The following is a 72089-nucleotide window of genomic DNA, read 5'->3' on the forward strand; positions in this document are numbered from 1 at the left end:
ATCCACCCATATTATTCATCGACCCATGGAATTTACCCATGGTATTGTAAATGGCATCCGCCCGTGGTATTGTAAAATCCACCCATGGAATTGACCCATGGTATTGTAACTGAAAAATACTATAAGTAACAAGTCACATTTTGTAAAAGAACAGATGGTCCGCCACAATGTAGCCTTTACAATTCAGAGGCATGTAGCGACCACATCTCTTCTCAGAGATAAGCTACCATCGCCCCAGCTGGTTTATTTCCATTACTATTTTAAATAAAATTTTCTTTGTGCTTTTGTTTATTGGGCATTCTCCTTATTTTTCTTCTAGCAATGCAAGTTTTCAGATCTTGGGGGTCTCTCCCCCCAAGATTGTTAAAGTCCCACCCTAACCCCCTTATTTATGTCATGGGATCACGTCATAGTCAAGAGTCAATAAAGCCCATATTAATATTTGTAAGTGGTTAACCCACAATTAATGACGGGACCACAATTAGTTGCAAATGGGCCGTAGTATTAGATAGATGGTATTAATAAAACCCACGGTATTGGCCCATAGTATTGCATGTATGAGTCATATATAAAGGATAAAGACTCCTTGCGAGGAGCATTGTGTCTTATTTTGTAGTCGAGCTCTGCTCTATTGGAGGTTGCCCCCTCGAAGAGGCAAGTGAACATTACTCTCTGAATAATAAAATCATTGCTATTCTGTGTTCTAGGTATCTTTTCTTCGCATATTCTGTATTTGGGTATCATTTTGCAGGTTAAGAGCATAACAAGTGGTATCAGAGCACTTTCCAGGGCCGGTGGGATCTCCAATTCTTAGCAAATTTTTTTTTGGCTAGAGACGTGTTCCAACGTCTTTAAACCACGGGATCTGTCGTTGAGCGCATAAACCTGCGGATTTGGGGAGGCATGCGTTGGCAGGGATTTCTTCCCCTCAAACTCTCAAAATCCGGGGTTTTCTTAAACATCGCCCAGTAGTAGTCTTGATTGATAGTGGAAGTACCCATAATTTCATCCATCAAAAAAGCGCAGAAGCAACACATTGTTTTGTATGAGCAGTTTCTAACTTTCAAGTCCAAATTGCGGATGGGGGCACAATGAAATGTGAAGGCCGCTGTGAAAATGTCAAACTTCAAATGGGGGATTATCAGTTGAAAACCCACATGTTTGCCATACACATGGGGGGTTGCGACATTGTCCTCGGCGCTGAATGGCTCCGCACTCTTGGGCCAATCACAATGGATTTCCAGGAGTTATATATGAGTTTTAAGCAGAACAACTCCACACATACCCTCCGTGGACTCCAGGCGGGAGCCCCCTCTATCATCAGCTCGCATAGGATGGAAAAATTGTTAAAAAAGGGCCATCATGGAGTGGTAGCTCAATTTAATGCCATCCAGGTAGTCGAAACCATGTCTCTGCCAATTCATCCTGAGATGCAACAAATTTTAAATAACCATCGGACGGTCTTTGACAAGCCTCATGAGCTTCCACCCTCGCGAGGGGAACATGATCATAGCATCACCTTGGTTCCAGGGGCCCAACCCCTAAATGTGCGGCCATACAGATATCCATTCACCCAAAAGAATGAAATAGAAAAAATCATCAAGGAACTGTTGGAAGCAGGTGTCATTCGTCCCAGCATTAGTCCTTATTCATCCCCAGTGGTCATGGTGCTCAAGAAAGATGGGGAGTGGCGGATGTGTCCCGACTTCAGGGCCCTCAATAAGTTGACAGTCAAAGATAAATTTCCCATCCCGGTGGTTGACGATTTGCTGGACGAACTCAATGGGGCTCAATTCTTCACTAAGTTGGATCTTCACTCAGGCTACCACCAAATTCGCATGAAGGAAGTCGACATTCCCAAGACGACTTTCAGAACTCATGAAGGCCATTATGAGTTCCTGGTCATGCCATTTGGTCTTTGTAATGCCCCCTCTACTTTTCAGAGCCTTATGAATCACATTCTTAAACCATATCTCAGAAAATTTGTCCTTGTCTTCTTCGATGACATCCTCATCTATAGTGGCACTTGGGCTGCACATCTTCAGCATGTAGATCTACTCTTGCAACTGCTCCGCAAGCATAAGTTATTTGTCAAGATGTCCAAGTGTTCGTTTGGCATGGAAGAAGTTGAGTATTTGGGCCACATTGTGGGGCGTGAAGGTGTCAAGGTGGACCCCAAAATGATCCAGGCAATGCAAGAATGGCCTCAACCTAAGACCTTGAAGAGCTTGAGAGGATTTTTGGGTCTCACAGGCTATTATCGTAAATTTGTCCGCAACTATGGCCACATAGTGAAGCCCCTCACTCAACTCCTAAAGAAAAATTCCTTCTTCTGGAACGAGGAAGCACAACAGGCATTTACCGCTCTAAAAAACGCCATGTGTTCCACTCCAGTCTTAGCACTACCTGACTTCACCAAATCCTTTGTCATTGAATGTGATGCTTCGGGTACATGTATTGGGGCGGTCTTAATGCAAGAAGGGCAACCGTTGGCCTTCACAAGCCAACAACTCAGTGGGAGGAATCTGGGCCAATCTACCTACGAGAAGGAAATGATGGCCATCTTACATGCAGTCGAGACATGGCGACCTTACTTATTGGGGCGACGTTTCCAAATCCGCACAGATCATCACAGTCTTAAATATTTTTTGGAGCAACGCCTATCCTCCCCACAACAAAATAAATGGTTAGCCAAAATGCTGGGATATGATTATGAGATCATTTACAAGAAAGGGAAAGACAATAGTGTAGCAGATGCATTATCTCGCCAATTTGAGGAGGAAAGTACTCTGCTCGCAATTTCCCTCCCCATTCCAGACTGGATTGAAGAGGCTCGCAGGGAATGGTTTTCACACCCCGGGCTCTCCCAACTCATTTCTCAATTGCAGGTAGATCCTAATTCCACCAAGGGCTACTCGTGGCAGAATGATATTCTTCGCTACAAGGACAGAGTCATGATATCACCAACATCCACCCTCAAAAGTCGCATTTTGGCAGAATTGCACTCATCTCCCATTGCAGGACATTCGGGCTTTCAGAAGACGTATGCTCGCACCAGAAGATCATTTTTTTGGACAGGCATGAAAAAGGACATCCTTACTTTCGTAGCAGAATGTGATGTCTGTCAACGCCACAAAGGGGAAACCCTCAACACACTAGGCACATTACAACCATCACCCATTCCGGCATCAATTTGGACGGAGGTTTCGATGGATTTCATTACAGGTCTTCCAAAGTCAGGGAACAAGTCAGTCATCATGGTGGTTGTGGACCGACTGTCGAAATATGCTCATTTCTGCGCCCTACCCCACCCGTTTACACCAACTTTGGTTGCTCAATCTTTCATGGATCAGATCTTCAAATTGCATGGCATGCCCACTTCTATTGTGTCCGACCGCGACCCGATCTTCACCAGTAATTTTTGGTAGGAACTCTTCAGAATACAAGGCACTCAACTCAAACTCAGTACTTCATATCATCCGCAAACAGATGGTCAAACCGAAGCCGTCAACAAATGTCTAGAAACCTACCTTAGGTGTTTCACTTCAGAAAAGCAACACCTTTGGGTACAGTGGTTACCTCTGGCTGAATGGTGGTATAACACCAACTATCATGCCACCACCAAAATGACTCCCTATGAAGCAGTATATGGTCAACTTCCGCCTTCCCCTACTTCTTATCTGAAGGGGTGCTCCAAAGTACAAGCAGTGGATCAACTCCTACAACACCGCGCAACCATGCTCGCCCATCTTAGAGAGAATCTTCATCAAGCTCAGAACCACATGAAGAAACAGGTCGACCAGCATCGCTCAGAGCGCCAATTTCAAGAAGGGGATCAGGTCTTTTTGAGGCTGCAACCATATAAGCAAACATCACTCAAAGACAAGGGTTGTCAAAAGCTCTCTCCAAAATTCTACGGACCATACCAAGTACTTCAGCGCATTGGAGAAGTGGCTTACAAGTTGGCTTTGCCACCTACGGCAAAAATCCATCCAGTTTTCCATGTATTGTGCCTCAAGAAAGTGATTGGGAACAATTGCCGAGTTCAAACCAGTCTACTTGAATTGGACGAAGAAGGGTCAATCTGGCTTCAACCCGAACAGGTTCTAAACACACGAGACAAGCACCTGCGCGGCCGCATGATTAAGGAAGTCCTCATCAAATGGAAAGACACCTCTCCGGAAGATGCAACTTGGGAACCAGCCACTATTCTTCAGCAGTTTCCGCAACTTCAGCCTTGAGGACAAGGCTAGTCTTAAGGGGGAGGGCATGTTAGGGTCCCACCCTAACCCCCTTATTTATGTCATGGGATCACGTCATAGTCAAGAGTCAATAAAGCCCATATTAATATTTATAAGTGGTTAACCCGAAATTAATGACGGGACCACAGTTAGTTGCAAATGGGCCGTAGTATTAGATAGATGGTATTAATAAAACCCACGGTATTGGCCCGTGGTATTGCATGTATGAGTCATATATAAAGGATAGAGACTCCCTACGAGGAGCATTGTGTCTTATTTTGTAGTCGAGCTCTGCTCTATTGGAGGTTGCCCCCTCGAAGAGGCAAGTGAACATTACTCTCTGAATAATAAAATCATTGCTATTCTGTGTTCTAGGTATCTTTTCTTCGCATATTCTGAATTTGGGTATCATTTTGCAGGTTAAGAGCATAACAAAGATTCATTTCAATCTTTTAGATCTTGGGGGCCTCCTCCCAAGATCCGGATCAATGGTATCAGAGCATGTTATGATTCCATGGGAATGAGGGTTTGATGCATATTTCAGTTTCAAATTTTGCAGCAATATTCAACAAACTTCAGGCATGTGCTACAACCTCCACAGAGCACTTTCTTGGGTTAAGCAGGAAGAAGTTTTCTTCTTTCATTTTTTTGCAGGAATTTTTTTTATTTTTATTTTTAATTTAATTTAATTTTTTATTTTTTATTTTTTTATTTTTTAATTTTTTTAATTTTTTTTTTTTTTTTTTTTTTTTTTATGGGCAGCGACTTTGCAGATGATATCTGAAACATTTGGTACAAAATTTACAAAAACAAATACCAGATCTGGATTCCTCTAAAAAAATCACCCAATTTAAAAAAAAAAAAGGGGTCAAATCGAAGTTCGGATGTGGAAGATATTGCTGACTTAAAATCAGCTATTTTATCATAATTTTTGTGACGGCAGAACTGTTGCAGCGCGAATCTGAGATCTCAGAGTGTCCAGATAAGGATTTCCAACTCATGGGAAGATGCAAAATGATCCTTCTGCTTCTAAAAATAGGTTATAATAAATATTCTGAGTTATATTGGCCGAGTTATGTCCATTTTAACTTTGGAGCAACATTCGGAGTGGGTTTCCATTGGAGACGTGCCCTCCCACCCCACTTTAGTAGGCACCTGCTTCACATTCATCAGTTTTAACATAACAACATTCGGCTTGGGTTATTTGGAGATGTGCCTTCCCACCCCGAGCTATGTAGGCACCTGCTACTTCATCAGCAACCAACATCATGGTTATGGGTCAACCGCATAAAATCCTTGTCATCGAAGTCCATTTGCTAGGCCGCACACTGTCAGAATCACAGTTGGTCACAAGCATTACAAGGTATCTCTATCCTCGGATCTTCGTTTATCAGGGTTTTGGGTTAACCACATAAAACCCTTATCTTCAGTGGCTCTTCATATTCCACAAAGGCTTCACAGGAGGGAACTTTACGTAATGGGGACCATTGCTTCTTAAGGAGGGAGGAATGATCTGAATGGAAAATGACATCAACCCATGGTACTCATCCACCCATATTATTGATCGACCCATGGAATTTACCCATGGTATTGTAAATGGCATCCGCCCGTGGTATTGTAAAATCCACCCATGGTACTCATCCACCCATATTATTCATTGACCCATGGAATTTACCCATGGTATTGTAAATGGCATCTGCCCATGGTATTGTAAAATCCACCCATGGTATTCATTCACCCATGGAATTGACCCATGGTATTGTAACTGAAAAATACTATAAGTAACAATTCACATTTTGTAAAAGAACAGATGGTCCGCCACAATGTAGCCTTTACAGTTCAGAGGCATGTAGCCACCACATTTCTTCTTAGAGATAAGCTACCATCGCCCTAGCTGGTTTATTTCCATTACTGTTTGTAAGCATATTTCAATATTTTCCATTAATGAAATGAAGCATTATTTCTGCTGCATCTTTTTGTATATGGTTATCTTGGTATTTTGTGGCGTTCCTGTTTAAATCCAGATCAGTCAGATTTAATAAAAAGTTTCTTTGTGGTGATGCTTTTTGGGCATTCTCCTCTTTTTCTTCTGGCAATTCAAGTTTTCAGATCTTGGGGGTCTCTCCCCCCAAGATCCATTTCAATCTTTTAGATCTTGGGGGCCTCCTCCCAAGATCCGGATCATCCTGCCACCTGTCCAAGTCAAACTTGAGCTTTGACTTGATCTAACTTCTTCATATGAACTCGGATTTGAGTGTCATTCACACTGTTGGAATCAAAATGATGATCACTTCAATCCGATGCTAATTTTATAGAGTTTCTACCACTTTGAGTTTCAAGCCTTCTTACCATGCCATTGATACTTTTTAGAGATCCACCTGGATCAATGAAGGAGGATCTGTTTGAGCTGCAACCTCCTAGAGATGACTGTGACTAGGTTGGATGGGCCTTTCTAGCCCCCTCGCTCTCAATAGAAGCCATCCTATACATGCCAATATTCGGTAAAGGAGCATCCTTTGTAAACAGATCTCATATTAGATTTCCTGTTTTGGGGGCAATCCTCTCGGTTCCTGAAACAATCCATCATAGTCAGAAATAATTTCAAACAATTCTTTCTTATGATCAGGATCACAACCTTTGAAAGCGTCAGTCATCTCGGCCTCTTTCGCTCTCACTACCATGAGCATGCACCCTTTACTGGAATTAACAAGTCGTTTAATCTTTCATGCACTGACAAGGCTAGCACTAATTTTCGTACGATGAGCTCTGACTATATATTCTACCCGGTCCTTCGTGAGGTGGTATTTATTTTCGTGCCGAAAGAAAACTGCCTTTCTGTCATATAGATACGGACTTCCCAAGATAATTCCACAGATATCCAAAGGCACAACATCTAACTCTACCTCATCAACTAATTTGGAAGTAATAACAAATCTGGCCCTACACTACTTGGTGACTTGTAATTTTTCTTTATCGCTTACCCAACCAAGCGGGTATGGACTCAGATGAGGCTTAGTTTCAAGGCCTAACTTTTTGACTAAGGACTCTGAGATTAAATTTTCTTGGGAACCTGAATTGAACAAAGTTTCCACCTTTGTGTGTTTTATAATAACTCTAATGTGGAATAATTCAATTGTCTTTCACTCATTACTTATAGGCTCATTCAAATAACTAGTACTTGCCATTGAATCAAAATTATTACTAACAGGAGTACCTTTTCCACCCATGACTATGATCAATGTCTCATTATTGGAATCTAATCCAAGGTCCTGCTATGCTATTGCCATTGTCTTCTACTTGCCCTTTCCACTGAATCTCTTTGGTCTCAGCTTTGGATGTAGCTTCCAATAGTGGTCCTCGTCATGACCTTCTCTCTTGCAATGCGTGCAAGATGGCGTTGCTCTGTCCTCTTTCTTGGTTGCAATGGCCTTCTTATCCTTCCCCTTGCCTTTCTTCTGGAATTTGCCTTGCTGAAGGTTGAACAATGTTTTCTTGGCTTGATCATCTCTGTCATTCTTGCCTTGGCTTTCAAGATGAATTGCCTTTACGCTTGTCGCATCAATCATAGTAGGCTCGAACAATAACAATGAGTGCCTTATGTAACTATGTAGCACACCAAGATACTTAGTTACAACCTTGGGCGAATCTAATGAGATGCCCAAATTCAATGCTTGTTTATGAAATTCTTCAGTGAAGCTTTGCACATTTTGGCCTTTACCTTGCCTTAGATATTTCCATTCCATTAGTGCCTTTTTTTATAACCCAAAGGGTAAAATTGGTCTTTCAATGCATAAATAAAACTAGACCAAGAGGAAAGAAGGTTACCCGACTTTTTGTTGCCCTTCTACAACTTGCTCTCCCACCAAACAAGAGCAGTGCCACTCAGCCGAAGATATGATAACTAGACCTTTGCCTCATCTTCTTCGATCTGCTGGATATGACAGTAAACCTCTATTTTTCTATCCAATTTTTAAGTTTTTCTACACTACACTCTCCATTATACATGGGCAAGTCAAACTTTACATCTATCTTGAAGAATGGTTTCTTAGATGTATGTTTGGAATCGTGATTAGAGTGATGAGAAATATCACTTGAAGAAGAAGAGGGAGGAGGCTCTTCTCCACCACCTTCATGATTTTTTGATATATTGTCATCAACATCTTGCTTCTTGTGCCCAAGTGCCTTCTCATACTCTGAAAACAACTTGTCCACTTTCTCTGCCATATTGTAGAATACCTTGTGGAAATTTTGTTCCTCATCCCAACAAGATTCTTCATTTTCCATGTTTCTTCTTCATTGTGCGCATCCTTCTTTGGGATCAAAGGACTTAAGTGTTCCTTCACCTTTTCACAACTTGTTCCGGGTTTGCATATACTCATGCAATTCTCATCAACAAAGACATGCTTTGATACCAAACTTGATCCAAGATCTTTTACTTATAGATGCATCAAAATTACATGAAACATAGCTGTTGGGAACGGGATCCCCCAAGGACAGTTTTGGGTCAAATTTTGTAATAAAGTTGTAAAGTCTCAGAATTTTTTGGTCGCAGAGCGCGAAGGTGTCATGAGTCATAAAGGGTTGTCCGCCCTTATTTTGTAAAGTGTAAAGTCGATTGTAAAGATCGAACTGTTATGAAACCAGCTCACAAAAAGATAGAAAAGAGAGATCCACGCCTTAGAATTCAGCCTCTTCGAGGGGGCAACCTCCTTTACATTACATAAATGAACAATTCTTGGATGATTCAAATAACAAAACCTCCTTTCTATATATAGGAGTCTAAGGAGTCACAATATAATCCAGCCGACCTAACAATAATAATATAAAGCCACAAAAATAACAATAGAGGGATTCTATGGGCACATTAATAACAATATGGGGGTAATAGGGGCACAACAATATAAATAAGGGGTATAACTACAATAGTAATGGGGTAATCACTAGTATTATAGGGACCCAACATGCCCCTCTCCTTCAAAAAAGTGTTGTCCTCAACGCTTGAGTAGTTCTGGATACTTCTGCATAAAATTCTCATCCTCCCATGTGGAATCTTCAGCGGATAAGTTCTTCCACTTGATAAGATACTCTGAAATTGATCGATTTCGTAGCTGTCGAGTTCTTGTTTCTGTGACTGCTTCCGGTTCCAATATAATTTTTCCTTCCTCGTCAAGTTCTGGCAATATTGTTTGAACTGGGAGCTTGTCGCCTATAACCTTCTTTAAACATGAAACATGGAAAACTGGGTGCAATCGAGAAGCTGCAGGAAGCTCCAATTTGTATGCCATAGTACCAATCTTTTGCAACACCTTGTACGGACCATAATACTTTGGTGATAATTTATTATCCTTCTTAGCTTGCTTGAGGGACATTTGCTTATATGGTTGTAGCCGTAGGAATACCCAATCACCTACATCAAAACTTCTTTCACTGCGATGTTGATCTGCCTGTTGTTTCATTCTATTTTGTGCCAACACGAGGTTATCCTTTAAGAGTTGGAGGACTTGTTGTTGATGTTCGATGTGATGTTCCACTGCCTGAACCTTAGAATTTTCTCTTAAATATGATGTGATGGATGGTGGTTGATACCCATAAAGTGCCATAAATGGGGTCATTTTTGTTGCTGTATGGAAGGAAGTGTTATACCACCATTCAGCCAGAGGCAACCATTTGACCCATTGTGTCTGTTTATCAGATACAAAGCAACGAAGATATCCTTCCAAACATTTGTTTACTATCTCAGTTTGCCCATCAGATTGAGGATGATAAGATGAGCTATGAGCTAACTGAGTACCAAGACAAGAAAATAATTCTGTCCAAAAATTTCCAGTGAAAATGGGATCTCTGTCACTTACAATAATCTTTGGGTTTCCATGTAGCTTTTGAATTGTTTCCATAAATGCAGTAGAAACTGTACTGGCTTTAAATGGATGTGATAATGCACAAAAGTGTGCATACTTGGTAAGTCTGTCAACTACCACCATGATGACACTCTTTCCCTCAGACTTGGGTAAACCTGTGATAAAATCCATTGAAACCTCCTCCCAACGTTGGCTTGGAATGGATAAAGGTTGTAATAGACCCGGTGTCTTAATTGTTTCAACTTTATTTTGTTGGCAAACCAAACATTCTGCCACAAACTTTTGAATATCTGATTTAAGGCCATCCCAAAAAAATTCCTTCTTAACCCTGTGGTAAGTTTTTAAAAATCCTGAGTGCCCTCCTAAGGGAGAAGTGTGCAATTCCATAAGAATCTTTTGTTTTAGCTGGGAATTCTTACAGAGGTATAAGCGATCTTTGTACCATAACGAATCATTTTTCCAGCTAAATGTATCAGACGTACTGGAATCTTGTTGTAGCTTTCGAATAAGTGCCCACACTTCTTCGTCATTCTTCCATTCCTCCCTTGCTTCGTTTATCCAATCTGGTTGGATAATAGAAATGGCGCACAACAATGCTTCCACATCCTCATCCTTTCTTGAGAGTGCATCTGCCACCACATTTTGCTTCCCTTTTTTGTAGATGATTTCAAAGTCATAACCCAACATCTTTGTGACCCACTTTTGTTGCTCTTCAGAGGATAATCTTTGTTCTAAAAAGTATTTAAGGCTATCATGATCCGTTTTTACCTTGAAGTGTCTTCCCATTAGGTAGGGTCGCCATTTCTTAAGTGCATGGAGTATTGCCAACATTTCCTTCTCATAAATAGCTTTGCTTAAAAACTTTCCCTTGATTGGACGACTTTCAAAAGCAATGGGTCTTTCATCTTGCATTAGAACAGCACCAATTCCATTTCCTGAAGCATCACATTCCACAATAAAGGTTTTTGTGAAGTCCGGTGTAGCTAAGACCGGTGCTTGGCACATTGCCTCTTTAAGATGTTCAAAGGCCTTTGTTGCTTCCGGAGTCCATGAAAATGCATCTTTCTTCAATAATGTTGTTAGAGGTGCTGCTATTCTCCCATAATTCTTAACAAACTTGCGATAATACCCTGTCAACCCAAGAAATCCTCGCAGATGCTTTATGGATGTGGGGATTTTCCATTCCTTAATGGCTTTAATTTTGCTAGGGTCTACCTTAACTCCTTCATGAGATACAATATGACCCAAATATTCCACCTCCTGGACTCCAAAGAAACATTTGGATCTTTTTGCATATAATTGTTTCTCCTCCAATAGTTGTAGCACCCTGTCAACATGTTCAACATGATCCTTCCAAGACTTGCTGTAGATTAGTATATCATCAAAAAATACTAACACAAATTTTCTAAGGAATGGTTTGAAAATTGAATTCATCAAACCTTGAAATGTTGAAGGTGCATTGGTAAGGCCAAAAGGCATGACCAAAAATTCATAATGACCCTCATGAGTTCTAAATGCCGTTTTCGGAATGTCTTCAATCTTCATTCTGATTTGATGATATCCTGAACGAAGATCCAACTTGGTGAAGTAAATTGATCCATGCAATTCATCCAGTAATTCATCAATGACAGGAATGGGGAACTTATCTTTAATAGTGAGCTTGTTGAGCTCCCTATAATCCGGACACATGCGCCATGATCCATCCTTCTTGTGCACCAATACTACTGGAGCAGAGAAAGAACTTTGACTCGGTTGAATTATACCAGCCTCTAGCATTTCTGCAACCATACGTTCAATTTCACTTTTTTGGACATAGGGATATCTGTACGGCCTGATGTTTGGAGGAACACTTCCTGGAATCAGATGAATAGCATGATCATGATCACGCATAGGTGGGAGACCTTTGGGAGTCTCAAATACCTTGGAATGATTGTCCAAGACTTTTTGGAGATCTGGAGAAATAGATGATTCCAATGTGGAAACATCTAGCGAACATAATTGTGCAATTACACCTCTTTGCTCCTTTTTTAGAAGCTTTGTCATACCATTAGAGCTGATTATCTTTCCTGGTTTCCCTGCAATACCCCTTAATTCAACTTCCTTTCCTTCCACAGAAAATTTCATGAAAAGTTCTTGAAAATTAAAAGCTATTGTACCCAAGGATTGTAGCCATTGGACTCCTAGTACAACATCAGCACCTCCCATTGGAATGGAAAGCATTGGGCTAGTCAATACATATTCTCCCATGGATAGCTTGATATTATGGCACTTTCCAGAGCAATTTATTGTTCCTCCATTTGCAATCATCACTTGACACTCTGGTGCTGGATATAGGAAGCAATTCAATTCTTTTGCTACCCTACAATGAATAAAATTGTGGGTGCTTCCTGAATCAATCAACACTATTACCTTTTTCTTCTTGATTTGTCCTTCTATCTTGATGGTTTGAGGAGTGGTAATTCCCGCCAATGCATTACAAGATATGGTCGGATTTATTTGTTCTTCATCTAGGCTTTGTTCCTGGAGTATATCCTCTTCTTTTGACCTTTCTTGCTCCTTTTCTTCTTCCTCTTCACAATCTATGTAGAATAATTTCTTCTCAGCACACTTATGACCTTTAGTGTATTTGCTATCACAACTGTAACAAAGCCCTTTTGCTCTTTTTTCTTCCAATTGTTGTGGTGTCAACCTTATAGGTTGTGGAAGACTAGGGGCAACAACACTTCCGTCTTTATAGTTGTGAGTGGTATGCTTCCTGGTTGCCATAATTTTGCTTTCCATTTTTCTTGCTAACCTGAATGCCTTCTCTAATGAATCAGGTTCCCAAAGGCGAACATCATGTTGGATATTATCCTTTAAAGACCCTATGAACACATCAATCCTATGCTCCTCTGGAATATCTTTTACCCTTATGTTCAATTTTTGGAACTCCTCAATGTGCTCCATTATTGAACCCTTTTGTTTGAGACTTATCAATTGGCTAAAAAAAGTGTTGCTTTTTGTATCCTCATAATGTGCTATCAATTCTTCCGTAAAAATTGCCCAAGTGATAAATTGTTTACGAGAGCAAAGCCATTGATACCATACAAACTGATTTGGTTCCAAATATAAAGTTGCCATACGTACCTTTTGTGTGTTTTGCACATTATTGAGATCGAAGAATTGCTCCATCTGTAATATCCATGTGGCGGGATCCTTGCCATCAAACTTCCTCATATCGATTTTTGGAATATGGTGGGTCTTCGATCCAACATTAGAGTCTATGGAATCATGATTAACATTTCTTTTGTTCTCATCATGAGTTTCCTTTACTACCTTTTCACCATTAGTAAGTATTTCTTGTAGAAAATTTGTCAAATCTGTCTTCAAATCTGCCATGTCTGTCTTCAAATCTGTCTTCAAACTTTCCATATCTTTCTTCAAATCTGTCTTCAAATCTATCTTCAAATCGTCCATCTTAGCTTCCATGCCCTTTATCTTAGATTCCACGCCATTTATCTTAGCATCTGTTAGCTTTTGTGAGCGTGACATTTGTTGCACTTGTTCTTGTAATTTTGATATATCATGTAGCATTTCTTCCTCTTCTTCATGAGTCATGCTAGAGCTTTCAGGTTCCTTACTAGGTGTTTGCATTTTCTTTCCTCGGGGCATCAGTTACCGATAATAATGCTTTACTATGCCCTTTGAATTCCTTCAAACCAAGCTTATGCAAAAATAAAAAATAAAAACTACACACCTTTTTTTACTTTGTAGAAGCCTGATATTGAATCTGATGTATCTCTGTAATTTCGAATCATCCAGTTCTGAAATTGTGACCTGTAGTAGCCTTCTGTGTCCTCTTTCCAATGCCACTAGTCTGAACCAAATTGGATTCTCCAAGAAAGAGTTATGCACAATCTCCCGCAGTGACCTGATTATAGACTTCTTACGAAATTTCAATCCGATGCTCAGAAAGAAAGTTATGACGATTTTCCCCAGGTCACCTGTTTTGAGTGTAATTCAAGAGTCTGCAAAAAGGCCAACTTCCTGAGATCATATATCCGAAAATATCGTGCGAAAAGATCTAAAATTCGGACCCAAGGTTCAATGCGATTTATTCTCAAATGGGTTTTTTTTGCGACTTTTGAAACGTCACAGAAAAAAAGTTATAGCGAAAATGCCACGATGACCTGTTTGGAGCAGCGAAACCCTAGAATCCAAAGCTCTGATACCAAATGTTATGAAACCAGCTCACAAAAATATAGAAAAGAGAGATCCATGCCTTAGAATTCAGCCTCTTCGAGGGGGCAACCTCCTTTACATTACATAAATGAACAATTCTTGGATGATTCAAATGACAAAACCTCCTTTCTATATATAGGAGTCTATGGAGTCACAATATAATCCAGCCGACCTAACAATAATAATATAAAGCCACAAAAATAAAAATAGAGGGATTCTATGGGCACATTAATAACAATATGGGGGTAATGGGGGCACAACAATATAAATAAGGGGTATAACTACAATAGTAATGGGGTAATCACTAGTATTATAGGGACCCAACACGAACCATGGTCCACGAACCATGGGATTGTATAAGAAGAGCTAAGTAAGTGAGTTCTAAGGAGTAAGAAGTGATAAGTGTTTGGTAGTGGAAGACAAGGCTTGGAGTCTTGGTAGAGAAGTCTAAGTTCTGGGTCTTAGCGTAGGTAGAGGCTCTACAGCTGAGTGCGCATATGCCTAGGGTGGAAGTCCGCAGCTGAGTGCGCGGACCCCTGCAACTGTGTGTGCAAGGTGGAGAGAGTCTGCAATCATCTAAAGATATCAATAAATAGAAGTATTCTGCAAATTCTATGTCTTTGTCTCTTGTTAATGCATCTGGTTATATTGTGTTTCAGGTTTAATTTATACTGTTTATGTAATGCACGAATATATGTGATTATATTGGGTAAATGAACGCAAGTAAGAATATCAGATTACGCGCTGCTAACTCTGACTGTTTAATAAGATAAGCAAGGCACTTAAGATAACTTGGGAATTTGTATAATACGCTGTCATAGCAGCACAAAATTACCTGAACCGCAGGTTAAGGCTGCGCGAAGGTCAATCGTGCCCCTTTGCGGAGGTACCGAAGGGCGAAATAAAGGGCTAGACTGCCAGAGCCCTAGAACTTGGTGACCTACGCGAAAGCAAGAACATAAGGTATAAACCGACATCACGACCATCTTAGGGTGCGAAAAATTGGTTCCAGCGTCTCCCCATATTGCTTCGGGTGAGACTTCGGTCCGCGCTCCGTGGGCTGATGCCGAAAGGGCTAGTAGTGTAGGGATTTGTTTGGCTAACTAACATTGTACCTGGGTCAGGCCCCACACAACCAACAAATCCTCCAATGGATCCTCGTTAAGGGATTTAGATTGTACTCATTCCAATTACCAGACTCGATGAGCCCAGTATTGTTATTTTTTGTCACTACCTCCCCATGTCAGGATTGGGTAATTTGCGCGCCTACTACCTTCCTTGGATGTGGTAGCTGTTTCTCAGGCTCCCTCTCCGAAATTGAACCCTAATTATCTATCACCCATCACGACCATGGTAGGCCTCTAGAATTCAGTCTGAGCCTCGTGGGCTGATGCCGAAAGGGCCAGTAGTGTAGGGATTTGTTTGGCTAACTAACGATGAACCTAAGTCAGGCGCCACACAGCCAACAAATGGTTCCGTTGCCAGGACTAGAATCTGCCTAAGAGATGTGTGATGTCGTATCATTGGAATCCAAATAAGAAAGAGATCGAAGACTGGTTGGATAGGAAGATCCACGAATTTGCGGCGTAGGAGAACAAAAACCCACGATTGACAAAGGAACAGTGGTTGGACAGGTACTTATATACAGAAATCCACGAGATCTTTTTCTGTTCCTTTCCAGTTGAGTTATATGAGTGGATCGCAAAGCTAGTGGATAGCCAAGGAAGGTGGAGGCTTGATGGTCCTATTGTCTGGACCCCGGAGTTAGTACAGAGACTGGAAGCCTCTGAGGATAAGATCGCCCGTGCTGTTGATCATTGGCTTGATCGCATCATAGGAGGATTTGTGACTGAATTCGCAGTCGATACCTCAGTTAGCTACAGCGAGGCGGAGTGACGCTTTTTCAAAGGTCCGCGAGGTAAGTACTTGAAGTCTTTGAATACCTAGATTAAGATGTTATTGTGTGAAAAATGAGTTATGCAGCTACCTTGATGTTCGAAGCTATGCGAAGCGGAAAGACTTATAGGAACGAAGGAAGAAAGAGTCCTGAATATAGTCCATTGATTTCACCTCCATTGAGTGACGAAGAGGGAGTAGCGCAAGCTTCTCCGCGAAGTGAAATTCAGTTGATAAGACAAGGATTTCCGCTACTGCCACCTTCACCCACACCACCTCCAACTTCACCACCATCACCTGCGACTTCACCCATACCACCACCACCTCCACCGCAGTTCAGCATGGCAAATTCAGTGAAGCTGCTTTTGTTTAAAGGCTTGGGAAATGAGGACTCAGACCAATTTTGGTTCGTCATGAAAGCTGTATGGGAAGCTCAGGGCGTTACAGATGATCACTTGAAGAAGGCAACATTGGTTAGTGCTTTGCAGGATCGCGCTCTAACCTGGTACATCAAGTACTCTAATGATAACCCAAATGCTGGGGTGGCAGACATTCAAACCACGTTGAATAAAGAGTTCAGTAGGCTTAAGTCCGAGGCACAGTCGATTGTGGGGTTCAAGGAAATTGCTATGAAACCAGGTGAGACACCTTGGGAATTGGGTCATGGGTTGAATTTTAAAATCTGCAAAGCTAATATGAATTTAACATATGGACAACACCGCGAGTGGTTCGTGGCTTCGCTCCTGCCACACCTAAGGGTTGCGTTGTCATAGCAGAAGATTATGACTCAGGAAGAGGCCTTGGAGATTGCAATGAGACTTCATGAAACACCAATGCAAGATCCGAATCTAGGGGTTCAACAGATCCATGCGCAGTTGCAAAATCTTTGCCTTGAAATGCAAATTTTGAAGTAGGACATAATAGTTCGACTGGAGGTGCGCGAAGAGGTATGGTGCCTGAAATGTAAAGGTCAGGGTCACGACAAAGACCATTGCCCAGTATTTGCGAACTATATTGCAGGAGGAGGAACAATGCCCTTGAGCGTGGAAGCCCAAGCAGGACTAAGCGCAGGGCATGCGTTGTGGTGCGCTATATGTCAGGTAGCAGGAAAACATACGATGGATAACTGTCATTTGCTACAGAAGTTTGTGCAAACACCGCAACAACTATTCTGCAACTTCTGTAGGTCAGTAGGGCATGATGAGCGCCACTACAGAAGTTATGAATTGATGATGGACAAAACACTCGCCTATAGGGTTCAGGAAGAAATGCGACCCCTTGACCAGAGCGCAGGGATGGTGCGAACAGGCTTTCAGGGGCGCAGACAAGGCTGAGGCCGAGGAGGACCTGGCAGAGGCCAGGGATAGCTAATTTGATACAATTGTGGAGGACCAGGACACTATGCCCATGATTGCAGTAACCCAACTCGTTCATCGTGCAAATATTGCACTCTGTTTGATCATTAGACAGAAGACTGTCCTATGTTGATAGCAAAGATACGTGATAAAGGGGCGCTACCACCTCAGCCGACTCAGAACCTGCAGATGATGAGGTCTGAGCCTCGCGTGGTACGAAAGATTGGTAAGCATAAAGCAAGGACAGGACGAGAAATGAGATTGACTGTGCAGATAGGAGAAGACGAAATGGATCAGGTTATTTTGGATCTGGGGTCAGACACGAACATTCTACCAAAGCAGACTTAGGAGCGGATGGGAAGACCCATGCTACAGTGGTCTCTGATTCAGTTAAGGATGGCAAATCACTAGAAGATCATCCCCATGGGGCGGCTACAAGGGGTGACTGTAGATATTGAAGGTGCGAGCGTGTTGGATGACTTTGAAGTAATAGAAATTGTGGATGACAACGACCCCTATCCTGCGCTCCTTGGAATTGATTGGGCTACTGACATGAATGGGTAATCAACCTAAAGAAGCGAAAGATGATATTTGAGAAGAAATCACTCCGCGTAATAATATCCCTAGATCTTGCTGAAGGATCGTGCTATATCGAACCAGTTCGCAATTATGAGAGCGATGACGATTTGGACTGTATATATAAGATAACAACGCGAGACCAAGATTGGGTGAATCCAACAATGGATGGATGAATTACATGGGATCACAAGAGTTCCTGCACCTCGGACTCTGATGAAGAGTCAGAGCGCTGGAAGAATCTGCTACATGAAGTAACCACACTGAGATGTAACATGATGACCCGATCGCTGCACTGTGTGTCATCAAAGGTAAGAAATCTCCCCACTTATGATGGCCTGAACGATATTCAATATATTTTTGGATGCATTTGAGAGGGAGGTACTAGAAAAGCAGCACTTCCAGGCTTTGGACTAGGCCCTGCGCGCTACGCCCGCAAGATGGTGGGGTACACACAAGGGTAGCTTTGATGATTGGCGCGAGTGTAGGAGGATGATGAGAACACGTTTTGGGAAGCCAAAGCTATGAATGATAGACAAGTATGATAGGAAGGATGATCCGCGTGCACACTTGGCCAAATGGGCTCAGGCTTATGGAGCGAAGCCCCAAACAGAATGGGTGCACTTGTTCTGCCACACCTTGGATGTCATCCCGATGAACTGGTACTTAGAAACAGAGCTCCGCCATGGTACAGGTGAATGGGATATTCTGTGCAAAGGATTCATAATGACATTCAGATTTGAAGATGGGTTTGACTGTATTGATGAAGCGCTACAAGAAGTGAAAGCAGCAATCTTTAGGATACTGCAGGATCCTTTAGATCTGATTCAACTCAATTGGACTACTCAGCTGAGCCACGTGTTGGAGTGCTATAATGTGATTGTTGAAGAAGAATATGAGGATCCGTAAAAGATTAACATCCTTGAAACAGAGGGTCACCGCGAGGTTGAGGGACCGCAGATTGAGAATCCTGATATAACCGCGCCACTAAAAATGAAACAGGTAAATATTGGTATGGAGGCGGAGCCCAAATTCATGAAGATTGGAGATTACTGGGATGACGTGACGGTGGATAAGGTCACTGAATTGCTTTGCGAATACCAGGATTTGTTCCCTACCAAGTTTACAGAGCTAAAAGGGATAATAGGAGACCTGGGTGTTATGAAGATCATGTTAAAACCTGACGCGAATCCAATTAAGCAAAGACCTTACTGCCTCAATCTGAAGTATAAGGAGAAGGTCCACTTAGAGCTAGACAAGATGCTCATGGCAGGCATCATTGAGCCCGTAGAAGAATCTGATTGGGTAAGCCCAATGGTGGTACAGGAAAAGAAGCAAAAGGATGAAATAAGGATATGCGTAGATCTCAGGAAGTTGAATGACGCTTGCGTACATGATCCTTTCCCGACTCTGTTCATTGATGAGGTGTTGGACAATGTAGGTGGCCAGGAAGCATACTCCTTCACTGATGGGTTCTCTAGGTACCATCAGATCAAAATCACGCCGGAGGATAGGAGCAAGACGACCTTTGCGACTGAGTGGGGATGTTTTCAGTACACTGTAATGCCTTTCGGATTGAAGAATGCGCCTGTGATTTTTTCGCGCGTAGTCATTGCTGTGTTCAAGGAATTTATTCATAAGTTTCTGGAAGTATACTTTGATGACTGGACTATGTTTGGGCTGGTAAAACGCCATGTGGCAAGTTTGCACCTGATGCTAGATACTTGTCGAAGGTACCAGATTGTGCTCAATCTGAAGAAGTGCCTATTTTGTGTTCCTTTTGGGACTCTGTCGGGTCATGTGGTCTGTAGATAGGAATTGATGGTAGATCCCACGAAGATCACAGTGATAATTAACTTGGAAGCACCAAGGAGTGTGAAACAATTGCGCGCCACCTTAGGACATACTGGGTATTACAGGAAGTTTATCAAGGGCTATGCCCAAATCACCGCACCTATGGAAAAGTTGTTGAAAAAGGATGTCATGTTCTGTTGGAACGAGGACTGTAAGAAAATATTGGATGTATTGAAAGAAAATATGGTCACCGCGCCGATTTTAGTCTTCCCAGATTGGAAGAAGGAGTTTCATGTACATGTCGACACGTCATGTATAGCACTGGGAGCAGTACTGACACAGGCTGGTGGAGGAGAATTGGATCATCCTATAGCGTTCACAAGCAGAAGGTTATCCAAGGCTGAGAAGAACTATTCCACCACCGAGCGCGAAGGGTTAGCCATGGTATACGCGCTCCAGAAGTTTAGACACTATTTGTTGGGTGGCCATTTTAATATGTATACGGATCATTCCGCTTTGAAATAGCTGGTCAATAAACCTGTGTTGGTGGGGAGAATTTGTAGATAGTTGTTATTGTTCCAGGAGTATGATTTTGAGGTTATTGTGAAGCCTAGACAACTGAATGCGAGACCAGACCATCTGTCGCGCATTGAAATAGGGGAAGAGCCCACTAATTTGGAGGAGGGATTGCCTGACACGTAACTATTTGCAGTGCGCGTCACGAATGGTCATTTTGAAGATATCATACACTTGCTAACAACAGGAACTGCGCCGGAAGGTTACACCGTCCAGCAGAAGAAGGAGTTAGTGGTGTGCGTGACAGACTTTTTTGTCATTACTAGGCATTTGTACAAAATGGGTTTTGATGAAATATTGCGATGATATGTACCGGAGTTTGAAAGGAGCATTATCCTCATGGACGCTCATGGGGGCACCGCGAGAGGAAATTATGGAGGGAGAGCGACCGTGCAGAAGATTCTACGCACAGGGTTGTGGTGGCCAACCCTCCATCAAGATTCAAAAGCTTACTGCAAGGTGTGTGATGTGTGTCAAAGGACGAGCAGGCCATCGCGGAGGGATGAGCTCCCTCCGAATCCACAGATGACATTACAACCCTTTGAGAAATGGGTTATAGCTTTTGTGGGACCCATTCAACCCCAAGGGAAGAAGATGGGAACATGGTACATTATCACTACGATGAATACTTGACTCAATCGACAGATGCACAACCTATGAAGGATTGCACAGGCGCGACTGCTGCAAAATTCCTCTTTGAGTATGTACTGACGCGATTTGGGTGTCCACATATTTTGATGAGTGATCGTGGTACGCACTTTCTGAATGAGATGATCAGCGCACTGACGGAGCAATTTCAGTTATATCATCAGAAGAGCATGCCTTATCACCCACAGGCTAATGGGACGGTGGAAGCATTCAATAAAGTGTTGGAGAACGCGCTGACCAAGGTTTGCAATGCTCAACGGAGTGATTGGGACCTACACATACCCACAATACTATGGGCCTATTGGATGACATGCAAGAAGTTGACTGGACAGACACCCTTTAGTTTTGTATATGGTGTTGAAGTTGTGATGCCCATGGAGTACCTTGTGCCTAGTCTGTGCATAACGACACTCACGGGTATGACGGATCGTGGGGCCTTATAAGAGAGGCTCGCGCAACTGGCTGAGCTTGAGGAAGAGAGATTTCTAGCTGGATACCACCAGCAGGTCCAAAAACAGCGCGAAAAAGCATGGCATGATCGACACATTAAGCTGCACACCTTTAAGGTAAATGATCTGATTTCATTATATGACAGTAATTTTGATAGATTTCTAGGGAAATTCAAAATGCACTGGTTAGGGCCTTATGTCATTATGGAAATTACCGACGGTGGAGCAGTTCAGTTGGTTAAATTGAATGGCAATCCCTTCCCGGGAAAGGTGAATGGTAGCTGATTGAAGCCATACATCGGTGGTCCGGCCATGTGACTATATGAGGGTAGCATAGTCTTAGCACTTGAGGCAGCTGAAAGGAAGCGTGGGACTATAACTACACTTCCCAGGTGGGGGAGCTGTGCGATTGGAGGATTGTGCGAAGCAAGGAAGTGTCACAGGGTTCACAACAATGCGAAGGGAGCCGCGCCTTTGTGGGAGAAATCGCGCAGGTCATCTCGAAAGTTACCGTTAAAGTTAATGTTCATGATTTGACAGTAGAAATGTAGCCAAATGGAGCTGATGACTGACATTTAAGACAAAATTTATGGATCAAATCCTTGAAAATCTGCCACCAATCTGGCATTAATGAATCGAATGTGGGGGGAACGGTCGAATTTGAATTAAAAATGCCCTATAAATTACAGGTGGCTGCCCAGTGAAAAACACTTGGCATTTTGAGAATTGAGTTGTTGAGCTCTCAAGCGCACATGAACCGCGAGAACTTCGAAGCTTTGATAGCCAGTTCAGTATTTGAGACATTGTCGAAGGTGACACAGGAGTTATTGCAGAACATCATGTCGACACTTGCAACAACTATGGACACCGAAGTAGTGATAGCTGAGGAGGCTGTGCCAAAATTATTATCAGAAGAAGTTGCTCTAGAGGCTGCCGAAGTATTAACGGAAGTCCCCAAATCACCACAGACGCAGAGACCAAAGCCGATCCCAACCAAGTAGAGTGCGAAGGATAAAAAGGGGAAGGCACTTGCAATACTGGTGCGCGCATCGCCGAAAAGAAATCCACTGAAGGACAAGCCCACCACACAGGAAAAGGGCAAAGCCATCAATCTAGAGCCGAAGGAGGAAGAAATTGAAGACATCTCGATGGATGATGAGGATGTGGGGATAGACGTGGAGGAAATTGAAGTCCAGGGTGCTGAACCTATCACTCGGTTTTTGGAGTATGTCCCTCCGTGCAAGGGCAAGACCAAGGTGCCAAAAGATATCGATGAAAGCCTTCAACTCTGCCAGAAGTAAAGGAGCAGAGTGCAACTGCTGTCATAGAGGCGATAGTGGCAGTTGAAAGTGCAGTAGCGGATTGCACACAACTTTTTGAGCAGTCATTCGAGGTCTTAACGAGCCTGCAGGAGGACCCTAATGTACAACAACTAGAGATAGAAGCGTGAGAACTACAACAGCGCTATGATGAGGTAAAAGGCACAATGCAAACTGTCGCGCTCACACGGAGACTAGAAAGGCTGTAGGAGGCCAAGCAATTGAAAGACTAGGTAGATGCAGCATAGCACAAGGAAACAATGTTGAAGGCGCGACTGAAGCCCTGGTTGGATGAGGCTTATGCAGTTACGACCTCTATTGAAGGAAAGCTTGTGACTATGCAAGCAACTCAGCAAAGGCTTCAGGCCGACAATTCAGGATCAGTGACCGAGCATATGGTTGAAGAAGCGAAGCAGGGGACCGCATAGTGCACTGCCGAAGTTGCGGTCATACAAGTTGAGTTGGGAGGTTTTTGCGCTAATATCTCTGCGCCCGCAAAGTGACACGAGGGCGAGTCACAATGTTTGTGTTGGGGTCCTATTGGGAACGGGATCCCTCAAGGACAGTTTTGGGGCTAACAGCCCATGTTTTGGGTCAAATTTTGTAATAAAGTTGTAAAGTCTCCGGATTTTGTGGTCGCGAAGCGTGAAAGTGTCATGAGTCATAAAGGGTTGTCCGCCCTTATTTTGTAAAGTGTAAAGTCGGCTGTAAAGATCCAACCATGGTATGCGAACCATGGGATTGTATAAAAGGAGCTAAGTAAGTGAGCTCTAAGGAGTAAGAAGTGATAAGTGTTTGGTAGTGGAAGACAAGGCTTGGAGTCTTGGTAGAGAAGTCTAAGTTCCGAATCTTAGCGTAGGTAGAGGCTCTGCAGCTGAGTGCGCAGAGGCTTAGGGTGGAAGTTCGCAACTGAGTGCGCGGACCCCTGTAGCTATGTGCGCAGGGCGGAGAGAGTCTGTAATCATCTGAATATATCAATAAAGAGAAGTATTATGAAAATTTTGTGTCTTTGTCTCCTGTTAATGCATCTAGTTATATTGTGTTTCGGGTTTAATTTATAATGTTTTATGTAATGCGCGAATATATTGGGTAAATGAATGCAAGTAAGAATATCAGATTACGTGCCGCTAACTGTGAATATTTAATAAGATAAGTAAGACACTTAAGATAACTTGGGAATCTGTACAATACGCTGTCATAGCAGCGTGAAAGTACCTGAACTGCAGGTTAGGGCTGCACGAAGGTCAATTGTGCCCCCTTGTGGATGTACTGAAGGGCGGAATAAAGGGCTAAACTATTGGAACCCTAGAACTTGGTGACCGGCGCAAAAGCAAGAACAAAAAGTATAAATCGACATCACAACCATCTCAAGGTGCGGAAACTTGGTTCCAACATCCCCCCATACTACTTCGGGTGAGACTTCGGTCCGTGCTCCGTGGGCTGATGCCGAAGGGCCAGTAGTGTAGGGATTTGTTTGGCTAATTAATGCTGAACTTGGGTTAGGCCCCACGAAGCCAAAATTAGTTTATTAACCATGGAACTTAGAAGTAAATAAAATAATGCGAAAATAACATGATAAGAGAGAAAACATGACACAAATATTTGATTATGGAGTTAATCCAATTTGGACTATATCTCTCGGCCCTGCTCAATATTGGGGAGGTCTTCTTTCATTAAGTGGCATAAAAAGAGATAAAAATACAAGAAACATTCAATTACAATCCTTATACCTCCAAGCTGGAATATGGATGAAGAATGGAGAGCCCAGCTTCAGAAACAAACAATACCACCAAAATCCTAGCGAAAAATCGTGCAAAAATGCCTATCCAAACACCTAATTAAGATAATTGGGCTTTCTACACCTTTTCGAAACCTCCCTGCTGCTCAAGGCGAGGTTCTGGCCCCTACTATTAGAAAATTATATATTACGGAGCAATGGAACACATAAAATATTGCAGAAATATAAACACAAAAAATGCATAAAACAAGAGAGACACAGATATACGTGGTTCACCCAGTTTGGGCTACGTCCACCCCGAACAGCCAGTCCTTCCTTTCTATTATCCAACAAAATGAAGAGACACAACCTACAGCTAATATGTTGTAATATCCTCTGTTTTCTCTCACAGTCTCACCTCTCTGCGTCTCGCTCAGAGAATACACATCTATTACACAGCCTCAAATACAATGCCCTCATACAAAGAGAGGGGTTGCCTTCTAAGGCAAAAAACCCTAAACTAAACATAAGTTCTACTGTTAGATCATCTGCCTAATGAACGGCCGAGATTGACTAGAAATTACTATACTTTACAAGGCAATTTTACATCTGTTTTTAGCTTCGGGGGTGTTGCCCTGAAACCCTCCACCAGGGGGGGGGGGGCTCCCCTAAGGTCGCAGCTGCCCCCTCCCCCCCTGGACCCCCTTGCAGCGAATATTTTACGGGCGGCGTTGCCGCCCCTATTTCGAATTAGGGTTCAGTGTGGCGATACCTTTGCATACAGAAGATAATCAGGCTCCACACCCAACACCTACTGCCAGGTTGGGTTACTACTACATACAATTCTAAACTATCAACCAGTCTCCTCCTCCTTCCCTGTGCAGACCATCCATTATATAACCTTAATCGACCGACTCCTCAATTTCTGGGTAGTTCCAGACAGATGACAAACTTTAGCAAGCGGGCATTTCCAACAGAGATTCCTAGGGCCACAAATAGTACGTAGGTAACAAACCTGTTTAAACATAGGAAACTGCTTTAACACTATTTTCACATGAATCAGCGTATTCCCTGAATCCTGGCAGCTTTATCGGCGCTGATAACTCATCGACGTAGAGATTGCAAATCGCAATTGACGGAACCGGGGTGGTACTTGTTATCGAGATACTACACGGTGCGATGTGCGATATGCGATATTGCATCGCAACCAGACTCTGCCGGGGCCGATTCGTAAAGCTCTTCCCTTTGCGATTGCGATATGCGATTATCGCATCTCAACCAGACTTTGCCGGGGCCGATTCGTAAAATCTCATCGCATCACAACTCTTCTTTCCTGGGGTTGATTTGAAACTGATAGTTTACCTTTGATTTGTGATTGCGATATCGCAATCGCAACTCAGCCGATTCCTTAACCCGTAGACCTCTACCTTTTGCGATCAGCGGTATGCAGGACCAATGGTGTCCTGCCACTTGGCGCTTCCCCATTCGCTGAGAGTTTTTCCACGTCACTTCCTCCTGCTACATATTCAAGTCAAATTTGAGCTTTGACTCGCTCTAACTTCTTCATATGAACTCGAATTTGAGTGTCGTTCGCATCGTTGGAATCAAGATGACGAGCACTTTGATCTGATGCTAAGTTTATAGGGTTTCTACCACTTTGAGTTTCAAGCCTTCTTACCATGCCATTGGTACTTTTTAGAGATCCACCTGGATCAATGAAGGAGGCTCTATTTGAGCTGCAACCTCCTAGAGATCACTGTGACTAGGTTGGATGGGCATTTCTAGCTCCCTCACTCTCAAAAAAATTCTCCACAAGCTACTGTATCATCAACTACCCTTGCGGCCAACCCAAAGCACCTAAGCATCATGAAAAACATACAAAACAACCCACAAACTTACCTATGTTTACCGGCTAGGATCTACACCTTTGGTTTTCTCCAAAATATCAAGCCAAAACATGTTCAAATTACCCTTGTTGGATGCCTCTGACCTTCGACCCTGTAGCTCAGGCAACTCACACCCTAAACAGATCCAAAACAATGCTTCTTGCCCTCTTCGTCCTTCTTGAAACTCGCCTCCCAATCTCAGAGATATTCCTTTGATGTTTGATGCTTGTGATATGTCTAAATGACTCCAAACTCACCTCATGATGTTTATGTATTATATAGTTCATGGATTGTGAATTCTTTGGTTATTTTTGGATCTTATATGACATATAACATATGTGATTATATTTTACAATGGTTCAACACTCCTTTATGTGTAAAATGTTTTGCTCCATGAACTTATAACATCATTTTGCATTATTAAATTTCACAATCAATATTTCAGTTGTTGTTGCTATAGTTTAGGCATATGTAATTGAACATTATATCCTATGGTTCTGTGTGTAATCAAAATATGGTAAGGAAAGATCTCGATATATTGTGTGATGAATTTATTCCTAGTAGAAATAGGTACATATGATGTAATTTGATGCGATTAAATTATCCGTCTTTTGTGATGACATGTCTGGCCTATCCTGGTTGACAAATATTGGTCTCGACATTTGTTCACACCATTCATAATTCACATGTCTTGAACTATGGTTTATATTACTTCTTTGATTGTTATCATTATCATTTGGTATAATTGGTACTCTGCACCAGATGTTCATCCCAAATCCTAAGGTCACAAACTCACCTTCTTTGTGTTCCTAATTTTAGTTATTGCCTTGCATGCATTGTGTAATGCTTAGATTTTGTTTTGTAGAACTCTATTTGGCTCGTTTGAGTGAAATCGTGACCCAATGTCCTCATGTTTCACTATAATGGTTAGGGTTTGAAACTCCTGCCTTGTTTGTTTTACCTCCTTTGCAAATTGAACCATAGCCGAGTTGTATCAGATATTTAGTAATGACTCTAGTAGTTCAACCAAAATTGATTGGGGGTAAATATTTTAATCTCATGAGGAGTATTTGACCCTATTTCAGGAGGTCAGTTGGTGGGATTTCGTCCATTGCTTCTAGGATTTTAATGACGAATTAGTTAAGGATTTCACCTCCACTTTTAATGGTAGAAAAGTCAAGGTTGGCGATGTAGGGATACAGGTTGACATAGAATTCATTGCAAAGTCAGCTCATCTCTCCACAAAAGGTGAGAATTGGTAAAAAATTGTCTAGTGCATAATGTGTCATGGAAAAAGTTTCTAGCCTCAAAAATTTGTGCATATAATGTTAAAGGTATGCCATTCAATTTTTTTAAAATTAAATGGCAATATTTGTTGTATTTTGATCGACGCTTTATCACTTGTGAAGGTAGATACACATTTGTCTTTATGTACCACATATGCTTGTTAATGGTATTTCTAAGTTTCAAGCTGAATATCCTGTTTTATTTACATAAGAGCCTTGCCAAGATGGCTAAGGTGTGTATAATCAAATGAAAGAATCTTGAATGGTATTTTTTTCACCACAGTTTGATTTTCATTTTGTGAAACATTGTTTGGTCAAGGCTGGTGATGCCTAGGATGCATTCCTGCTTTGCAATAGCTTTGATCAACCCCACATTGTTGAAAAACAAGAAGTTTCCCCTAGGGTTTCACCCAATCTTCGACCAACCAGTCTAGCTCCATCTGAATCTCATAGTATTGATGGTTTCATCCTTGACGATTTGTGCCATTCTGATGGGTTAGAATTATTTGATGGTATTAGAGTTAAAACTCCTGAAATTATGCCTATTATTATCACACATAGTATGGCACATAAATATGAGTTTCACCATGTTGAATTAGAACCTAAATTTAGGGATAATGTTGAACCATATTTCTCATACCATAACCTTCATTCTAAACCTGCATAAGAAAAGGAAACTAATTAGCCAAATTCTCAATTCCAAGTAAAGAGTAAACAATTAGAACAAAAGGCATCTAGGGCAAGGTGCAACAAGGGTAAAAATGTCCTTGTTAAGGAAGTTTACATTGATCTGAAATCTCCCGTCGAGCCTCTGCCAATGAAGAATAAACCTCAGTCTGGTGGTAAATTTGGATTTTTCGATAATGGTAATTACACTCAAGATGGTGACAATAACCCTGATAAACATCCTCATATAGAGACTAACTCTGATAAGTCTATACATGACATGTATTGGCATCAATAATATCTGGTTATGATACCTCATCTTGAACACTAGATTAACTAGTTTATATAGCAAAATAATCAGCTTGGAACACTTAATCAATTTAGGAATAATCAAAACAATCAGAAATCTTCAAGGTCTAAGAAGAAAGCATAGTTAAGGGACACTCACATGATCATTAAATCACCTAATGTCAAAGTGGTTATTACTTCAGATACACATGATTCAAACTCTGCTACATATAGATTCTGTTAATTCTCTATTTTTCAGGACCAAAGATTTTGAGGTATATTTTATATTTGATTTAGTTTTCTAATTATAAAAGGCCACTACATAATCAAATATTTTGTAGCAGCCTTATTTGATGATAAATATTGATTATAATACCTCTTCCTTATTTTGTAAACATGTTATTCTCATTCGCTGGATGTTGGTATCGGGTTGCATGAAATTTGTTGTTATGGATATGATGTAGTTGTTACAAATATCACGCAGATAACCTGTTAGTTAAACATGTTAATTTCTTTCAAATAGTTGTGATTCAACCAAAAGGTCATGATAGTGAATCATATTTTTGAAAAAACTATTTTGATTTTAAAGACTTGATTTAGAATAATGTGGGGCTTATCATCATGTATATAAACCCTCAACTTTGAGAGTTAAAGGGGGAGGGAAAATGCTTGAAAAATTTGTGTTGACTATGGAACTTATTGGATTATGATATTTGTAAGTTTTTCAATTTGAACTATTTCAACTGGTTAACACTTATATATATATATATATATATTTTAATTTCCATGGTTTCTTTGATATACATTTTCTGAATTTTCTATAACTTTGTTTTGGAAATATTCCGAAGAGATAGCGTTGTTTTCCCATTGCATTTTTTCCCTTTACTGTGTTAGTTCTTTTCATATAAAATTATTTCATCTAATTAACCTTTCAATATCTATGTCTTAAAGGCTAATTATGACCTGTACATTGCTCAAGTTTGAGTTTCCGTGAAATATTTCTGGAGATTTAGATATTCGAGAATGTTGTTTTCATATGAGTTAAATTAATACACACGCTATAATAGTTTCTGGGTTATCATGGTCTGTCATTGTTTGTAATCTGAATTATTTCAGGAATAAAGTGTTGTGATGAGCCTCATAAATGGGTAATTATATCGGCTCATTTTACCCTCCTAACCTAGTCAAATCAACCATTCTCTCTGCTTATTGTATAATTTTCTGATTATATTTATGCTTATAGGGTGAGTTGAGTTAATTATTATGCCATGTGGTCTAACATGTATTTGATGCAGATTATTGATGGATTTCGAGGTCAAAGTCAAGGGTCTAGTGGTCAAACTGCAGCAATAACTCGAAGTAGACAGAGGAGAGGACATATAGGAGGGAATCCCCCTCATTTATTGCTCCTCACTTCGAATTCCCCTTCATTCAGCTCGGAGTACAAGCAACCAAATCATGCACTAGAAGGCAACTGAGCAAGTGGATGATGATTGATAGTTATCTCGAGTTTTGGGAGCCAAGCCTCCCTGATTCTAAGGAAGTTTTTGGTAGCTTCAGATCTATAAGTAGAGAGGCCTAGGGCCTCACTAGGGTTGACTTTTTTTTGCTTGTGTAAACTCTGCTCAAATTTCGAGCTTACTATTTTATGACAGTTTTATGTAATCTTGTTATTTTTTGATAATGAAGATGGAATCCTTTTTGAGCTAGCACTGAGTTACCTCAGAGGGTTGAAGCTCTTGGGTTAGGGCCCAATCCAAGCAGCCAAGCTTCTCTTTACTTGTATTTGTATGCTTTATTTTAGTTTGTAGATTAGTTTGCTGTTAGATGTATTTCTCTTATGGTTAAGAATAAGTTGCTTTTGATGATTTAGTAGCTTACTTCCATTTGTGCTTTCTGTAGTAGATTAAGCAGTGATCAGAGAAGATTCAAAAGGATAGCAACAGTGCCTTGACCTCTCTTCCTCCCTCTGGGACCATGATTTGAGGCAAAGACTCTCTTGTTGCCCCAAAAACACAAATTTTCCTCATTCCTAGGACTTCTAGTGTTTGCAGCTCTCTAGTAGGTTGATAGTCCAGTTTTGCTTTGCTTTAGATATTCTTTATCATGTTCACTTCTGATTTGCAATAGTCCTTTTGCATGCTTTCCTTTCTTACAACATTTCCCAACATTTCCTTCTATACATCATAGTTTAGGCCATTTTAATGCAAAACTCTGTTTTCCTAGGATGCACTCATTTCATTGGTTGCTTGATTTTCTTGGTTGACTGTCAGTTTCTATGCAGCAGATCTCTTCTAACAGTAGGCCAACTTACCAAAAATCACACCCTCCATCTGATCCATGCCCTATAGGTCTCCCAAACCTCACCTCAATTCTGCCCTAGTTTCCTTCATTTTTCATAGAACTTCTTCCTCTCTCCTTGAGCAAACCCAATCATTTTTCTCTCTCTTGGTGATTCATGGTAGACCTTAGGCGCCCTAACATCTCATTCCAACCTTCATCCACCTTTTCCACCCACTCTCACACCATAAAAACATCGAAAATTTCTCTCGACCTCCTCCTGTAGTTTCCCTGTTTTCCTCCTGTAGTTTTCCTGTGTCCTCCTGTAGTTTTTCCTGAAGGATTTATTTTGAAGGCCGAGTGTGGGAAAAGCCTACAGAAGGCCACCTCAGACCTCCTAGGACCCATCCACACCATCCTACATCCTCCCAAGCTCCAAAAACGCCCTCTGACGCCACCTGTTCATTGCCACACTCACACACAATAAATTAGATGCATGTTAAATTCACATAAAAACACATAAAAATCCAAAAATATGTTTTTTGCTTATTTACTTCCATAAATAGCATGATTAGATGTTGTTTAATTCCTTGAGTAGGTAATGGCATTTCTTTCATGGTTTTCATAGTGTTTTTGGCAAAAGTAGAATTAGCTTGTTAATAAGGGTTTACTAGGTTTTGTTTTACATTCCAGTCTTTCTCCTTTCTGCAGTTAGAATAGCATCTGTAGAGTAATCTTTCTTCCCTTTCATCACACATAGAGCTTCTTTTGAAATCTATAGAAGTTGGCTTGAGCTCCTAGTGATCTCGTGCCCACTGACCAAGTGACAACCTGCAGTGAGAACTAGTACTTATGCATATAGCACCGACGCTTCCAAGTTTGTTACGAACTACCGGGTTGATATAAGTAAAGTTGGTAGCCTAGGAGTTGCAACATTCTTGCTGCAATACTAGCGCTCACCATGTTGAAGGATTATTTCTTACATGAATTGTTATGGTTAATTAGTTTTCTCACCTCGACCGAGAACAGTAATTAGATAATGTTGTATAGTTCTTAGTTATTTGCATTCATGTTAATTCTCAATGTGAAACATTTAAAAAAGTCGAGATTGCTCCATTTTTATTTAAGAGATAAAAAGCTTGCATTATAGTGGTTTTTTGTCTTTTATATATCACATTAAGAGTTATTGAAATTTTAAATTATAATTATATATATAATTTAAAATTAGTTATATTGTTTGCATTAGGGTTACACAATAGAAATAGCATAATTCATTTTTTATTATTTTGACCAGTTACACTAGGTTCTGGTTTTTTTTATTTTTTTTACTATATTTCTTATATAACTTGTATATTATTTATTGTAAATTAACATCAATTTCTAAATATCGTATCATATTTTACTAATTATTCAATTTGTAGATTAGGTATATTAATGTAGAATAATAGCTTTAGCTTCATGTATATATAAAACTAAATAACTTTTGGATTCCCCAAGCTCTTTTCTTCACAAGAGGAAGAGATCCAAAGGCCAACGAAGCTTTTCAACCCATCGGGAGTGGCTACTCAAACGACTTGGGCTATCTAAAGAGCCTCAGTTAGGGTCACATCCCCTTTGTTGACAAATGGTCCAAAAGCCCATGTTAACAGGGCACTGCTTCTTAGAGCTCTTAAGGTTTTAAGAATACAAAATTCCTTCAAAAGGGAAAAAAAAATAGTGTCTTCTCAGAACCAAAATTTCATCTCAGAGAAATTCTATGAATCTACCAATCACGATGAAATATTTCTTACGTCACCAGATACTTTTGCACCTAAAAATAAAAATAGGACTACTATAGCTGCTCGGGAAACACTAGTTGTTGGAAATAAACCTGAAATTATTGTTGCTAAGAATATGCCAAACAAAAAGTATTGCCTTGATTCTTTATAGGATTTTGAGAACTATGTGTTGAAGGCATTACTTGTTCAAAATGGCTTTGCGTTTGTCAAAGATAAGGAAATAACTATAATTCTGTTGCATCTTGGGTAGGTCAATGCAATTCCAGATAGATTTGTACATAGGATGGTCTAGGTGAGGAGCGATGTAGTGGTACCATGGCAGAGAGATCTGGCAACATGTGTTTGAAACATAACAATTATGATATTAGACAATCTTGTGGAACAAATCAGAAAGAATTTTCATCAGTGATGCACTCTGGGCAGAATGAAGATGCTTTTGCTTCTAAAGTAGGTGTACATGATAGGAGACTCCTTGATAGGCACCATTCAAATGAATCCTCTTTAAAAATTTGGGAAGTGTCTGCACAAGGCAGGGAAAGAGTCGCTCAAACTCATTGAACATCTCCTCTTGGGGATGGATTACGTGAGGCAACATGAATTTCACAATCAATATATTGATGCACATTAATAATTAAAACATTTCGCAAGCCATTGCAGGTGTCTTCCCATCCTCAGCTCCATCTTTATCACCTGAATGGTCTATCATGAACCTTCACGAAAAAAAATAAGAAGCATAGTTTTTCTATAAGAAAGTACATCAAGTTATAGTGACATTATTTAGGTTTTTTTTAATGAAAAAGAAGAAGCTTAGTTTTTCTATAAGAAAGTACATCAAGTTATAGTGACATTATTCAGGTTTTTTTAAATGAAAAAGAAGGATAAATATATAGGTGGTTGTTGTAAAAAATAATTCTTTTCATTAAGTTCTTCACCTTATGTTGCAAATTGCAAATCTTATGTAACAACGCTTGTGGATACCTTCTTATCATTGTAAAATGTATCAATTTTTTTTGTGCCTACTCATCCCATTCAAATTATGTTTATCACTTGTCAAAATGTTGTCACCATTCAAAAGGATGAAGGTATATCTTTCGGGCCTCCCCCAATACATATTCATGGTGTCGAGTCCACACACCCATACAATGTTTAAGTCGGGGTCTATATGAGTAAAAAAACGACTCTGATATATATACGAAGTTTTGCATTATGCCATAACATATGTGGGATATATTTGTTTTTTATCCTAGAAAATAGAGCTCATATTTTCAAAAACTTGATGACAAAGAATTAAAAAGGTGGGAATGTTCACACACTTGGAGTGCTATTGTGATAATTCCTTTGATACCTGTGTTCAAGGAAACACTTTGATTTTATCAACATCGTCAGGTAGTACTGCCTATTCATTGGTTGAAATAGGCTCCATGAATACGCTGTTGTTCATGTGCAAGTCCATCTCAACAATATAAGACAAGCATGGGCCTCATTTAATGGTGAAAATAGGAAACAACGAAAGGCATGAGATGCACTTATTTGTAACATGGTTCCATGTCTTGTGCTAATAACATGTGAGATGAACTCCACACACATTTTTTTGTGCAATATTCATGAAGTTATACGTTGGATTTTGATGATAAATCAGTCATTTGATAGGTTCAAGAATACATAAGTCGCTGCATTTGCATAAATGACTAATAATTTGACAGTGTCTCCTCACCATTAAAAATGGAGTAAATAAATGTGCATAAACACACTGGCATTACACTTATGCATTAAATAATGGATATTTAAATTAAGTTTAGACTAAGATAGTTTCCAAACAAATAAAGAAAATGCAACCACCAAACTTTCATTCGACAACCAATCGAAGAGGATCTAGACCATCCATTTCCCATAAGATATCTATAAAAATCAAGCAACCACTTCGAACAAGGGATTCCTTCCTTTTCATACCCATATGTTGCTCATTTTGTGTTACTTTTCATACCCAGATGTTGCTCATTTTGTGAGTGAGGGCTTGTGCAGTAGTGATGTTTCTTTCTTTTATTTTCAGTTCCTTGTTTGTACAATTGATTCTTTGCTTGTATGACACCATTGTTGGTTTGCATGTTGCCTCTTCTAGAATGTCTCCTAGAACCTAAATGCAAAGCTCTATTGTTTAACATTCGAGAAAGGGTAAATATCTTTATTTTGTATCTCTTTCATTGTTTCTATCATTAAAGTTGGTATTAATTAAGTGATGATTTCACATGATATAGTCTTCTTGTTCATGTTGATTGATTTAAAATTGATTGTGTATCACAATCTCATTCTCATGCATATTCCATCTCATCATATATGTACTTAGATGTTGAAAGCATAATAAAGAGTGTCTTTTGTTGGTCATATCCCACCTCAATGATTTATCTTGCATTTTAGTCTATGTCCCTTTTAATGATGTTTAAATTTTACTTTTAATTTTCTCTGTAACAATATGTTATTTCATTTCTTTTTACTATTGTAAGTTTTCTAATATATGTGTTTTATTTGAGATGTTGGATCTACGCTTTTTACTTTGTTTTATTGTCCTTTACACTAACCTTAACTTTGTAAATACTTTGTTAATCACCATATTAACTTTAGGTTATATATATATATATTTTAGCTTCTTTTATTTGTAGTTGCACTTCTTTAATTTTGTTTTAATGTTGTATATAATTTGTTTTTCTTTAGGATTAACAAGTGTTTAATGGCTATAATATGTCTTAATGTTTAGTTATTGTTTAAATAAATATTTTTTCACTAACTACTTAATCACAAATCCTATATAAATGATTAATATTTCAACTTTATAACATATATACATAAACAATAATTAAACTATATATTAAAATAAAAAAATAAATTTGGAATATGCCTCCACGTATTTGGTTAATCATTAAGTATTCAAATATTTAATTATACATAGGAGGAGGTAAGATGCTTTTAATGGTTTTTGCATAACGGATATTGTGGTCAATTTCTTTTCTTTAATTATAAGTTAAATGTAGCTGAGGCTCTACAGTTCCTTAAGGACCAAAAAATCTTAGAGAACTAATTAGTTTGTTGCTTCCATAAATAATTTGGTATTTAGGGTTACTGTAGTTAGTATTTTGTTTCTTTTTTCAGGATTGTGGGTTGCAAGACTCTTCCTAGTCATCTACAATTCCTTTGATAAGTGAGAAGGTCGAATTGTGCCACTTTTTGCGTGAGTTCAACCTCTATTCATTTAGCTATAAACTCTGGAATAGCGTTTCCGATACTTCTCGTCAGCCACCGAGAAGTTCAAGATGTTGATGTAGTGTCAAAGTGACACTTCCATTTCCAAAACATCAACATAAACTGGTGACCATACTAGGGAGTAATTAAGTTCGCTCTCATTGATTTTCACTTTGTAAAGCATGCACAACTAATTCCAAGTCTTGGTCAAATTCTTGCCTTGGCATATTTGCCCCATATTTTTCAGCCTTCCTTTTGAGTCTTCCCATGACCATGTTAACAAATTCATTATTTTTTTCCAATCAATGGGATTTTATGTCCTTACTATCTCTCGCTTACTTTTTCTCATGCTTTTTGGAGAGACAGAAGATTGGAATCCTAATCTTGTTGGCATTGCTTTTTTTGAGAAATTCATAGTGGTTTTCCTTACTTTTCGCATTTTAAGTTATGTTGTGGTTTTTGTGAGAGTACCCATGATCCTTCAACTTTCCAGATTCTCTCCGAGGGGAAGAGACAATACAAGCTAGAGAAGGAAAACCATGTCTCTTCCTATGGATGGTAGTATACATGTTTTGAAATTGTGACTCCTAATCCATGTGGAGAGGTTGTTTCTAATCCCTGCATGATTGAACCAGAAACCTTATGTCATCCATTCGATGGCTTTCTCTTTCAAGGATATCCTAAACCTCACATATTTTATGATGAGCATGAATCTAAAGCTAGTTTCAAACTTCTTTATCCTAGTGACAATGTTATTTATGACAAGTATGATGAACATTATTAGAACTTTGATTGTCAAGAGTCTTTTCATGATATGGAAGATAATACATCCTTTAATGAACTCCCTGAAGAAGTCCTTTCTTATGAAGAGTTGAGTCTTAATTGTGAAAACCCTTTTTATGACATGGACAATGATGAATTGTTCTTTAACAAACTTGAAGGAGAAGTCCCCTCTTTAAATATTGGAAACACTCCCTCCTCTCATGATATAGACAACGAGACATTCTTTAATGAAGTTGAGAAGGAATATTTTCTTTTGGTTTTTGGGGATGCTTCTTTGATTTGATCAGTTGAATGTGAAGCATTCAAGTCTGGAACATTTCATGCATTCATTCCCACTTTGGTTTGTGAGGAAAAGTATGACCAAGACCACATCGATACATCTCTTGATATGCTCCTTGGGCTCATTGTGCACAGACCTTTATATCTTAATAATATGGTTTGTGAATGTAAATGCACCCTTATTGGTTGGCACACCATGCATTGTGTTCAACAATACTTTTGGATTCTCGTTAAGCCATTGTCATTGCCACTCACAGTGGATGGTTGGTAGGGAAATCACCCTTGCCTGATTTCCATCCAACAAGTCATTAATCTTGCATGTAATATTCAAGATGCATTCCCCTATGCTTAGTGTCATCCCGTATGATCATCAAGTAGCCTTGAATCCTTAATCTTGTACATAAATAAAACCACTTAACATAAAATAAAGTAAAATAACATAATACATAAAAGAAATTTGTTTTGGCTTTGTATTGACGATTTTGTTTTATTTCAACATCACGTCATGCTCTGCTTTCTCTTTATGTTATGTTGATCACTCTGATTCACAATTTTTGAGCTCATTCTAGTTTAGTTTTGTTTTTTATCGCACATTTTGCTTGCCTATCTAATCCAGATCTTTGGGGGAGGCCCCCAAGATCTAAAAAATTGAAATGTTAGAAGAAAATGAGAACACACAGTAAGCAAAATCATAAGAAACTTTTTATTAAAATAGAGAATAACTGTAAAAGCTACATTGTGGTGGACAATCTGTCCTTTTATAAAATGCAACTTGTTACTTATAGCCTTTTTTGGTTACAATACCACAAGTAAATTCCATGGGTGGGTAAATATCATGGGTGAATGAATACCATTGGTGGATGTCACTTACAATAACATGGGTAAATTCCATGTGTGGATTAATACCATGGGATGATGAAAACCGAGGGTGGATGCCACTAACAATACCATGGGTTAATGAATACCATGGGTGGATAAATATGATGGGAGGATTCCACTTACAATAACATCGATAGATACCATGGGTGGATGCCATTTTCCATTCGGGTCATTGTTTATGTTTGCAGTTATTGTCACTTTTATTTTCTTTCAGTTCACTTTTTCCTTATGCCATTAATAATTGAGGAGAATTCCCACCCGTCATCCACATTCCCTGCTGTTATGAGGAAAGGTGAACATGTGTTGAGTTTGGATGAGTTGATGGTGAGAAAGAAGACATATTTGTGCATTACTTATCACTAACATACCGATTTTTTATGAGAATAAGGAAAACAACAAAATCTTAAATGCCTCCCACACTCATTTTTATAGAGTTCGCTAGAACTGACTCCAATATGCTTATGTAAAAGGCCTTGCTTGAAAGTAATGCCAATCACAATAGTGGATTTTTTTTTGCCTCCCCCTTCTTTCTTTTTGAGTGAATTGGTTTGCCTTGTGCGCCTCCTGAAGATTTGTCTTTTTCTGCACTGACAACTTTTCTTCTCACCCATTTGTTCCGCTTGTTTCATTCCCTCTACATTCTTGGTTCCCCCTTTTCAGTTTCTTGGTATCACCAACGTCTTTCTAAATTCTATTTCACATACTGCCAACCACCCTGTGGAGTCAATTCTAGTTCACATACTGCCAACCACCCTGTGGAGTCACTAATGTTGATGCACATCAATGATTGAAAAATTACACAAGTCATTGAGGGTGTCTTCCCATCCTTAGCTCCATGTTTATCACATGAATAGTCCATCATAAACCTTCACTGTAATAAATAAATAAATAAAAAAAAAAAAAAAAAAAAAACAAAAAAAAACTTAGTTTCTCTTCTACTAGAAAGTACTTCAAGTTGGAGTGACATTATTCAAGTTCTTTTATCAAAAGGGGATAAATATATAGGTGTTTGTTGTAAAACAAGATGCTTTTCATTAAGTTCTTCGCCCTATGTTGCAAATTGCAAGTCTTATATAAAAATGTTTGTGGGCCCCTTCTTATCATTGGAGAAGGTCTCAATTTTTTTTGTGTGCTTCCTCGACCCATTAACATTATTTTTATAACTTATCAAAATGTTGAATAATAACTTATCAAAATGTTGTCGCCATTCAAAACGACGTATTACTTTCATGCCTCCTCCAATACATATTCATGGTGGTGGGTCCACACATTCATTTAATGTTTATGTTTAAGACAAGGCCTAGAGAATGCCTTATAAACTTGTCATGATGGGCTAAGCGAAAAAATGAATCTAGTATATATATGATGATTTACATTATCCCATGACATATGTGGGATATATTTGTTTTTTTATCCTGGAAAATATAGCTCATCGTTTCAAATACTCGGGGATAAGGAATTAAAGGTGCGATAATTTTCACACACTGCCTACTTAATTCGACGAATGAACATTAAGCATAAGAAGAATGCTAGGAATGTACTCTTGCGATGAACATTCAAGATTGGCTGACGATCAGTTTTTCATGGAGGTATTTGTCCTAATGGCATTATTTAGGACTTGTATTGTTATCATAGATAAGGAAATCCTGTTGATAAGACACATAAACCTAAACTAAGAATTTGATGAGAGAACAAAAGAAATTGAATTTAGTCTTCATGAATTTATGGAACCCAGTCGTATAATTTATTCAAGTTGAAAGAAGTGCAATAAAGATGGGGGCACCACAATGGACCATCAAAGTGGTAAGATGCAAATGTTTTGAAAGCCTGTTGGGTTGATGGGGATGGAGTATGCACTGAGTGAGAATGCCATTAAACCTTCAGTAGAACTGTCATATGTTTTTCCAGAATTAGAAACGAGTTCATCATCGAATGCCTTAGACTCTTTTCTAGACTCTCAATTTTCTCGGTCAACATTTCTTGCAATAAATTTCAAAGCACAGTTTTTTTATCCATACAAAATTTCTGCAGTCCAAGCCTAAAACAATGTGCTTCTGAAGGCTGCTTTGACTATTTTTAAGACATCCCCAACTAGTCTGGAGCATTTATTATTAGTATTTCCAGATGCAGAGGCTACGAAGGTCCTATTGAAATTAGACTGCCTAAATGGCATCCGAAAGACTTACCATATTAATTGCAACTATCAACTTGATATTCAATGTTTGGCCCTTGACAAGGCCATTTTTCCTAGCCATCTAGTCATAAAGCCTTGCTAGGCAATTTTCAGTCTTCACTTAAAGAAATAACTATTATTACAGCTGAATCAACTTCAACGAAGTCAGAAATTGATAGCACTATGTAGGGATTTCCTAGGAACAATTATGAGGAGACCTATTACACCGTATTATGCCGTTGCTTGCAGTGCCATGTTCTTTGAAATGGAAAAAATGACAAAAGATTGATTTAAAAATCCTATTTTGATTTTTCATGAAGTCATTACTGATCGCGAAATGTTTTTTTTTTTTTACTTACTTTGAGTGCTACTGTGATAATTCCTTTGATCCCTCTGTTCAAGGAAATGCTTCGATTTTATCAACAACATCAGGTAGTATCGCCTATTCATTGGCTGCAATAGGCTCCATGAATATGCTATTGTTCATGTGCAAGGCCTTTTCAATAATATAAGATAAGCATGGGCCTCATTTAATGGTGAAAATAGGAAACAACTAAAGGCAGGAGATGCACTTATAAGAACATGGCTCCATGGTCTGTGCCAACTGCATGTGAGATGAACTCCACAAATGATTTTTTGCGCAGTATTCATGAAGGTCTACATCAGATTTTGATAATAAATTAGTCATTTGATACGTTTAAGAATACATAAGTTGCTACATTTGCATAAATGGCTAATAATTTGGCAGTGTCTCTAGGCTATTAAAAATGGAATAAATACATGTGCATAAACACACAAAAATTACACATGTATTAAATAATGGAGTTTTGAATTAAGTTTAGTCTAAGACAATTGCCAAATGGAAAAAACGAATATAACCACCAAACTTTCATTCGACAACCAATCGAGGAGGATCGAGACCATCCATTTGCCATAGGAGGTCAATAGAAAACAAGTAGCCACTTTGAAAAAGGGATTCCTTCCTTTTCATACCTAGATACGGCCTATTTTGTGAGTGAGGGCATGCCTAGTAGTGAGGTTTCTTTCTTTTATTTCCAATTCTTTTTTCGTGCAATTGAATCTCTACTTGCATGACATCATTGCTGGTTTTTGGGTTACCTCTTCCATAGTGTCTCCTAGAATGTGAATGCATAGCTCTATTGGTTAACAACTAGGCAAAGGTAAAGATATTTATTTTTCATCTCTTTCATTGTTTCTATCATTAAAGTTGGTATTAATTACATGACGATTTTGTAGGATATAGTCTTCTTGTTCCCTGTTGATTGATTTAAATTCGACTACGTATCACCTTCTCATTCTCATGCATATTCCATCCCATCAGAGATGTACTTAGATGTTGAAAGCATAATAAAGAGTTTGCTTTGCCAGTTTGATTTTTTTTTTTTTTTTTTGGTAACAATGTGTTATTTCATTTCTTTTTACTATTGTAAGTTTTGTAATATATGTGTTTTATTTGAGATGTTGTGTAAATTCTATGCTTTTTACTTTTTTTTACTGTCCTTTACACTAACCCTAACTTTGTAAATACTTTGTTAATCACCATATTAACTTTAATTTGTCATATATATATATATATATGAAAACTTGACAAGACTGGGGGATGAATAAGTTTAGTCCATTCATTGACATTAAAATTCTTTTCATTAAACTCATTAACTGAAACATTACATGAGCAACTTAACAAATAATGACCAACATATTGAACCTGTGAACAACAAATAATAAGAAAACCAAAACATCACACTAGCACATAATAACAACACATATTGACACAAGATATAAGTGGAAACCCATAAAGGGAGAAAACCACGATTTTATTATTGTTGTGATGCAAAGGCAAGCTCCTACTCCTTATTACATCTGATTTTCTGTAGGCTTCAACCTACAGGCTGAGGCTACTACCTCAATATTCTGCAAGCTACAACATGCAAGGAAGCTCCAACTCCCATATCTTTTCTACAGGCTACAACCCACAAGAGGCTCCTACCTTAACCAACTCCAACTAGATATTTATCAAGCCACAACTTGAAAGGAGACTACAATCCCCTGATACAAACAAGAAACAACAATGCGCTGGTTTACCTGGTCATAGATTTTGCATATTTCCATCTTCAGTTATGCATATTATTTCCTTCAAATCTTTTTCACATAAGATTCATATGTTCTAGGTAACTAATGCATAACACTTCAATTAGCTCTCACACATTCTCCGACTCTCTAACCTCATTTTTCTTCCAAAACCAACATATTTTATATAGAATGTTTGATCGTTGTTTGTATTCCACATAAGAATATGAAGTGAATAGACTTGACTCTTTACCTTCCACTCATTCGTTTCCAAGCTCTTCATATTTAGAATATTAGAACATAAATAAGTGCTCCGCCACATTATTTCAACCATCTATAATGATTAGGTACACCAATATCAACATAATTCCAAAAGTAACATATAGAGATAACATATGACTATGTAGTTGAGCATTCATTCCTGATGATCAATACGAACATTTTCCATTAGTGCATCACAACAATCTCTCCAACATCTTTGACTTTGCCTTGGATTTGCATCATAATATCTTCGGGTCATTGGCTCAACAACCTTGTCTTTATTGTCATGGAGTCCTTGTTGAAAAGTGTGCAACAAGAAATGTAAAAATAGACATTGCTAAAAACAGCAGTTTGGCTAGTGTGGAATTTTGGCCACCTTAGGTGAGAGATGAAACTGCTAAAAATAGCATTTCTGGGTCCCTTCCTATTTATAGCAGTCCCTGGTCTATCTATAGGAAGTAAATTCGAATTTGGTATTACCAGCAGTTTGGAATATTAATTAATTAATTCTCCATGAGTTAATTAGTTAAGGAAAAGCAAACTTGAAGTCTTTGTGAGAACATGCAATTATTTCTCCACTAATTGGGGAATGTGTCCTTAATTTGCTCCACTGTTTGAGGAATTAAGGATGAGTTATATATTGAGAGGATTAATTGACATAGTTTAACTTAGTCAAGTTCAGTTAGATTGATTTAACAAGTTGTTAAATTAATGAGATACAGTTTGTTGATGCTTGCATGCATGTGACAACTGTTATTTTTAGTTAACTGTGTATTCACTCATGGATAACTGATGCATGTTAGTTTTGTCATAGACCCAGTTGAGATCAGATGTGGGACAATGTACTATCATATGCTAGGATATTTCTAGTAAGTATTCCTTACATGGGGAAGGAAGCTTCTTCCTTATATGACTGCGTAGTTGGACCTGAGGTGATAGCAGGTATGATCAGGCCAATTTACATGTGTTTTGTAATTGGACCCCAATCAAAACTGCGCAAGGAAATAGGAGCTTGGACCTGAGGTGCAACCTTTATATACAGGGCTAGGTAGTCCATGAGCTACATCATCAGAGTACAGAGAGAGTAGGATAGCTTTTGAGCTGATTCTTTTTGTATGTTGTTGAGGATTTCCACTTGATTGATAATACAGAGATGGGGTTTTAGGCTGGTGCTTTCCCCAGGTTATATCTTCTATGTTATGGTTGATTACTTCTCATTCTCAGTTATATCTGTTCATGCTTGATGTTGCTCATGTTCAATAAAGCTTCCGCAAAGTTTATGGTAGATGTAGATCTAGTATTGTGCTTTAGTACATTGCATATATCAGTTTGATCTGCAGGTAAAATTTCTACATGATATCAGTGAGCTAGTTGATTTGTAGAGATAATTCTACATGGTATCGGAGCACAGGTGATCAAGGAAGAATAGTATAAAAGAAGGAATTTGAAGTTTATTATTTGGGATATAGATCTCAAGTTCTTATCACATCTATTTCACCAATGGCGTTCTATGGTTTGAGGCTTGAGTATGCTCTTGATGGCAGCTCAAACTATATAGCTTGGAAGGATTGCATGGAGGCGGTATTGGAAGATAACGGCCTTAAGGACTTCATTGATCAAGAAGTCCCTAAGCCTACTGATGCTACTCAACTTGCGGAATGGAAGAAGTGTGTGGCTAGAGCTAGGAGAATTCTCTTGGAGGGAGTGCGAGATCACATTGTCTCGAGCCTCCATGGGAAGGAGACTCCGTTTGCAATGTGGAAAACATTGAAAGATTTATATCAAAATAGCAGTAATCAGAGGAAGCTGGCACTGAAGGAAAAACTTTGAAGGATCAAGTGTGAAAAGGATGAGATGATCTCTATGTATCTGACCAAGCTCATCACATGCAGGGATGAGCTTGCAAGTGTAGGGGTCGTGACAGCTGATGATGATATGGTGAGTCTAGCACTCCTTGGCCTTCTTAAGAGCTAGCATAGCTACCAGGACTCGGTTAATGGAAGGGAGAAACTGCCAAATTGGGAATGAATATGGTCGGATTTGATGTAGGAGGAGATTAGACGGAGCACCAAAGATGGTTCTTCATCCATGGAGGATGAGGAGAACTGTGCCTTAGTGAGTAAGGCAAAGAAGGGGAAGGAGAAGGTTTCTCTTTCCGAATCCAGTTCTTCTAATGGTGGGAAGAAGGTTGACAAATCGAAAGTGCGATGCTTTCGTTGTGATGAGGTGGGCCATTATGATGCAAATTGTCCACAGAGGAAATCCAAGAAGGGATCCGGGGAAGGATCTGAAGGTGAGGCACTTGCTTCACAGTTTGAGTTGGATTTCACACTCTTCGCATGCATGGTTTCATCCATGGTAGGAAGTGGTTGGTTTCTTGACAGTGGAGCTTCTTTCCACATGACCATCAATAAGAATTTGTTCAATACTTTGGAGGAGAAAGATCTCCAGATACTCATAGTGATGGGTAATGATGAAAAGTACAATGTCTCAGGTGTAGGCATGGTTATTTTTCAGAGGGAGCATGGAGCTCGCCTTACCTTGACTGATGTCAAGTATGTACCAGGACTGAAGAGAAACTTGGTGTCGATCGCGACGCTAGAAGACAAGGGCTATCATGTAGTCTTTAGTAAGGGAAATGTTTTCCTTAGACACATCATCACTAGACAGGTGAAGCAGATTAGTTCATGGGTCAAGAACCTATATGCTCTTAAGGTTCAAGATGCATGCAAAGCCTTGAGCAGCAAGGCAACTGATGGAGACTTGGTGGTTGAGAGGGAGAGTATATTACCTCTCAACGTGCAGTGCCATAAGAAGTATCAGACAATTGTGGAGGAGCCACGATTGGTGAAGCAACTTTAGGAGGTTGTGGAGCAGCCACAACTAGAGAAGCTGAGAGGAGATCGAGTAGAGACATCTACTCATGCAAAGACCTCTAGTAGGGGGAAACTTTGAGCCAGGTGGGCTGAGGGATCACATGCAGCCATACCTCCAGGCGTTATAGACATATTTGGGCAATTCAACCCCAAACTTATATGTCGATAAAATAGGGTTCATCAACCCCTAAAAGAGTTGTTTCATACCCTAAAAGAACATGGTCACCTGATTACATCATTCTCCAAAAGTTCCACTTGAAAAACCATCCAGAAATGGCCTAAACTGAACCACACTGACTGCTACACTGGCCAGGTGCGATGCATACTGAGTGATACACTGCTCAGGTGCGATGCATATTGATTAGGCCTTCTATAGGGTTTGATGAGCGAGGATGGAAAAATGTCCGAGACAGTTTGCTAAGTGGATGCTCATGGGATCTTCTAGAAACTTCTCCTATGACACTTGCCTCTTTGAATTCGCCCAGGGATGAGTAAGAGATCCAAGAAATCTCCAAGTGGAATCAATTGTAACAAGTGGAATGATACTATTCAAAACCCCAGAGATAACTCACACCCTTGCACACATCTATAAATGGATCCCTCATCTAGGAGATCCAGAGGGGGAATATTATGAATTGCAAGGAAGTGATGATAGTTTGTAATTGAGGAAAGAGCATTGTACTATTGGTGTGATCTTACTATTTCATGAGGTGAAGAGGGGTTGATGCTGGGAGGATGATGCTGGATCAGACAATTGGGTTGTAATTCTCCCTTCTATTTAATAAAGATCCTCAAGTTTTCTTCCATATGATTGTGCAATTGTGAATGTTATCCTTTTTGAATGCTATTGTATGTTCATTATATATCTATTTCTGTAATGTTTTTGATATAATAGATCGAGATGCTTTAATGGTTCTTTGCTACTGTGTTTCTACAGGTACTCTCCAAGCAGGATAAGTATGAGGAGGAGTTGCAAGCTCTGTCAAGGGGGAGAGAGATCAAGCAAGGGATTAAGCAGAAGTTCCAGGTTGGTTCCATTGTCTTTCTCTTATCTATTATACATAGAAGAAATCATGAATTGCTTTAAACTGTTGTTTCTAGGGTAGCTTCCAAACCTAGAGGGCTAGTCGTTCGAAAAGACACTAGTTTTCCCAGAAACAAATTGGCGACTCCGTTGGGGAGTGAATAGATGTTTGTTTGTTGTTATTGTTTGTTTTATAAACTATAGACAGAGCCTGAAGTCAGCCAGGTAGCCTTCAAACTGCTCTTGCTTTGCAATTGCATAGTAGATGAATGCTACTTCAGTCAATCTCTGGTTTAGTTTATGAATTAAACATTTGACTTACAAGCATTCTAGATGCCCTTTTGGTAGCTCAGTAACCTCTCAAGACATTCCTCTATACTTTGCTCTTTACTGTCCATCATAGCTTAGCTTTACTCACTGAAAACAGCTGCACATCTGAACCAAAACCCACTTCATTTGCGCTCCCTGGCCCATTGCACTGTCTGTCACTGTAAACCAGTATGCATCGCACCTCCCAAGTGTGCTAAGTGTGATGCATCCCTGTTTCTGAGAAGCCCAGGTGCGATGACTGACTGAGCCTTTTTCCATTCTAGAAATTGGGGGTTTTTGTCCTTGTTTTCAGTTCTGTTTAGTTGTTTTTGCTGCTTATGAATAGTGCCTTATTATTGAAGCCTACTTGCATCACATAGATCAGCCTCCATTGATTAGGATTATTAGATGTTTTTATGTATTTTTTCATCATTTACAATCTTTTGTCGAAAAGTTGCTTAAATCGATCTGTCGCTTTGGTACAAAAAGTGTCGTAACTGTCGTTTTGTGTCGAAAAGAGAAGTGTTGTGGATTCTTCCTTCCTTGGATAGTAGATTGAACTTTTCTTCATGTATTTGATTTGATTTGTTTTTATTCAAAGTGTCGAAAGCATTTTTTTGATTCAAAATTGAAAAGTGTCGTTTAGTCTTCCTTTCTCTTTTGAAGAAGAAATTGAAAATGTCATTTTGAAAGAAACATTTCAGATCTTTGTTGTATTCAATTTTCCTTTTTGGCATTTTCACATTAAGGAGAACGATAAACAAATACATGCATTTGCATTTTCATTTAGTTTGTGTGCGAAAAATGAGCTAGGAAAATGCACTAGTGTGTGCTCTTTGCTCTTTGTTGGAAAGAATTTTAATCTTCTTTCCCTAGTAGCTAGGATTTTTATCGATCAAAATAAACAAATATTGTTTATCATTGTAGATTGCATTTTAGGAATTTCAAAATCATTATCACGCGGTGAACCATTGAAAGGCAAACTTTAAACAAGATCAACTTTAAAATAAATTTCAATGAACTTAACAATGCTTTGGAACTTAATGTAGCATATTTAGAGGTCTAGGCTAGAGACGTGTTCCGACGTCGTAAAAACTAGTAACTATCATTTTCATTGAAGGTTGGGTGATTCCTCCTCCTTGATACAACAAGTGATAGCACGGACTTGTGCTCCCCGTACCGTCGTGTATATATTGGGAGACCATAATAGGCTTATATCCTTTATCCATAGGAAGCTGAGTCTGCCACCTTATTGATCACAATGCACTGAACACAACATTCAAGAAGATTGACTGCCGTACATAAGTCCTTGGTAATTTCTCTTTAATTTATCACCAAGGTGTATTTTGCAGTTTTGCGATTGGTTTGGTAATCCCTCTGTCTAGATTTTCTAGAGTAGTCACTTTCGTTCCTTTTCGACTCTTTAAAAGAAAAGGTCCATCTGAGCACTTGTCACTTCAGGCTCATTAAAAATCGAAGGGGAATAGAGTCATCTTTAGCTTTTTCTTGACTCTTAAAAACTAAAAAAGAAAAGTTGTGTCAAAGCATCATTAAAATTAATTAAATTCAGAATAACATCCCTGTTCCTTAGTTGATCTTAGGTTGAGATATATGGAGTCCACCAATCAAGGAATCCCTTTTGAGGGGAATCCTAGTCCTTTTACTTCTTGGGGAAATATTGGTGCTCCTCATATGGCCACATTGTCCCTCTCGGGACTTACCATTGGCCTGCCAGTATGGCTGTTCTCAACCTTTGTGGTTCAAAATACCATGATTCCTCAGCAATCGAATCAGCATCCAGTTGATACTGAAGTTGACCCTTCACCTTATTCTTCGTTTGTTTCTCCCTCCCCTTCTTCCTCTTCGCTTGGTGAAAGTAGTGATGCTAGTAACCAGGTGGCTGAGAAGAAGAAGAAAGGGAAGGAGAAGAAGAAGAAGAAGCCAATTCAGCAAGGGGGCAACCATGCTTCATCTAGTGAAAATCCGCCCATTAAACCTCCTAAACCCAAATTTCCATGCATAATTTGTAGAGGAGACCATTTTCATCGAGATTGTCCTTGCTTTCCTCGGATCTTGAGAGAATGGTCCCCCCGTTCACACCACTCAGTGTCATCAACCTCTAGTGATCATGTTGATAATACACCATCAACTAGTGATAGTGAAGTTCACGGACAGAAGGGAAAGGTCAAAGTTCCATGTAGGTTATGTGAAGGTAATCATTCCCTTCACCGTTGTCCTTTTTTGGATGAAGCCAAAAGAGTGTTGGATAGCCATCTTGCTTCACCGCAGCAACTTCCATCTGGTTACCAGAAGCTCTCCCCAAGTCCTTTACTAGTTGAAAAACTGACTGACTTAAATCAACCGTCGGTCAAAACCACTATCTCTAAAAGTGAATCTTATGAGTCCATACCTGACCAGAATCAACAGGTTGAGGCGACAGTTGACCTAGTTTTACCTTCAGAAAGTCGTACCCAAGAGAGTGAGAACGATACTTTTCAAATTCTTTTTGTTACTTCAGAATATGATGAACTTGGGGGAAATTTACCCGTTCCTTCACAACAGGTAGAAAATCCTCTCATTATTGAAACTCAAGGGGTTAATTCAATTAGTTATTCGGTACCCCCTCCAAGCAGTCTAGTCACTCCCTTTGATTGAAATCGACTAGCAAGATCCCGCCTTCCTTCTTATGTACCTTTCCGGATCATAGTACAAGTTTACAAAATGATCGTATCTGGCACTATCATAGATGAAGGGGCATCGGTGAGTATCCTTTCCCCAACTGCTTGGAAAGCGCTTGGTTCACCATCGCTTATGCCTGTTACACAGAATCTGTTAGGCTTTAACAGAGGAACCAATAGACCATTAGGGATCCTTCCTAAGTTACCGATCACTTTGAGAAGGAAAATCATTCACCTGAACGTGATGGTAGTCCCAGGACCGTTAGATTACAATCTACTCCTTGGACGTGACTATGTTTATAACATGGAGGCTATTGTTTCAACACTCTTCTGAGTGATGTGTTTCCCGCATGAAGGAAAAATTGTCACCATTGACTAGCTTTCATTTCCTGGTTCAAGCATAGCTCCAAGTCAATCATCATCCCTAAATGGTCCTTTTATATCAACGGTGTCTCTTGAACCTTCATTCCATCCACCTAATTGCCATGAGTAGTTTGGTGAATGTAACGAAGCTTAGGGGGCATGCACCCTTGTCTATTTTGCGGATGAACCCAGCTGAAAAGATAAGTTTCCCTGTAGGTTATGTGATTGGTCTGACACACCATTCACCTTTGTCTATTCTGCGGACAAAGCCAAGGAAGTGTTTTTTCTATTCTGCGAACGAAACTGTCCTACCTAACCTCAGTAAGTTTCCATATGGCTACTAGAGACTCTCCTTTTCATCATGCTAGGGGCATGCAAACCTTTTTTCAATTTCTTTTTAAATTTTAGTTTTGTCGTTTCTAGCTTTTTAGTTTTGACTTTTCTAGCTTTTTAGATTTGTCGTTTCTAGCTTTTTAGTTTTGAGCTTGCGTAGAAATAGAAACTAGTTCAAGCATATCTTTCCGTTTTAAGCTTGTAAAAAAATGAAACTGAAACCGAGCATAGTTCCCCCATGGTTCAAGCTCGTTAAAAAATGAACCCACCTCCAGTAAATAACCTTTGTGATTGCCATGCTATCAACCTTTTGAGCCTTGGTTGTGTACCTCCCATCACCTCCATTCTTTTGGCCGATCATACGCTTCCACTTGGTTGTTTACCATTTTGAGGAACAACTGCGACGAGTGGTCTTGTTAGCCAACCTTTTCCCAGAAACGACCATGTTTTGAGAAGTTCCAAGCTTACTCGGAACCAGTTGCTACCCTACACACCACTCATTCCTCAAAACCTAGTCCTCGTTAAACTCTTTTTAGACTCGTTAAATATGAAAAGATTTTCGAGCAATTGGCCTTTCCAGCTCGTTAAAGTGATTGGAAGTGCCATCCCTCCTGTATATTTTAATCTCTTTCAGACCTGAGGGATTATCTCACGAAAAAGTTCGAGCGCTTGTCTTTTTCAGCTCGTTAAAGTGATAGGAAAAGTCATCCCTTTTGTATTATTTTAATATTTTTCGGACCTAAGGGATTATCTTATGAAAAAGAACTTCTAGAGTTTCCTTTTCATCCCTTTTCAAACTCTCTAAACATGGAAAGGATCGAGTTATCCTTGTCGTTAAACTCGTTAAAACAATAGCGACAAACATGTCCACCTAGACAAGAATGAGTTTCACTATCGCTGGCCTCGTTAAAACATAGTGACAGGTTTGCCCCAAGGGAAAATTATAGAACAAGCATATGTTATCCTCCTCAATCTTGACAAAAATAAAGAGGTACTGGTCAGTAATGACTAGGGAAAAAGGGAAGAAAACTTGAAAACTTTATGGTAGCAGGTCGCTCTTAAACATGACACTTTCACTTCATCTCTATGATTGAGTTGGGTTGGGTTATTTCGTTCATCGATCATCTCAACATTGGTCTTCCACACCATCCTTTTTTGGGGTTAACGCTACCAATTCATTTCGGTGTTGCCGATATGTTCAAGAGAAGTCATTCAGTCGATAATTCGCCATCCAGTTAATGTCTCATCCACTGCAATACCTTCATCTTTCATGACTACCATTCTTGAACCTTGTGTCGTCAAATTGTTTTCACCTCCAGAAAATCATTTGCTTCGTTTCATGTCGTAGATGTGGGATACATTAAGGCCCTCCTACGACGGGTCACTTCTTGTCGACATCAGCTCATTATCCAAGAAGTTGACTTAGAAACAACCCTTTCAGTGCTTTGAAACTTGCATGCCTCAATGGCAAGTTTCTCACTTCCGGCGACAGTTTGAAATCAATGTCCTTCGACCGAAAGACTTTGCGTGGTGTTTGACATCAGATCATATATTCACACCACATGAATTGTACTGTAGTACCTTAAGGGTCATTATCATTATCAGTGATTCATCTCGCATCTGTTAACAACTCACATTATTCGCTGGTAATCAGGCAATGTCTTTCCATGTTCGACTTTAGAACATATTTTCACATGGATCGACTTGTACATCGGGAAAAGATTGAATGAGTTTGAAGACCCTGGATCTAGTTTCATCCATTCAGGCTGCGATATATTCAGGGATATAAAAACATCAAATGTACAAAGACGTTGCAAAGATGGTCATCCAAACCAAGGATGATGACTCTACATCTGAAGAATCACCAGTCTGCATCTGCCGACGACTATCTAATCTATGTACATGAAATGAATTTATAAAGCTGAGCATGGGGATGCCCGCCTTAGCTAGATCATGAAAATTATATTATGATGATGTATTGTATTGTATCTTATACAGGTCACCTTCCAGTTTCGAAACCTCGGATCCTCATGATAAAGAATTTCACCCGACATCAAGATTTACGACTTCATGCTTTAGGGGGCATCTGTTATAGACATATTTGGGCACTTCAACCCCAAACTTATATGTCAATAAACTAGGGCTCATCAACCTCTAAAATAGTTGTTTCATACCCTAAAAGAACATGGTCATCTAATTACATCATTCCCCAAAAGTTCCACCTGAAAAACCATCCAGAAATGGCCTAAATTGAACCATATTGACTGCTACACTGGCCAGGTGCGATGCATATTGAGTGATACACTGCTAAGGTGTGATGCATACTGATTAGGCCTTCTATAGGGTGTGATGAGTGAGGATGGAAAAATTTCCGAGACATTTTGTTAAGTGGATGCTCATGGGATCTTCTAGAAACTTCTCCTATGACACTTGCCTCTTTGAATTTTCCAAGGGATGAGTAAGAGATCCAAGAAATCTCCAAGTGGAATCAATTGTAACAAGTGGAATGACACTAATCAAAACCCCAGAGATGACTCACACCTTTTCACACATCTATAAATGGATCCCTCATCTAAGAGATCTAGAGGGGGAATATTGTGAATTGCAAGGAAGTGCTGATAGTTTGTAATTGAGGAAAGAGCATTGTATGGTTGGTTTGATCTTTCTATTTCATGAGGTGAAGAGGGATTGATGCTGGATCAGACAACTGGGTTGTAATTCTCCCTTCTATTTAATAAAGTTCTTCAAGTTTTCTTCCATATGATTGTGCAATTGTGAATGTTATCATTTGTGAATGCTATTGTATGTTCATTATATATGTGATTCTGTAATGTTTATGATATAATAGATCGAGATGCTTTGATGGTTCTTTTCTACTGTGTTTCTATAGGTACTCTCCAAGCAGGATAAGTACGGGGAGGAGTTGCAAGCTCTGTCAAGGGGGAGATAGATGAAGCAAGGGATTAAGCGGAAGTTCCAGGTTGGTTCCATTGTCTTTCTCTTATCTATTATACATAGAAGAAATCATGAACTACTTTAAACTGTTGTTTCTAGGGTAGTTGCCAAACCTAGAGGGCTACTCATTCGAAAAGACACTAGTTTTCCCAGAAACACCAGGAAGGAAGTGGGGCGATGTGGAGTGATCGTCCCAAGGAGGAGGGGTAGGATCCTTGAGGTACCCAACCTATTTGATTCGACTTTGCTACGGGAGCCCCGATTTGGAGTAGCAGGAACTGAATGATTGGGTAGAGACAGATGCGGATGGAGCGATAGAGAGAGCTACAGTGTAGGCAATCCCAAGATAGCACAGAGCATGCGGGCTACAACAATGCGAGAGGCACAAATGTGTTGCATAGTGCAGGGTAGCACAGAGAAGGGTGCAACGGTGTGAGATGCATGGAAATGTTGCAGTAGCGCAGAGGTTAGAGAGGGAGCACTTGTCAGCAGCAGGTAGAGCTTCAACATAAGAGTATGTTTCTAGCCCAACAAAGTGGTCAGCTGGGAGTTTTTTTTGTTCTGAGTGTTGCTGGAGCAACTGCACTTGGTAGATGTGTTGCATGCAGAACATTCCAAAGTTATAGAATCAGGTTCGAGAGGAAGCCTTTTTTGTTGAGAGGGAGTGTTGAAAAGTGTGCAACAAGAAATGTAAAAATAGAAATTGCTAAAAATAGCAGTTTGGCCAGTGTGGAATTTTGGCCACCTTGGGTGAGAGGTGAAACTACTAAAAATAGCATCTTCTAAAAATAGCATTTCTGGGTCCCTTCCTATTTATAGCAGTCCCTGGTCTATCTATAGGAAGTAAATTCGAATTTGGTCTTACTAGCAATTTGGAATATTAATTAATTAATTCTCCATGAGTTAATTAGTTAAGGAAAAGAAAACTTGAAGTCTTTGTGAGAACATGCAATTATTTCTCCACTAATTGGGGAATGTGTCCTTGATTTGCTCCACTGATTGAGAAATTAAGGATGAGTTCTGTATTGAGAGGATCAGTTGACTTGTTTAACTTAGTCAAGTTCAATTAGATTAATTTAACAAGTTATTAAATTAATGAGATACAGTTTGTTGATGCTTGCATGCATGTTGTTATCACTCAGGTTGTTCCCCAAAAGCAGTGAGAAAAGGGAATACGACCGAGGTAACCACTAACCAATCTTTTGGATGCAGATTCTAGCCAATCTGCAGCGAGAGACGGCTCTCTCTTTATGATTTAGCTTTGTTTTGCTATATGTTATGCTAGTTATGAAGCACAGGTAGTTGTTTGATTTTTGGATGGTGAAATTCAATAGAACAGGGCTGCAAAGTATGAGAAGTTCAGACCATTGGGTTAATGGAGTCAATGAAAATAAATTTCTGGGTATGGTTTCTTGACAAAAGGAGGGGCTGCAGGATCTTTCATCATGATGACAGAGGGAAAGTGGGCAAATATTACCAAGGAGCAGCTAAGAATTCCTTAATTATATTCAGGGTGTAAGAACCAGGGAAACAAGAGCATTTAAGAATTCCTGCCTATGCTAGTCCTGTAGAAAACATAAAAGTTGACAGGAATTGAACACAGAGTACAACAAAGTAAATTCTGAGCTATTCTTTTTTCCTACAATTTAGGGCATGATATTTAGATGATATATAAAACACAGAAACAGTAAAACAAGAGTTAAAAGACTTATTGATCCATGAGATAATCCAAGAATTCTGCAACATGGGCTTCTGCCATCAATTCCATAACCAGAGAGTTCATCAGTAAAGCATTCCAGCAATCTTTATTCAGAAGAGTTCTCAAATTTACAACGCAGTTCCAGAATGATATTCACCAACCCCTAATACTTAGATTGGGGAGGTATTTGTACAAAAGGTTTACAAAAATATCTCCAAGGAGATAATATCTTGCAATAAATTCTTTCACCTACTCTACAAAAGGAGTAAATGCTCTTGGGAACGGAGAGAAATGAATGCAGAAGTAAGAAATGTTGTGCTGGTCTTTTGCTGGTGAGATGCAGTGATTACTTGCCCAATAAGTCGGCCGATGGATATTAGTGAAATTCTGTGCTGCTGGCGTTGCTTTCCTGGGTGCTTTCTCCAACACTTCCACTAACTGTTGTCCAGCGCGATGTTTTATCTGCTCTTTCCTTCACTTTATAACATCTGTAGCGTTCTGGGAATATGAACAAAACTTTCATATTCTGCCTACAAAATCTCTAGCATACTCTGCCACCATTCATTATCTGTAATTGGTGCCTGTGCATTTTAATTAGAGTTTCATCTGCATCTGTGTACCTGAAAAAAGTGGGCTGGACTGTGAAAATATGCCTGACTTCATGTTCAATAAAAAACAAAGTCTCCAAATTGTCATATAGGCTCTGTCCAGATGGGAGTGCCTTCTCTCCTGTAGAACTTGATGATACTGTGGCTTGAGTATCCACACATGTATTTAATCTATGTACATAGGCTGCATGTGACATTAGTCTGTAATCATCACTTAACAAACTGGGCAGACCCTTTTCCTCCAAAACTCTAAATTTCTGTGTGAAAGCATTTACTTCCATTTGCATTTCCTGGCACTTCCTTTCCAGATTTTGTATGAAATTCCTCATGGTCAGGACCCTTTTAATTATTAGAATAATGCTTGTCCTATCCCTGATATCCAGTTTTTCCAGATCTTCTTTGGTGTGGGTGTTCATGAAATATATTAGCCTATTGGCCTGTTCGAGCATGTTTCCCAATGCATCCCTGGCCTTTTTCATTTCTTCTTGAGCTGCTGCCACCAAATCAATCTGCTCATGAATTATCTGTATTGATTTCCACATATCAGTGATGGATTGGATAATGTTGGCCCACAGAATGCTCCTGATTTCGGCTAGAGGTTTGTCTCATAAGAGGTCCTTTTCCAATGCCTTTACTTTGTTCTCCAATGCTTTCACCTCCCTTGTTTTCTCTGCTACAGTCATCTTGGATTTATCATAACTTACTTCCAATTTGGCCAATTTCTCTTTGGCGCCTTTTAACTCTGACACCTGGAGTCTTAGATCCTCCATGGCCTTTATCAGTTCTTCAGTAGACATGGTAGTGCTGCTGCTTGCTGCTGTTGTTGTTGAAGTGCTTGGTGTTGTTGATGCCAAGACAGTTGGGGGGACTACTGTTGTGACTGTAGAAGGAGCAGCTGTAATTATTGGAGCTGTTTGAGATGGCTGAGAGACCAACTCTCCCTGTTTTCCTTGTAGTGCTTCCTCCAATGCCTTATCGGTTTCTGCCAATCTTTCATTCATTTTCATCAGCAGTTCCATTGCATCTTCTTGTGATTTTTGTTCAACAATCTCTGTAGTTTTGGGATGCATGGTAATGGGCAGCCTGAGCTGCTTCCTGAGAGCTACAATGTCTTCTTCTTTCTTTCTTATGAATGCTTGGATGCCTTTGGGATCCTTGGGATCATGTCCCATCTCTATGATAATTTCTTCTAAAGATTTTATTCTGTTATCCTTAGCCAAAGAGGAAGCCTTTTTCAATTCCAATTGGGCAGAAGTATTATTGAAAGAATTCCGTAATTTGTAGGCCAACAATGCCTTGTTTGCTAATGTGGAGTATACCATTTCACCGGTTTGTTTGTGTAATTCAATTTGGTCCATTGGCTGGATATCCTTGGCTAATACTTCTAGATTGGTCCTGATGTAATCAATAGCTGATTGTGGCTGCAACATTTTAGGCTTGAAGTGACTCAGGATCATCTTTCCTTCTTGGATGTCATATGCTGACATTAACCTTTGTTGATTTGTGGGTGCCATCTTCAGCAAGTGATTGTAAAGTTGAATCCTTATTGGCTCATTCTTTGCTTTTATTTCAGTGAATGTTTTCTTAATGTCTGAGCCTTGCTTACTTTGCTGCCTGGCAGAAGAGAATTCCACGCTATGCTGTCTTCCAATCTCCTGTCTATGTGAACTGGCTGATGTTTCTGTGACTAGAGATGTATCCTGGTTGACTGCTCTTTCTTCCATTGGATTGTCTGTGATCTCCTGAATGAATTCCTCCTCTGAATGGGGGTTCAATCTCTTTTTTCCCCTGGTTGGTCTTCAGGACCGCTGATTGGTGTATCTTCTTGCCTATCCCTTTTCTTGCCTCTCTCCTCATTTAGAGGAGTTTGTAGTATAGGGATTTCTGGTGCTTTTGTCTGAGCTGGAGGGACCTGCCCTTGACCTTGTTCCTTTGATGTAGTTGGCTGGTCTGTCATTATCTCCTGCTCTGAACCTATTACCTCCTTGCCCTTTGCTGACCCTGTGCTGGCTTTTTGTGTGGGCTGCTGAGAAGTCCCTGCAAAAGATGTATCACCTCTTGTGTGCTGGGGCAGTTTGAAGGATACTTGTCCAAAAGAGTCTAGGTCAAGCGTTTTTTCAAGCTCTTTCATGGATTTTTCCAATTTTTCTTCTTCAGTGATCTCTTCAACTAATGTGCCTTCTACCCATTCTTGTTGGTTAGAATATTGTTGAATTTCAGGGATTTTGTGATGAAAATATGTTGTAAGCTTGTTTTTCACCTTTCTATAACTAATGAAATGTTCAAGGTCATAAGGTGCCCAATAAAAGCTTTGCTTCAGCAAAAGTTGATCTCTTAAAATCTTATCAGCTTCTTCCCAGGCTTCCCTTTTATTGAAGATAAAAGGGCCCAATTGATTTCTTATTTTGAGCTGTGCCTTTTTCCCGGCACCATAGAAGTGAGTTAAATCTGAACTAATAAATTGCCTGAAGTATTCCAGCGCAAACAGTCTCATAGGGACATACTTTGGCAGCTTGTAGGGGGATAATTCACAGCCATAAATCCTGATCACGGTGTGATTCTGGTAAAAGTACCAGTCACCTATACTGTAGTCTTTTGAGAGATGTAAAATTTTCTGCATTTCAGCAGAGAGCCTGGCAGGAGGAATTGTAACCAATGAAGAAGTGGCTGGATATATGAACAGGTCAATGAACTCACATTATGTATAAGGAGAGTTATGGACTTCATGGAATACTGAGGTCCAGAAAATTACAGACCTCCTTTCTCCTTTGAGGTTCAACTTTCTAAGGGGAACTTGAAAACTATCAAGTTGATTGTACAATAGCAAATGATATATGTAGGAGGTGTATTTGAACACTCTTTCTCTGTCCAGGCTCATGAATTGCTCATGGATTTTATTAGCTATGAAGGTGGCATAATCATATTGGACAACAGGGGGCTGTCCTGGAGTAAATATGGACATCAAAACTAAGACAGTCTCATCAATATGCTCACTAGTTTTGAATCCCAAAATATAGGAAATCATGTCAGTAATGAATATTCCAGCTTCATTGAACCAGACCTGATTAAAAGGAGGTGGCTGCCTGGGCTGGCTTTCTAGTCTCATGAATAATTGAGCTATTCTGGTTATCTCTGAATTGGGTAGTTTGGCACCTTGGTCAAGCAAGAATTCCATGGTGAGAGGAGCCAGAGGCTGAGTTGGCTTAAAATGCAGCATCTCATTTATGGATTGAGGGGTAATATAGAAGAGGACAGTCCCAGATGGAGCCATAACTGCTCTTTGAGTGGGGTCATAATTGGCACAGCATAAATGGATGAGATCAGGAAGCACATTTACTGAAGGGAGGTAGTAGATGGGCATGTTGGACTCCCAAATTCCAAAGACATCAGTATTGCTTCTGTAGCTATTCCTAATTTCACAAACAGCTTGAAGGTGAGGCTTGTCACCCATCATATCCTTAATTTGGAAATCCCTGTCAGCAAGGGGCATCCATTCCAATTCTTTATGTGGTGCATTCAAGGGGGCAACATTCAGGGCCACTGGAGCCTCCATTTTCAAATTATTTTATGACTTTTTTAATTGGAGTTAGGGCTTTTGCAGCAACAGTATGGTAAAATGTTAGTTTGTGGGCTTTTCTGCGGAAATTGCAGGCCAAAACGAGCTTGAATTTTATCTTAATGGGAAATTTTGTAGAGGGAAACAGAGTTCATAGAAATACTTTGGAAAAAATGGGTAAAACAATAGTTATGATGCAGAGGTTTGACGGCAACACCGCGTTTTAATTCAAATTTTGGTTCTCTGGGCGATTTTTACAGAGAAAGCTAGAAAAACAGGGTTTACGAGCAGGTTTCAGGTAAATACCTGTTTAATGGACGCCTGGTGCAAAATGCAGGTGGCAGACCGAGCTGAGGGGTCGAGCTGCGGAGTCAATTTCCCTGGGTGGCGGTCTGTGCAGTGGACATGCATTTTGAAGGTAAAAAACCTTGCAAAAATCACACAGAAGAAACAAAGAGAAATGGACGAAAAATGACGTTTAATGGCTTTTTAACAAAAAATTGATTTTGGCGGGTTTTTGGCGCGCTTTGGTTGGGTGACATCATCTTTGTCGTGTAGCGGGGGTACGAAAGCTGACTTGGCAGTGACGTGGCAGACATGGTGGATGATATAGTGGTGAGGTGGCAGCCGACGTGGGTGCTGACGTGGGCGACGATGTCAACGGCGGGAAGTGAGGGCGGTATATGGTTTTATCGCACCGCTTATTGGGCAATGGCAGTTTTGGGTGGAGCGGACGCGATAAAACGAGGAGGCGACGCGTGGACTTTGTACGACGGCAAAACCGCCGTTTTCCTGGAGGCTATCTTTCGGTCATCGGAGGGCTTCTGATATCGACGTGGATCGTCCAATGGGAAAGCCTGGATCGGACGGTTAGCGGATGGGTGGAGTTAGCGGAGGCGTATGCTGTGGTGGCCCACGTTAATTTTTAACGTTTTGTAATGTTCGGCAGTGTATCGAAACTTTGGGTTTATTGTCCGGGTTTGGTTATTCATTTATCCAGATGTTAAATGAAACCCATGGTTTATATGCACGCGCGGGGGAGGGTTGTCCACAAGGTTTCGGATAAACCTTGGACCCTCGTTAAATATTTACATATGGCTTTAATAAGCTCGGGGCGGGATATTAAAGAATTACGAGGTTTTGTGTATTTTAGATATAATAGGGGCAGGGAAAACTTTACATAGGAGTTATATAGATACAGTTAGGATGTTAATATGAGAAATGTTTTCAAACAAAGCACTAAGCAAAAGGTGAAACTTAGGCTTAGGGAATAAGGGATCCAAGTCATGAACTTTTAGAGACTTAGCATAATGGAAGAAAAAGGATTTTTACACAAGAAATGTGGCTTCCTTTGCCTAAGAAAACACAAAGTTTGCTTAGTCTTTTTCATAAAATGAAGTGAACTAGGACCACTGAGCAGATCCCAATGTCCTTGAGGGGATGTTTTTTATAGCTCCCAAGTCTTCTTATTTAATTCCTCTGATAAACTCAAAATGTAATACAAAAAGTTGGCACAATTCCTTGTCTTTTTCTCAAAACTTGCTGCATCTTATTCCCTATCTTATTGCTGAAATAAACTGCAGAAAATAAACACTATTATGTACAAAATACAGTCCTAACACCTTAACAAAGTGGATCAAAATAATTCTTAAGCATCCGACCATTGACTGGCCCATCCCCTGCTTCTGTACCATCCAGGCTTCCTAAAAAGTAGGTGTTGTTTCCTTGTACAGCCTGAATAACAAAAGGTCCTTTCCATAGGAAGTCAAACTTCCCATGTTTTCCTTTGTCTTCCCTCCTAGAATCCCACTTCAACACTTTGTCTCCTATGAAAAAATCCTCAGCTTTTTTCCTTTTGTCAAAAATCTTCTTAAGTTTCTCTTGTAGAATCTGAGACCTTTGATACACTTCTTCTCTAGTCTGCTATAAGTGAATTGTTTGATTGATTCTTCTCTGAATGTCATTGGGTTCTGCTTGTATTTCTTGCAGCAATTTTATCACAGGGATTCCTAAAGATGAAGAGAATACAACCTCCATGCCATAAACCAACTCATAGGGGCTTGTTCCAATAGATATTTTTGTAGTTAACCTGTTTGCCCACAGTGCATTAATAAGCTTTTTGTGCCAGTTCTTCTTGTTTTCCTCTAATACTTTCTTTATAATATTGATCAAGCTTTTATTGGATGACTTAGCTAGACCATGACCTTGAGGGTAATAGGCTGTGGAATGGCCTAAGGTAATATGATATTTGTGGCAAAAATTGATCATTTTTTTGGATTTAAAGGAAGCAGCATTGTCAGTTATTATTTTTTTCGGACAACCAAATCTAGATAGGATATTGGTTTCTAAGAATTGCATGATGACTGAGTCATTGGCTTGCCTACAAGGGATGGCTTCTATCCACTTGGTGAAATAATCTGTGGCAGTCAAAATCCATTTATGTTGGCCAGAAGAGGAAGGGTGAATCTCCTCAATGAAATCTAAACCCCATTGTTGAAATGGTCTTTCAGTGGAAATGGGTTTTAGGGGTAGAGGTAACAATTTTCTCTTGCCTTCAAAGATTTGACATTTATGGCAAGAAACTACAAATTTCTTTACATTAGCAAACAAGGAGGGCCAATAAAAACTAGCTCTTAGGATTTTATCAGCTGTTGACTTCCAATACAAATGTCCACCAAAATCCCCTGCATGAAATTCCTTCAGCACTTTGTCAGTTTCATCTTTTGTTAAACAATTCAACAAAATGCCTTCATGATTTTTCCAAAACAAAGCATTATCTATAATACAAAACTTTGAAGCTTTCATTTTCAAGAATCTCTTTTTGGTTCTGGACAACCCTGGAGGAGCTTGCGGGTTTAACAATACATAGGCTATATCAGCATACCAAGGTGATTGTAAAAAGGCTTGATTGATATGTGGAGTTGCCATCTCCTGCTTGTTATCCAGTTCATTGATGTCAAGGGCTTGAAAATTGGTTTCAGTCATCAACTTAGCTAATCCTTGTCCTTTTATCAGCTTTGTTGGTTTAATTTCAATGTCATATTCCAAAATGTTAGCTATCCATTTGCCTCTTTTTCCTTCAATTCCTTCTTGAGTTAGAATGTCTTTGACTACAACATTTGGGACATAAGCTATTACATGAGAGTATAAGATATAAACTTTAAAATCCTTGATAGTCTTTACAAGGGCATAAGCATGTTTCTCCATGATTTGATATTTGAGTGGCGCATCTCTAAGTGCTTTGCTGAGAAAAGCAATGGGCTTCTCACATCTTTGATCATCTTTTTGTAATAGGACAACAACAATAGTATGTTTTGATGCAAAGGAAAAGATTATAAAATCTCTATCAAACTTTGGGCTTGTGAGGACCAGTGTTTTGGTTAAAGCTATTTTGATTTGCTCAAAGGCTTGTTTAGCTTCTATTGTCCACTTTACTTTGGAGTCTTTTTTCAGCATGTTATTCAGCAATCTTATCAGTTCAGCCAAATTGGGAATGAATCTTCTTAGAAAATTGATTTTTCCTAGGAAGGCTTGCAGTTCTTTGATGTTCCTTGGGTGAGGCACTTGGAGAATAGCTTGTATTATGTCCGGGTCAATTCTAATGCCATCTTTTGAGATTATGTGACCTAAGAGTTTGCCTTCTTCTAGTCCAAATAGTGATTTCTTTGGGTTCAATGATATGCCATATTTTCTGCAAATTAGGAACACTTGTCTGAGATGTTCTAAATGTTCTTGGTCTGATTTGGAAAAAGCAGTGAGATCATCAAGATATATGACTAGAAAATCATGGATTTCTTTTGCAAAGGCGATGTCCATTGCTCGTTGAAATGTTGCTCCTGCATTTTTAAGTCCGAAAGGCATTTTAACATACTTGAAAGTTCCCCAAGGTGTTGTAAAGGCAGTTTTATCTTGATCATCTGGGTGAACTAGGATCTGATTAAATCCTGAGAATCCATCTAACAGTGAAATTATAGAAGCTCCCACTACCCTTTGTAAAATGTGATCCATCTTGGGTAAGGGGTAGTGATCTTTGAGAGAAACTTTATTCAGATTTCTTAAGTCAACACACAGTCTTATCTCTCCTGTTTTCTTCCTAGTGGGCACTAGATTTGAGATCCATTCTGAGAACCTGATGGGTGCAATTATTCCAGCTTGGTACATTCTTTTGACTTCTTTTTCAATAAGGGGAAGGAGGACAGGATTCACCCTTCTAAGCTTTTGTTTAAAAGGTTTTTGATTTTCCTTCAAAGGTATTGTATGCTGGATTACTGAAGTATCATAGGACTTGAGGTCTTCGTAGCTCCATGCAAAAACATCTTGAAATTCTTTAAACAGCTCAATATATTTCAGTTTTTGGTCGGGAGGCAAGACTTTGGACAACTTTATCATTTTAGGGTCTTCTGCAGTTCCTATATTACAGTCCTCAATTTCTGCGTTTAAAGGCTGCATTTTTGGCTTTCTTGGAATATCATTTGAGTCAAAAATATCTTCCAGAGGAGTCAAGCCTGTAGGTAAAAAATTATCTTTCAAATCAATTACTTCAGATTCTCCCTCAGCCATTTCATCAAGGTCCATTTGTTTCAGCTCTTGTAAATTTTTGCTGGAAAAGATTGTTGGATGCAAAATCTGATTTGTTGTTTCAGCTGATATATTAGTTTCTATTTTGTCTGTTTGTTGTCCTTCATAATTGGTGCTTGTGTCTATGTTTGTGCTTGAAAATTCCTCTTTCAAAGTCAAGAAATTGTTGATTTGTGTGTCATTGTCAAATACTTGCCAATTTTTAACATTGTCTGGAACAGCAGGTCTGTGTTTAATTTCAGCAGTAAAATGATGGTTGGGCTCAAATGGCAGCTTACAAGTGTTGGCAAATGTTGCCAAACTGTGAGCATGTAAATTGTGGTTCCTTGAGATTTTGGTGAGCTGTGATTCTAGAAAGGTATTAAGTATTTGAATTTCTGCCCCTCTGTAAGCTCTTAGCCTGAGATCATTTGTAACAAAGTTTCCCTTCATCTGTTGGATAATTAAATCTGAGTCCCCTAAAATTGAAATCCTAGTTGCCCCTAGACTTTTAATCAGTTTGAGTCCTAGCAGAAGGGCTTCATATTCAGCCATATTGTTTGTACATCTGAAATTTAGCCTATATGCATGTCCTTCAGCATGATCATTTTGCATATTGTGTACCCAAATCCCTGCCCCTACTCCTAATTTATTTACTGACCCATCAAATTCTAAATACCATAAGATCTCTTGATTACAACTATCATCAGGAGTTTTGGAAACTGTCTTAGCGGGCAGGTTTGGATTTTGTAACTCATATGGTTTGCCTTGTTTGTTTGTTCCATCAATCACTTCAACAATTTTTAGATCTTGAGCAGTGGATTCTTCATTAATGCTTCTTCCTTGTGTTGATTCTAGGAGCTTGTCATCAGTTTTGGGGCACATTTCAGCATTGTATAAGATGAAAGAATCCATATCAGAATGCATGGAATAAATGGGGAAATTTTGGGGCTTTTCTTGACTGCTAACCACATATTTCATCAATGTTTCCTGGTACAATCTCTTTGGCCGGCCAAAGACTCAGATGGTGGCATAGGACATGTCTAGCTGCAAAGATCCTTGGAGTTTTGCACCCCAAGATCTGGGAAAAAGCATTCCATACTTTGGTGGGATATCAGCTACCACTACATCCATTAAAATAGTCTTGGCAGGGTATTGTACTAGGGATACACACAAATCTTTGATTAGGCCTAGACACCTGACCTGGCTAGAATCAAATGAAAACAAGTCTTTATATGGCCTTGTGATATCTAGGTCCAATCTTTCCATCACAGGCTTAGGCATTAGATTATGAGAAGCTCCCAAATCAAACATTGCATTATGTAGTACTTTGTCATGAATGTTTAAGCCTACATAGAATGGAGGAACTCCTCCATCTACTGTTTTACCATTTACTTCAGGACCAAAAATCAACTTTGGTTGGTCATCTAAGACATTAATTGCATCTCTATTCTTCGATATTTGAAGTGACCTGCTGATTTGTTCCTTATAAACCTCATGTTTAGCCAATTCGGACAGTGGAATGGCTATTTTTAACTTGCTTATTTCGGTTTCTAGGTTGAAAGGTTTTTCCACTTGAATTTTTGCATTCCGGGCAGCAAGGTTTTCGTTTTCTGCTATGTTTTCAGTGGTTTTTTCTCTATTAGGAGTGTTGTTATGAATTGCATCTGCTTTAAAGTTACTTTTAGGGGAGCTATTTGGATTTTCTTTTGGAGGAAAGGAGGTGGATGGCTGATTGTTTGATGGATGTAAGTCTAATATGCCCTCAACCGTGGGCTCTCTTAGGTTGAAGTCTGTTTTAGCAGGGAGTTCTATAGGGTAAGTTTTATCCTTTGCCTTTTTAGGCTTCTTGGTATCTTTCTGCTTGTTGGGTTCAGGGACATCTACCGTTCTGCTTCTCAATTTGTATTGTTTGTGAACATCATAGACAGTTGCATCATATCCCTATCTAAAATCAAATGATTCCCCGGATTTGGTTTGAAATTGGTTGAAAGTATGAGCCTCTTGGTCATCTTGGGTTAAAAATATTTGTTGTTCAGTGTTTAGACCCATTAAGTTGATTTGAGTATCCTCTATTGGCTCACTAGAGGTTGAGGCTTCAGCATAGTTTTCTTGGAATGGGAGTCTGATGTTCTGGTCAGGACCAACCTTCCCAGTGTTAGGATTTTGATTTTTCTTGAAGTTTGGATTTCTTGCAGTGTTACTTGGTTGATCTTCCCAAGAAGATTTCCTCTCAATAATTTCCACTCTGTCACCCAATCTATCCATTCCTTTGATTATTGCATCTAGTTTTTGCTCAAATGCAGAAGGCTCTTCTTTGAAAAGAGTCCTTCTTTCAGCTCTGGCTCGAGCTCTTTTAGAGATCAGATTGGCCTCTACACTAACAGCTATGCTCTGCATGTCTTCTAGGCTTGGAGGAGCTCTTTCCCTTAGCTGATATGCCATGTCAGAATCAAATCCATCGGGGAATTTGATCAAGGCCAAGTCTGGTGGAGGTCTAAGGTTTCGAGGAATTGCATTGTTCACATTATTTAATCTAGCACAGTAGTCTTGGACAGTCTCTTGTGGGCCTCTTTTAAAGCTTTCATATTTAGATAGGATATGCAATGGATCCTTATTCTTTTCCCACCTGTTCAGAAAGGCTTGATAAAGGGCATATGGATCAGCAATTGTGTTTACAACGAGTGCCATAAACCAGGTCCTTACATGATCGGTTAAGCTTTGAACAAAAATTTTCATTCTAACATCGTTATCATCAATTTCATAGTTCTCAAAGTAATCCATCATTTTCTTAGTATGTTGTTGGGCTGTGTAGGTGCCAGTACCATCAAAATAGGTAATCTTGCTTTGATAATCTTGAGGCATAGCCCCGGGATTTGCAGGCAACTGCAGAGGAGCATATCGGTTTTCCATATTTGCAGGTATAAATGGAACAGCTGGAAGCATAGGAATAACAGCTGAGACAACTGGGGTAGGTGGAGGAGTGGAAAAGATGCTTTGAAGTGATGATGGTGAACTAGAAGAAGCTGCAGAAACAGTAGGAAGGATTGCTGCTTTTCCGGGAGTAAGCTCAGATTTTGTAAGGTTTTGCTGAAGTATATCAAGGTTTAAATCAGCAGAATCTTCTAGACTCTCTTGTCTTCTAAGGCTTTTAGAGATCAAGTTAGGATTTTCAAAAATAGCTGGAGGATTTGGATCTGGATTTGATCTAGTGTAACAGGTTTTCTTCTTTGGAGCCAGCTTCTAAATCTGTTTTTGGTATTTTCTGGAAGTATTTGAAGGATACTGCTTTTGACAATATTTTCCTAGGAAATTATAAATTGTGAGAACCTTGAAATTTCCTGAAGATCCTTTGAAAACAAAAGGAAACTGATCAAATTTTTGAGACAGCTGTTTAAAGCCTAAAACTAGACTGGAGATTGACTGAAGTAGCTTTTATTTACTCCTGTAATTGCACAGCAAAGACAATTTCAAAGGCTGCCTAGCTAACTTCAGGCTCCATCTGTAGCTTTAGAAAATAGACAGCAGTAACAAACACAGTCATTCAGTCTCCCAGTGGAGTCGCCAATGATGTTATCACTCAGGTTGTTCCCCAAAAGCAGTGAGAAAAGGGAATACGGCTGAGGTAACCACTAACCAATCTTTTGGATGCAGATTCTAGCCAATATGCAGCCAGAGAGGGCTCTCTCTTTATGATTTAGCTTTGTTTTGCTATATGTTAGGCTAGTTATGAAGCACAGGTAGTTGTTTGATTTTTGGATGGTGACATTCAATAGAACATGGCTGCAAAGTATGAGAAGTTCAGACCATTGGGTTAATGGAGTCAATGAAAATAAATTTCTGGGTATGGTTTCTTGACAAAAGGAGGGACTGCAGAGCAAGATAATTAATCATGGAACAATTTTCAAGCTTGAATCAGGTGAAATGGAGTCAGGGAATGAAAGGCAATTAAGGATCTTTCATCATGCTAACAGAGGGAAAGTGGGCAAATATTACCAAGGAGTAGCTAAGAATTCCTTAATTATATTCAGGGTGTAAGAACCAGGGAAACAGGAGCATTTAAGAGTTCCTGCCTATGCTAGTCCTATAGAAAACATAAAAATTGACAGGAATTGAACACAAAGTACAAAGAAGTAAATTCTGAGCTATTCTTTTTTCCTGCAATTTAGAGCATGATATTTAGATGATATATAAAACAAAGAAACAGTAAAACAAGAGTTAAAATACTTATTGATCCATGAGATAATCCAAGAATTCTGCAACATGGGCTTCTGCCATCAATTCCATAACCAGAGAGTTCATCAGTAAAGCATTCCAGCAATCTTTATTCAGAAGAGTTCTCAAATTTACAGCGCAGTTCTAGAATGATATTCACCAACCCCTAATACTTAGATTGGGGAGGTATCTGTACAAAAGGTTTACAAAAATGTCTCCAAGGAGATAATATCTTGTAATAACTTCTTTCACCTACTCTACAAAAGGAGTAAATGCTCTTGGGAACAGAGAGAAATGAATGCAGAAGTAAGAAATGTTGTGTTGGTCGTTTTGTTGGTGAGATGCATTGATTGCTTGCCCAGTAAGTCGGCCGATGGATATTAGTGAAATTCTGTGCTGCTGGCGTTGCTTTCCTGGGTGATTTTTCCTGCACCTCCACTAACTGCTGTCCAACGCGATGTTTTATCTGCTCTTTCCTTCACTTTATAACATCTGTAGCGTTCTGGGAATATGAACAAAACTTTCATATTCTGCCTACAAAATCTCCAGCATACTCTGCCACCATTCATTATCTGGTAATTGGTGCCTACGCATTTTAATTAGAGTTTCATCTGCATCTGTGTACCTGAAAAAAGTGGGCTGGACTGTGAAAATATGCCTGACTTCATGTTCAATAAAAAACCAAAGTCTCCAAATTGTTATATAGGATCTGTCCAGATGGGAGTGCCTTCTCTCCTGTAGAGCTTGATGATGTTGTGGCCTGAGTATCCACACATGTATTTAATCTGTGTACATAGGCTGCATGTGACATTAGTCTGTAATCATCAGTTAACAAACTGGGCAGACCCTTTTCCTCCAAAACTCTAAATTTATGTGTGAAAGCATTTATTTCCATTTGCATTTCCTGGCACTTCCTTTCCAGATTTTGTATGAAATTCCTCATGGTCAGGACCCTTTTAATTATTAGAATAGTGCTTGTCCTATCCCTGATATCCAGTTTTTCCAGATCTTCTTTGGTGTGGGTGTTCATGAAATATATTAGCCTATTGGCCTGTTCGAGCATGTTTCCCAATGCATCCCTGGCCTTTTGCATTTCTTCTTGAGCTGCTACCACCAAATCAATCTGCTCATGAATTATCTGTATTGATTTCCACATATTAGTGATGGATTGGCTAATGTTGGCCCACATAATGCTCCTGATTTCTGCCAGAGGTTTGTCTAATAAGAGGTCCTTTTCCAATGCCTTTACTTTGTTCTCCAATGCTTTCACCTCCCTTGTTTTCTCTGCTACAGTCATCTTGGATTTATCATAACTTACTTCCAATTTTGCCAATTGCTCTTTGGCACCTTTTAACTCTGACACCTGGAGTCTTAGATCCTCCATGGCCTTTATCAGTTCTTCAGTAGACATGGTAGTGTTGCTGCCTGCTGTTGTTGTTGTTGAAGTGCTTGGTGTTGTTGATGCCGGGACAGCTGGGGGGACTGTTGTTGTGACTGTAGAAGGAGCAGCTGTAATTATTGGAGCTGTTTGAGATGGCTGAGAGGCCAACTCTCCCTGTTTTCCTTGTAGTGCTTCCTCCAATGCCTTCTTTGTTTCTGCCAATCTTTCATTCATTTTCATCAGCAGTTCCATTGCATCTTCTTGTGATTTTTGTTCAACAATCTCTGTAGTTTTGGGATGCATGGTAATGGGCAGCCTGAGCTGCTTCCTGAGAGCTGCAATGTCTTCTTCTTTCTTTCTTATTAATGCTTGGATGCCTTTGGGATCCTTGGGATCATGTCCCAGCTCTATGATAATTTCTTCTAAAGATTTGATTTTGTTATCCTTAGCCAAAGACTAAGCCTTTTCTAATTCCAATTGGGCAGAAGTATTATTTAAAGAATTCTGTAATTTGTGGGCCAACAATGCCTTGTTTGCCAATGTGGAGTATACCATTTCACCGGTTTGCTTGTGTAATTCAATTTGGTCCATTGGCTGGATATCCTTGGCTAATACTTCTAGATTGGTCCTGATGTAATACATAGTTGATTGTGGCTGCAACATTTTAGGCTTGAAGTGACTCAGGATCATCTTTCCTTCTTGGATGTCATACGCTGACATTAACCTTTGTTGATTTGTGGGTGCCATCTTCAGCAAGTGATTGTAAAGTTGAATCCTTATTGGCTCATTCTTTGCTTTTATTTCAGTGAATGTTTTCTTAATGTTTAGGCCTTGCTTACTTTGCTACCTGGCAGAAGAGAATTCCACGCTATGCTGTCTTCCAATCTCCCGTCTATGTGAACTGGCTGATGTTTCTGTGACTGTAGATGTATCCTGGTTGACTGCTCTTTCTTCCCTTGGACTGTCTATGATCTCCTGAATGAATTCCTCCTCTGAATGGGGGTTCAATCTCTGCCTTTTTTCCCCTGGTTGGTCTTTAGGACCGCTGATTGGTGTATCTTCTTGCCTATCCCTTTTCTTGCCTCTCTCCTCATTTAGATGAGTTTGTAGTATAGGGATTTCTGGGGCTTTTGTCTGAGCTGGAGGGACCTGCCCTTAACCTTGTTCTTTTGATGTAGCTGGCTGGTCTGTCATTATCTCCTGCTCTGAACCTATTACCTCCTTGCCCTTTGCTGACCCTGTGCTGGCCTTTTGTGTGGGCTGTTGAGAAGTCCTTGCAAAAGATGTATCACCTCCTGTGTGCTGGGGCAGTTTGAAGGATACCTGTCCAAAAGAGTCCAGGTCAAGCATTTTTTCAAGCTCTTTCATGGCTTTTTCCAATTTTTCTTCTTCAGTGATCTCTTCAACTAATGTGCCTTCTACCCATTCTTGTTGGTTAGCATATTGTTGAATTTCAGGGATTTTGTGATGAACATATGCTGTAAGCTTGTTTTTCACCTTTCTATAACTTATGAAATGTTCAGGGTCATAAGGTGCCCAATAAAAGCTTTGCTTCAGCAAAAGTTGATCTCTTAAAATCTTATCAGCTTCTTCCCAGGCTTCCCTTTTATTGAAGATAAAAGGGCCCAATTGATTTCTTATTTTGAGCTGTGCCTTTTTCCTAGCACCATAGAAATGAGTCAAATCTGAACTAATAAATTGCCTGAAGTATTCCAGGGCAAACAGTCTCATAGGGACATACTTTGGCAGCTTGTAGGGGGATAATTCACAGCCATAAATCCTGATCATTGTGTGATTTTGGTAAAAGTACCAGTCACCTATACTGTAGTCTTTTGAGAGATGTAAAATTTTCTGCATTTCAGCAGAGAGCTTGGCAGGAGGAGTTGTAACCAATAAAGAAGTGGCTAGATATATGAATAGGTCAATGAACTCACAATATGTATAAGGAGAGTTATGGACTTCATGGAATACTAAGGTCCAGAAAATTACAGACCTCCTTTCTCCTTTGAGGTTCAACTTTCTAAGGGGAACTTGAAAACTATCAAGTTGATTGTACAACAGCAAATGATATATGTAGGAGGTGTATTTGAACACTCTTTCTCTATCCAGGCTCATGAATTACTCATGGATTTTATTAGCTATGAAGGTGGCATAATCATATTGGACAACAGGGGGCTGTCCTGGAGTAAATATGGACATCAAAACTAAGACAGTCTCATCAATATGCTCACTGTTTTTGAATCCAAAAATATAGGAAATCATGTCAGTAATGAATATTCCAGCTTCATTGAACCACACCTGATTAAAAGGAGGTGGCTGCCTGGGCTGGCTTTCTGGTCTCATTAATAATTGAGTTATTCTGGTTATCTCTAAACTGGGTAGTTTGGCACCTTGGTCAAGCGAGAATTCCATGGTGAGAGGAGCCAGAGGCTGAGTTGGCTTAAAATGCAGCATCTCATTTATGGATTGAGGGGTAATATAGAAGAGGACAGTCCCAGATGGAGCCATAAATGCTCTTTGAGTGGGGTCATAATTGGCACAACATAAATGGATGAGATCAGGAAGCACATTTACTGAAGGGAGGTAGTAGATGGGCATGTTGGACTCCCAAATTCCAAAGACATCAATATTTCTTCTGTAGCTATTCCTAATTTCGCAAATAGCTTGAAGGTGAGGCTTGTCACCCATCATATCCTTAATTTGGAAATCCCTGTCAGCAAGGGGCATCAATTCCAATTCTTTATGTGGTGCATTCAAGGGGGCAACATTCAGAGCCACTGGAGCATCCATTTTCAAATTATTTTATGACTTTTTTAATTGGAGTTAGGGCTTTTGCAGCAACAGTATGGTAAAATGACAGTTTGTGGGCTTTTCTGCGGAAATTGCAGGCCGAAACAAGCTTGAATTTTAGCTTAATGGGAAATTTTGCAGAGGGAAATAGAGTTCATGGAAATTCTTTGGAAAAAATGGGTAAAACAGTGGCTATGATGCAGAGGTTTGACGA

This window comes from Pinus tabuliformis, chromosome 7 (assembly GCF_031772625.1).
Source record: "Pinus tabuliformis cultivar Carrire ecotype Pingquan chromosome 7, CPIR1, whole genome shotgun sequence".
Classification (NCBI taxonomy): Eukaryota; Viridiplantae; Streptophyta; class Pinopsida; order Pinales; family Pinaceae; genus Pinus; species Pinus tabuliformis.